The 71,493-nt window shown below is 42.4% G+C and overlaps 3 protein-coding genes, 1 long non-coding RNA gene and 1 pseudogene across 10 annotated transcripts; 3 read left to right on the plus strand and 2 right to left on the minus strand.

Moving 5' to 3' along the window:
- Positions 1 to 321: 321 nt before the first annotated feature.
- On the minus strand, positions 322 to 4,954 carry LOC149985612 (uncharacterized). Its single transcript, XR_016483078.1, has 3 exons — positions 4,814 to 4,954; positions 4,507 to 4,604; positions 322 to 1,121 (listed from the first exon to the last, which is right to left on the minus strand). It is a non-coding gene; the product is annotated as an uncharacterized LOC149985612 (long non-coding RNA).
- Positions 2,625 to 26,783, plus strand: LOC110526555 (DNA-binding protein Ikaros). Of its 6 annotated transcripts, none has more exons than XM_021607625.3 (8): positions 2,629 to 2,969; positions 7,920 to 7,973; positions 8,143 to 8,265; positions 14,261 to 14,545; positions 16,848 to 17,015; positions 17,530 to 17,655; positions 22,816 to 22,947; positions 23,745 to 26,783. In XM_021607625.3, the coding sequence occupies exons 1-8, from the start codon at positions 2,690 to 2,692 to the stop codon at positions 24,452 to 24,454; spliced, it is 1,878 nt and encodes a 625-aa protein (XP_021463300.3). In that variant the 5' UTR covers positions 2,629 to 2,689; the 3' UTR covers positions 24,455 to 26,783. The 6 variants fall into 6 exon arrangements, with proteins under 6 accessions (XP_021463336.2, XP_021463300.3, XP_021463292.3 ...); XM_021607617.3 differs by having other exon boundaries at positions 2,630 to 2,969; positions 22,813 to 22,947; XM_021607652.3 differs by lacking the exon at positions 14,261 to 14,545 and having other exon boundaries at positions 2,630 to 2,969.
- Positions 26,784 to 31,176: 4,393 nt separating this feature from the next.
- LOC110526585 (fidgetin-like protein 1) lies at positions 31,177 to 33,954 on the minus strand (annotated as a pseudogene). Its single transcript, XR_016483085.1, has 2 exons — positions 33,814 to 33,954; positions 31,177 to 33,166 (listed from the first exon to the last, which is right to left on the minus strand). The product of XR_016483085.1 is annotated as a fidgetin-like protein 1 (transcript).
- A 4,875-nt stretch (positions 33,955 to 38,829) lies between these two features.
- LOC110526580 (tubulin--tyrosine ligase) lies at positions 38,830 to 47,392 on the plus strand. The gene is made up of 7 exons (XM_036982281.2): positions 38,830 to 39,541; positions 40,161 to 40,239; positions 40,371 to 40,603; positions 40,838 to 40,973; positions 41,165 to 41,434; positions 41,634 to 41,777; positions 42,315 to 47,392. The coding sequence occupies exons 1-7, from the start codon at positions 39,373 to 39,375 to the stop codon at positions 42,520 to 42,522; spliced, it is 1,239 nt and encodes a 412-aa protein (XP_036838176.1). The 5' UTR covers positions 38,830 to 39,372; the 3' UTR covers positions 42,523 to 47,392.
- A 1,240-nt stretch (positions 47,393 to 48,632) lies between these two features.
- On the plus strand, positions 48,633 to 68,033 carry polr1b (RNA polymerase I subunit B). The gene is made up of 15 exons (XM_021607695.3): positions 48,633 to 48,876; positions 52,423 to 52,590; positions 52,729 to 52,875; positions 54,450 to 54,582; positions 54,759 to 54,895; positions 55,065 to 55,288; positions 56,081 to 56,252; positions 56,552 to 56,723; positions 56,899 to 57,180; positions 57,583 to 57,716; positions 57,869 to 58,039; positions 65,534 to 65,690; positions 65,888 to 66,084; positions 66,244 to 66,494; positions 66,624 to 68,033. The coding sequence occupies exons 1-15, from the start codon at positions 48,700 to 48,702 to the stop codon at positions 67,504 to 67,506; spliced, it is 3,405 nt and encodes a 1,134-aa protein (XP_021463370.2). The 5' UTR covers positions 48,633 to 48,699; the 3' UTR covers positions 67,507 to 68,033.
- The last annotated feature ends 3,460 nt before the right edge of the window (positions 68,034 to 71,493 follow it).

The raw sequence follows: 71,493 nt of genomic DNA on the forward strand, positions 1-71,493 counted from the left end.
TTGATTACCGGTCTTGAAAATCATTGACTTATTAAGGTGTTGAAACCAATTAAGGGCTACATGCTGTTCGTGCTTCCAGATTTTAAACTGTGAATACTGCTTAAAGATCCATGAAATAAGAAACAGGCTGAATATTTTGTTCATTAGTCTGTTGGCCACATAGAGATGCTGTTATTATGAGGCAATCCAGGTAATGATGTTTAATTACAGCAAAATGCTTTACAAAACGTTGAAGAACCTAAAGCAGTGTAGGATTGTGTTTGGTGTATGTCGTCTGGTCTATGATGATCATGTATGTGTGAAATAAAACATTGCTATGAATCAGGGTTTCCCATTTGGCAGCACATGGTCCAAATTTGGCCCTTGGGTGATTTTATTTGGCCCTCCAAGTTTTCTGAGCAAAAAAAAATACATCTTTGTTTTTACATCGTTGTACACCAACAAATCAGCTCCGAGTGATTTTCATGTGTAAATATTTTCCCATGGATACTAGTGAGATACTGTATATGTGATCGTATACAAATGTAAGCAAGGTTTGAAATGATTGTGTTTTAGTGAAATATTATAACTGTTTGGGCTTCTTGCGGTCAATTTACAGTCTAAACATTTTTTGTCATTATGTTCCAGGCCACTGACCATCAGCGCAATAAAAAAATCATATGGTGTAGAAAATGTTTAACTGACTGAAAAGGGCCTTTATCCAGTCAGGATCAAAACATTTTGTTTAAATACCCATGCTTATTCAAAGTCTTTACTAATGCATTATAACCCCATCATAACGCATTCTACCTGTTGGCTTTATTAATGTTACTGAAAGTTTCAAAAATAGTGGTGTTCAAAAACAAAACTGTACCACCTGCAAACATTGTGACACAACATAAGCACCGTTGGATTCAACCTCTCTTTAAACTAGACTGTGTCCTTGTGTCCTGGTGTAAGCCCCACCACACACGTTGAGTGAGAAGATCTACTGTGTCACTGGGATAGGGTGGTATCTCTACGGCTGGGAAGACCATGCTCCTCTGCTGGTTATGATTGGAGCGTGCGTTGTCATGGGTCACGCCTCTGATCCAGGATTCCCTCCGTCTGGCCTCAGGTCAGGAGTTGGGCTACGGGGGGGCCTTTAACGCCATGACACAACTATTAACATTGGCTTCTCACTCACAGTAAGTTCCTTACTTGACCTGTACTGTAGCTGAAGATACTTTTATAGAGGCTGGATCAAGATAACTCTTTTGGAGACTGTTGTAATCCATACTGACATGTGGAAACAGCAGACCAAAAAACACACACTCCTGTGAAAAGTTCCTCTTTTGCACCATGACCAGACCAACTGCCTGTGAATGTTATGCTGTTTTGTAGATAAGGGCTGCCTTCCATTGTAGGTGACTCAGCTATCCAGAACACGCTGCATCTCCACAGATAATACCACTCAGAAAGGTCAGAAAATAATGGGATAATGGGGAACAACTGTTGCTTTTCTCCTAGCATACTTGCAGCAAAGATTCCCTGTCCTCGAAACGTCATTTAAGGTATTATAATGACAAAACATGGCAGACAAAATGAGCCCACTTCTTTGAATAAAATAAGAGGTATATTACTCATTATTTATTGGCCATTTTTATAATTATTAATCCACAAAAGATTTGGCTTTGAATAATTTGAGGCAATATCCTATTTGTGCATTCAACACTGCAATAAACCAATGTTCTGAACATGTTAGTTTAAAAAATATATACATTTGACAAACTACTATGAATTCTGAGAAAAAGAAGAAAAGTTCATGGGCCCTAAACTATGTGTGCTGAAATGTTTCTACTATGTTGGCAGAATATGAATTCAATGCACTAGAAACAAAACAATGCAATTATAGAGCGAAGAGAAAGGCAGTACTTCAAGAATTCATTCACTGTTGTGCACAGTCTGCCTGTGCAGGGACATGCCAGGGTATCCCTCAACAAGGATGCAGCTGATTTACAGAGACACAGTATCATTGCGTCAATGGGATGCTTGTCTTTAAGAGTCTGTTTAAATTGTAATTAGGTGTTTTCGCACGTTACTTTTCTTCCCGTTATTCCAATGGCAGTGCTGCTTGGAAATAAATCATGTCAAATGACACTTCTAGAACAGATCATTGTCCTCAAACTCATCGCCTGATCTAGGCAGAGCTCCTTTTTCTCTATTTTCCCTATGTTACCTCAAAGGCATCTGTCCTACTGAAAGGATGTAAACAACGTGAAAACGTGGGTGATAGCCTTTTTAGGAATATAGGCCTATAGGCCTATTAGCTTACATTCCCGAAATGTCATTACATTATGCATTTTTTAAATAATGAAATAAGTGTTCAAATAGTTAGTATACAAGTATAGGTAAGTATATGAGACTATATTCATTTGTTGATACATAAGCAAAAGGAAGGATGCAACTTTCTACAATGATTCTCGGCTGTTGTCAATGTAAGCAGTCACAACAGTTGTTCGAATATAATCGGGAAACCAACACAGTTTGTTATTTTAATCGCACTGTGGCTATTATAGCATGCCAGAACAGGTGACTGAAGGGGCGCTGCCAATGCAAGTGAGGAGTCCCCATCCTTCTCTACGAAATAAATAAATAAACAATGAATCGTCCAGTCTCCTGTGCGCCCAGCCTGGTGCGCCTCATCCCATCTCATGCATGGCTGCCAGTAATGGTCTACTGGGTGTCAGCTTTTATTTGCAGGACACAAAGCAAGTGCCAAGGGCTGCTGCATCGACGCCCCGAGCAGACTCGGCCTCTGGATAAAAGCAAGCAAAATGCTTCAGTCGAGCACAGAAACATAGAAATGTTAGGCTGGAAAGAGGAAGTACAGTGGAGAGGGGAGGGACCGAGGGCAGAGTTCCATGGGGCTGCCGCGGCGCTTCGAACTTCTGCACATGGAGCGGGGGGGAGTTGGAAGAACTTCATATTGCAAACTCAAGGAATAGCAGGTAGAGTAACTTTCACGATGCTTGTTAAGTTCAATGTCATTTAAAGTGTTTATTCGTATTTCTAAATGGTAAGAAATGAAATATCGTTACTCTTTAAAAAATTAACAATGTTAAACAGATTGGAAAACATTGTCCTGACGTCTCGGGCAGGTGCGTGAGTGTGAGCGTCTGAAATCCTGTGACGCGAGTGGTGAATGTAACCGAGTTGACTAAATTAAGGAACGTTTTAATGTTACATGAATGTTATACGATTTTGATACGCATTACAATTAATATTGAATGTATTTTCTTTGGAAAATAATGGAATAATGGAATATTTTCCTCCTTTCCCAAACAAATTTTAGTAGATCACAGGAATTGCTCACAATTATCTTAACCATATCGAAGCAGTAGGCTATATGTCTTGCCATTGACAATTAAGCCTATTAGAATTAGGCTAAACATAAAAACAAAAAAAGACATTTCCTTGGTTTCAAAGTTTTCTATAGACTCGTTTCACTTTTCGTGCCAGATTGCCACCTGTTGCAACTGTGCGCATCCAGAATGAATATCTGAAGTCTACCAACCATTTTACATCATGGCATTCAAGCTGGAGTTCTTATTTCAGAAGTCCACTTTCCATTATTACAAATGAAACCAAGTCAATTTAAATAGCATGTATAAAATTGATCTGAACAGTCCTCAATGAAAGCGACAGGAAATAGGCTATAACTGCGTTGCCGAGAGTATGAAAAACGTAATCTGTTTCTATGCCCTTTTCAAAGTTACATGAAAAAGACACACACTTCAAAATTCCGTTTCAAGATACCCAAGACGGTCTGAATGTTGAATGTTGATAGTATTGGTGGGCAGGGCTCAAGTATAGCCTACTGTTAACATGTTGTGAAACTGACATTCAACAAGAACACCATAGAATATTAATTGTAAGAGAAATAATGGGGAAACAACTCCACAATACTTTCCTCGCACATTTGTGCGCTGGGACAACATTTTACAAGCTTCAACATGTATGATATGTTATTATTGTTATGTAGAACTATAACCATAAACAATGATTCATCCTACTTAGGTCGGCTAATTAATTTGGTTAATATGGAATAATAAGATATCATATTTTCATTACTGCATTGTCTAGTTTGTCCTCACAAAACTTCAAAAGCAATGTTGATCTTGTTTTAACTTGATTTTAATTTGTTGTTAGCAATAGTATTTCCATTTTGTTGACAGTCCAAACTGCCCTACAAAGGCCAAACGCAGTAACTACGTTTTTTATTTATTTTTTTACTGCAAATCTGATTTCAAAATCTTTTTATGTCTAGACAGACAGCAGTTTCTGATATTCCATGATATATTTTAATCAACTGGCTTGTTCTTGTGTCAGGAAACTATACACCACATGAATCAGAAAACACCCTTGGCCATTTCTGAACAACTCAACATTTATGACCAAATTCGTAGTTACTGCGTTTTGCCTTTATAGGGCAGCATAGCCTACCTCCTCATTCAGTATTGACATTGACAAGGTTAGGCTACTCACCTTTTTTTATATATAGGGCAGCCAAACACTTGCATTTCAATTTGATAGCAAGGTTTGCTCTTTTCAAGCAAACCACTGCCACCTCAAAGGTTTCTGTTCTACGGAAAAGATGAGAAAACAATGTGAAAACTTGGGCGATGGCCTTATTATGGTAGGAATTTGTTATTTTTTGAATGAAACGTTCATTTTAAAAACGAATCCAAAATTAAAAACACAGCAACCTGTACAAATGGACACACCCTCAAGAAAAAAAAACATGATATATTTAAATTACTATTAGTAAATTAAGCACTGAATTGCAACCCACCCCATAGCACAATGACATTTGATGTATCTGCTTCTTCCTATTGAGGAGGGTTGGAATGCTGCAAATACACGTTTGTGGACACATCAGCATCCTTGTTATTACCATACTGAGGAAGGAGACAGAGAAAGAAAGGCTGTTATTAAAATGATTCTCACTGAATACCGGTGTAATGATGTGTGTCAGATGCAAATGAGGACAATAAGGAAACTCCTTTCAATGCCCCTATACTGTAGCCCCTCTAACCCACAATAGGTGCCAAAACATCAGCTTAGTACGATTATCATCTTTCAATTTATGGCTTCACGTTTCATTAATTGCTAATGAGTATTCTCTCTATAATTTTCAGATAAAAAAAATGAAAACGATGACTGTTTTGAGTGTTATGTTACGTGGTATAATGTAGTAGGGCATGGTTCCCCAAATGGTGGTTTGGGACCCACAGGTGGGTCGTTGCTAAGGCATGAGTGAGTTGTGGCACAAATACTGTTTTGTTTCACACTGGAATGAATGAGGTGGGTCTCAATACACAAAAAATAATTCATATTCATTTTTACATCTCAGTATCAAAATATATTAACTGAATCAAGCTGATGACATTATTTTGGGGGGATAAATTAGCAACAACAGTCACTGTTCTTAATTTGTTGTCCAAATGAATGATTTTCTGGAGAAACAAATTATGATTTTCGAGTACCGTCTTTAATCACACTTCTCACAGAAGCAGCATATACTTATAATAGTTTGAGGGGGGGAAAAAACATTTCAATAATGATACCTGATATGATATAATTCTTGTTTGACTTTACTTTATTAGAAACATAGCCTAATGTTCTATATCACCCCTCGGATTGTATTGATTTTCATGACTATTTTATTCATTCATATAGACCCCATAATATTCACATATGTTTCATGTTGATATTCCTGACATTTAAGGAGAAATATGTGTTGCCAAATTATAGTTTACATTATAAAATTCCGTCAGTCGGTTTGTACTTCCTCCCAGTATCCAAAGTTTGCTGTTGTTGTGCACTTTGGCTGTTTAACGGTTTGACTGTTACAGTCTCCACCCTGCTCCCTGTCGTGTGTTCGCACCCTGCTCTGCACAGCCCCTCCAGCCCACCCGCCATCCATCCATCACACACACACACACACACACACACACACACACACACACACACACACACACACACACACACACACACACACACACACACACACACTCCCTTGAGTTAGGACTGGGGGTGTTGTGAACCCACAGCCCTCATCCTGCCTCTCCTCCCCTTACTGAGCGCACTCAGACCCACTGCCATGACTCTTCCTGCCCTTTGTGAGGCACTTTCAGAAAGCAGGTGTTGCCCTTAGTGCCTTGTTTTGTCATATTTGACTAAGGTGGTGTCATTCTGAAATAATGTCTGAATGAAACCATCCACAAAACACAAAATATATTGAGAATTGTCAACAAGAAATGAACTATAACATAACATGTCATTAAGATATCCAACTAATTGGGTTTTGTCACAAACACCTGTAGTTTATAATGAACCAGGAAACAAAACGATGATAAAACAAATAAAATAAAATAAATGTAATCTAGCATGACTAAAAGTAATAACAGTGTTACTTTGGGTGAATATACAGCTTCCTGAATGCCTTAACAACTGTGTTGTGGTTAAACATGGGAATGCATTTCTCACTTCTGTGAAAGTCCCCCACCAACACGATCAGTATTTCCCTTCGCACCATCCGCCTAGAAAAAAAGGCACATGAGAATACCACCCCCTCCCGACCTCCAAACTCCAGATGCTAAAGAATGATGGTGCCGGCAGGACCTCCTAGTCCTGTATCGACACACCAGCATGCAACACCCACTGTGCTCGCTGCGCCAGCATCTTCTGCACCAATGACCTCTGCCCTTCCTACCCCTTCCCCAACCCACCACCACCTCCCCCACTTGGGTCCTGGGTGTTCGTGGGTTGTCGAACCTCTGACTTGACTCGCCTGTCCGCTGAACATTGGGCGTTGCGACCGCAGCAGGGGCTGCTTGGTGGCTTCCCACTATTTGTTCCAAATGTGTGGAGCCATCTGTCAGTAAAACAGGAAGGCCTAGGTTCCCCTTCTCCCTCGGGCTCGCTTCGCTATTTTAGGGAGCTTCACTTCTCCCTGTGTGGCTGGCTGGGCCGGGAAAGCAGCTCCACCAAGGGCCTTCTTGAAGTGGCGGAGCCGAGGCTAAGGCTGTTGTGCCCATCTGCTGCAGGCTTGAGGCGGATGCATTATTAATGGGGCCACGCGCACTGGTGACTCCTCAGATATGCAGCAGGCCCCTGGCCAGGGGATGTGCTCTTATTCACTACATTCCCTCCTCTTGTGCGAAATAAACTTACTTTGGTGCCCCTTGGCCTTCTCCTTCCTCTATCTCTCTCTCTGTCCCCTGGTTCTCTCTGTTTACTTTCGCTCTCTGATACACTCCCTGTCTGTCTTGGTTCCCTCCCCTCGCTATCTCTGTATCCCCCCCTCTCTCCATCTCTGTCTCTATCTCTCTCGGGGTCCCTCTCTTTATTATCTTTCTCTCTCTCCTCTCTCTTTGTTTCTGATGGTTGCACCTCTCGCACACGTCTTTGCTCGGGTAGTGGCGCGCTCAGCGGTGCATGCTCAGTAAATTAGAGTGAACATGAGCGTCGATCAGCTGGGCACGACAAACAGCCATATCCTCAGTGACCTTGGGCCACTGAATTTTCTGCTTAATTTTGCGGCAGTCAGTATGCGTTTTTGGATGATTAGGTGGCAGGAAATTAACAATAAATAACAAATGTGGTCTGAAAGCTCCTCATCACCATAGCCTGTCATGCAGGGCCAAGCCACTCTCCCAGCCCATCCTCTCTGTCAGACATGTAATGAAAATGTCTGTAATTCGTTGTAATGTAATGGGACAGCGGTGTGTCTTTCGGTGTGACAAAAGGGATCTTGCCAGGGTGACAGAGTTGTAAAGAGAGAGGTCATAGCTTTCGTCAGTTGTGGCTTTTTATAATGTTGTCTTTTTCAGCCCTGCTGTGCCGTTGATACAATTTAAACACATCTACATCTCTGTCTCTCTCTATCCCATTAGAGTACCTGCACCGAATGGAGACGGAGGAGGCACAGGAGATGTCTCAGACGCCAGGTAAAAGCCACTGTTTTCAGACCTCAGAGTGAGTTGCACAGAGCCCAAGCCGAGTGGCACAATTCACAGCACATATAATGGATTATAGATGATTACGGTTCTACCATATGAGCAATAACGAACCATGTTCTGGTGACTAATGGGTGTTTTCTGGTGTTTACCCATGCAGGCAGGGACAGCCCCCCTCCCAATGATGTGTCTGAGGACCAAGACGAGGCCATGCCCGTCCCAGAGGACCTGTCGGCCAGCTCCAATTTGCAGCACAACAATAGGGGTGACAAAGGAGGCATGGGTGAGTGACAGTTCCTATAAATATGTTTAAATGTGCCACTCCCACATCAGTATGCCTATAACCAGTTATTACACCTAGACCAGTATAGCCATCAAACCTTCACCCATGTGCCCCAAAACCTAACAGTTTCCATAGGAACTTCAGAAATATGTATATCGTCACAAGGACAAAAGCAGTAGTATGGTCCATACAACTCATAATGAAAATAAAATGATTTAAAAAGAGCAATTATCATAATATGTTAATAAATGCCATATGATGAATACATACTACAATAATACATGCCTGTTACAGCTGCCTGCACTAGATATACAACAGCAAAAGTTCCACCCCCTTATTTTTTTTAACGGTAAAAGAAACCAAAACTACATTTCATAAAAACAAATGTGTCGGTAACTTAACTATTTTGTGTTAGTAAAATTAAAAAAATTGTAACGGTATCCCAACCAGTAGTTAGCACATGAACAACAAATCCCTTAGTTCCACTCATTAGTTGCAATCTAGCGCTTAATCGAGCTTAGTCCTTTTGAACATGTAGTCTTGATGCATTTAGGTCATTGGCAGGAACGGTTGGACATTTCTCTCATCCGTCACATGATGTGCAAAACCTTAAGGAATGGCTAATGTGGCCTTGATATGAGGATGTAACTAAATTAAGCCAGGGAATACCATTATCTGATCTACAAGTTAATTGAAACTCGGGACATGACTGGCATGTCAGGGGACACCAGGCAGCATTTACCAGATGAAGTTCTGGAATTCAAATTCTTTGCTTCATGAGAACATCTGTGAACCCCCCCCCCCCCCATATCATGTTGTATACGTAAAGTACAGCATCTCATACAACCAATATCTATGGTAGGTTTATGGGACGTGTTAGTGGTTGTGATAACTGGGATACACGATAAGTGTTACTATAATTTGTGGTGTAAAAATGGAACGTCCTTTCATTTTAGCTCCAGATAGCTGTGTGGTGTAGTTTACCCTTGTGCGTCGAGGCTGCATTTAGTCAGAAACAACATGTCGGAGCAGAGGAAACTGAAATAGGATGTGCAAGAGTTTCCTAAGAAGAACTTGCCATCAGGCAGTTTCAACACTCCAGGAGATAAAGACTTCAGGAGCAGAGCCAAGATCGGAGATCAGCATTGCACATCACCAGTGCATCTCGCCAGCGCACCTGCAAATACACTCACCACTTTCACTTCAACTGTCAAGCTTTTAACTCAGCAGCACACATAAGGAACTCCAACCCTCACCAGCATGCCATAGTTTACGACATGCGCCAGGAATCTATTGTAATTGCCCTACTATCCATGAAGTGCACATTTATCCTCATCAAAAGTCACTTAGTCAATGTGACAACGTCTGTCAGCATTGAGGTGAAATCATCGTAAAATATTTTGAGGCTTTCACCTCCTGCAGCTTTAGTTCCAAGGTTTATCCATGAGCCACCAATTGATTGACTTTCTGAAGCATTACATGGACTACACTTATTTTGTTTATCATAAATGCTCCTTTTTTAGGGCTTTGTGCAAGTTTGCAGTTGAGCTAGCGCTGGAAGAGGAGGCCATAGGTTCAGTCCAGTCAGGCTGTTCTTTCTCCATATGACTGTCTTTGTGGTTGAGCCTATGATTAGTCATTTCACTTGCCGGATTTGACATAACTAGGGAAAACTGCTCAAATGACTAAAATATTCACTGATGCACAATGGGGACCATGCCATAGGGATTTCAGTCAGACAGTCAACATTTTTTACATACATAAGAAAAATGACTGACAATTGTCAATCAATTTGGGAATGTGGTTACAGACATTATTCCATATTCCATCAGAAATAAAATGTTATAGTGTCTTCTTTGGCGAGTTAGTTTTTTAAGGATGTGTTGTATGATTCCTAACCTCTTTATCTGGTCTTATAGTATTTTGATACACAGGAAGAGGTCCTGAATCAGGAGAGAGTTCTGCAGAAACATAGACAACACTGTGTGTGTGTGTGTGTGTGTGTGTGTGTGTGTGTGTGTGTGTGTGTGTGTGTGTGTGTGTGTGTGTGTGTGTGTGCGTGTGCGTGTGCGTGTGCGTGTGTGTGTGTTTGTTTGTTTGTAAGTGTTTGTCTTTGAGTGTGGGTGAGTGTAAGTGTTTTTGAGTATGTGTTGCTCTGCACTCCCTAAAGATCTAATCACCACTGTGAGAGGAAGTGGCTGTTATGCTGTATCTATGCAATGCATCACTGGCTCTCTGATAAACCCCAAATGCATCAGGGAGTTATTATTATCTGTTAGGATCATGTGGTACAAATGCTATTGGCCTGAAGTGCAGGACGCAAGCAGGACTGTGTAACTGAGACAACGAGGCTGCAAGTATAACGGAAGCTCAAGACCTCAAAGCCAGGTTGTTTGTTGCAGTTTTCCATTCACTTTCCAATGCTAACATACTGTAGGTTTGTCCTACACAGCTTCTCTAGTTTCATCCTACACAGCCTTCATCATACGATTCAAAAAGCCCCAAAAGGATTTCCCTTGTGTGGGAAGGACAAGACACATTGTCACAAAAGGTTGCCTTACTGAATGAAATTGTCTGAAAATATTTTTTGTCAGTACAGTCACACAGACACCTAGTTTCCTGAATCGGGGTCGCAAATGACATGTCACAGTATGCCTGTCCGGTGACACAATTTCTCTTTCAGTAGGTATGAGTAATTAGGGCTATCCAGTCTTCACTACAATCCTGTCTATTTCAGACTGAAGTGGTAAGCTTTTGAGTTCTAGGTTAGAGTTTCAAAAGAGTGGGGAAAAGTACACTTTGTTTTTGGGGCTCCTTATCGAAACCGACACACCCAATGGAATTGTGTTCAGTATGGCGTCTACGTGGATTTACACACATGTGGATGGTCCCACAGCGGAGTTAGCACACACTGGGCTATTTTCATCAGGCACTGAGAAAAGCAGCTCCGTTGCAGGAACCTCCAACAGGCTCTTTTTAACTTCCACACTGCATAACTGAGCCATCATCAATGGCTTGTCATCAGTTACCTGTGTTTCCTTTTTTTGTTGTTGCTAGTTCTGTCAGAGTAGATTGTGCGTTTCAGTGGGTGGTCTCTTTTGTACCAGTGAATCCAATCAATGACACTGGAGCTGGCACTAAGTATATGGTAGCCTACAATGTTGAAAATGATGTCTTTAGTTAAAATTGTTTTTATTTTTTTAATTTTTTTTACTTCCAAGCAAAGTAAATAAGCCTAGGGTTTTGTCACAGAAGGTCTCTGGAAAGATACTTCAGTTTCAGTGGTCTACACCAACCCTCATGTTGTCATTCTGGCCCCTCTTTAACCCACCTCCTCATGGCTGAGCTAGACAGCATTGACATCGGCAAGGCCGAGGGAACGACTGCTGCTGTGCTGCAGCTTCTCAGGGATATATGGGGAAGTTGTGACTAAATTGGGGATGGGAAGAAGGGCTTGTACTTTATATCATGCTTGTCACACATCCTGATTTACTAGTTTTGGGAAGCAAGTGTCAAATCTCACAGGAAAGGACCAAACAAAGAGAAAGAGCAATAAACCAACAACAGTGAATCACTAGACCCGACTCTCGATTTCAACGCCAGACATTTAAGTCGAATGAACGATGCGTTTTTTACTATGAATAATATCAAACCAAAAGGCAACAGAAAGTCTCAGTGAGATTCTAAAGGGTAACACCACTGCAACAAGAGCACTTTCTGTGAGTGAAATCTTTTTTTCTCTCTCATTGCCGTAATCACATAGACGTTTAAAAAGAAAATGGTTGTGTTCATGTTGTAGCCAAACAACCCAGTAATCCCTCAGGTCTATGATTCTGGCTGACCAGTAGGTCTAACATGCTTGGGGAGATGCAGGCCTTAACTCAGCACCTGTGGTTAGTGATAATATGCTCTTTAAGGTTATCAGTGCCCGGGGTGTTCTCTCTATGTCAGTAGTAATCTGTGCCTTTTCTGCTTTCATCTAGCTAACTTCCTTTGTGCCGGGTGTGCGATTTCTATAAGCATATGGTTTGTGTTTCCTTCATCTCGCCTGCTCGACAGAAACACATGTCGTGGTCTATGTGTCCACTCGCAAAGAAAAGTCGCAACAGGCAAACAGACAAAATGTTGTGTGGTGAGGGAGGAGCAGTTTTTTTTCACAAGGCTGCCCTGGGCCTAGAGTATTTCAGCAGTTAGCATAACGTAACTAATTCTAACGTTATTTTGCTCTTTGGTCTGTCCACTATCACCAAGGTGGCGCTTAAGTGTATTATTTGAGTAGTTAGCATAGTACTGTATACCAAAGGCTGATTTTATCCAGTATCGCCAAGATGGTATTCAGTTAATACTGAAGTATTCATCTGAGAGCAACAAAAAAAAGTCCAAAAGAGTTCACCCAAGTTGCCTTTCCTATCTCACTGGATGAATCATGCATTACGGGAGCTTGTTCCCTAGGAGTGTCAGTGAAAACAAGAGTCCCCACAAAAGACGGTTTCGGTTACACTGTTTTACAATTCCTTGTCTGTGCTTCCCTTTCTGTCACTTCACCATAATGATTGGTATTTCAGTTAGGTAGGCCCTGTGTCTGAAGCTTCTCCTTTTTCCCTATAGATTCCTATATTTCATTATTTCCACTCCTTCCTCTTCGGGTGTACAAACAAGTTAGGCACATGAGGAAATCAACCAACATGACATGCAAATCACAGGCTAATAGTTGAGGGATTGTCGAGGCTTTAAGTGGTTAAAAAGTAAAGTCCAACAAATTGAGGAACCAGTCACTTGACCTGATATCCCTCCAATACTCAATCAGATGCCTGTCGTCACATTTCCTTGACATCCGCTGCTTTTTATAGTTGTGCTTTATTGAGATGATAGATGTTGATTAAATTATGGTTAAACAAAAATATTTGTGCAAATGGATTGTCATGCCATAGTCTGGTTACAAAGTTAGTGAAAAGAACAGTTCCCGCTGGACCCAAAAAAACGGGTTGAATCAATGTTGTTTCCACATCATTTCAACAAAAAAATTGAACGTGAGGATATTGAATCAATGTGGGAAACGAATTGAATTCGCAAGACGTTAGCAGCGTAAGGGGCATTTCATCTTTTTTTCACCCAACTTTGAACCTAAATCCAATGACATGGTGAATTTCTTTGTTGATTTCACGGTGAATTCATGTTAGTTGACAATTAAACCAAATGCAAATCAAAACTAGATGTTGAACTGACATCTGTGCCCAGTGGGTTATATCTATAAACCAAACATTGATTGTGTTACACTTAGAATGCAAGCGTTTTTGGATTATCACTGACATTTTTTACATTTATTATTTCTCCCTTACTTGTTTGGTGTGCGAGTGTTAGTGTGTGTGTGTTTGTTTACCGTAGTTTGTTGGACTAGTTTACACCGCTGCCGTCCCTCGTTTCACACAACTTCCTGTGTCTCTGTTTCCTGTTTATCTTGCTGTCATTTTCACAGTGTGTGATGAGAGATGCAGTATGAGTTTCCCTATTTCCTTTAGCAAAAAGTTTACAAATTAAAAATAAATAAATAAAAAAATATATATATTATCCATCTGTTATGTTTGATCTGGAGCACTGATCACAAGAACCCACTGCATGAGTTCACCAAATTTGTTTCAAGGTTTTGCCCTAGTGTGCTCAGCCAATCAAGTTGAATTGAGGATAGCTACACAGAAAGTGCTGATTTACATGCTCTCACTCTGCAATGAACTTTTGCTATCAGTAAGTTCATTGGAGGTGAGGCATACCATCAGAGATACATATTCATAGACTAAAACAACCATTCAAGTAGAGAGAGAAACAGACACATGCCCTTAAACTAATAGTCACATATTGACCCATAGACAGTCAAAGATATACATGTACTCCAATAGTAACATAGTAATGTACTCATATTTCTACACAGTAATGTAGGCTATAGTCCCCCAGAAACATGCTCCCATTCTAAACAGTGGCCCACTGCCCTCTTTTCCAGCCTGTAACATTAAAGTTGAGGCTCGCAGTGACGAGGAGAATGGGCTCGCCTTTGACATGATGATGAATGGCGAGGAGGAGGAGGAGGAGTGTGCGGAAGACTTGCGCGTGCTCGATGCCTCGGGGGCCAAAGTGAACGGCTCCCATGCAGGCGGCCCCGACAGCAAGGGCCCCTACTCCTCGGCCGGGGGTATTCGCCTGCCCAACGGGAAGCTCAAGTGTGATATCTGTGGGATAGTTTGCATTGGCCCCAATGTGCTGATGGTGCACAAGCGAAGCCACACTGGTAAGCCATCTGCGATACCCATCGCCCTTACTTTGCACCCACCCTCACTGGTAGGTAGCCTTACTGAGAGATCATGTGTATGTGGAGTGGAGAAGCTGAGATGGATTCTGTCGGTGTCTTTATCTTCACTTCAGACACTGAGAGCAGTAGACAGAGCACTGTTAGGGTAAATCTTTGCTCAAAAGTTTTAGTCCAAAGTTGTCCGCAAAGCATAGGCTACAACACAAGTCATTGGGTTTTCACACTGTTTTACAGAAATGAATTACATGCTTATCACCTAATAAGTATGTTTTTGTATATTGGAGAGCTAAGCACCACTAAGTAGGATACCATGCTACAGTGCTAGGTATCCACCAATTGTGTTGAATTCTGTAAGATAAGAACCAGGAGGTGCTAACTGTTACCATGTACTTTCTCGGTAAGTGAGGTGCAATGAAGCAGTTGAATACTCGTTTGGTAAAAGTTATTGCTTAACCAATAGGAGTTCATTGATGATGGAAGAGCTTAACATGAGGAGATCAATTCCATTTAGTTGATGTGGATAATATAGAGCTTTCATTGGTTTGTAGTGGTCAAATGGGTTTCAGAGGTGTATTTTCACATAGTTACTGTGCTATAGTCAATATATTGGTCTGTAATGTTGGCAACAGGAGTTTTAGAGTAAAATATGGAAGTATTAGTTAAGTACGTCATGTGTCCTGTGTAGTATCTAGATATTCTGTATGGGTGACTTTTGGATGACTCATTCTCTAAGTGTCCTTTTAAATTATTACAAGAGAGAAAATGCTTGTGGTCGGTCTATTTGTAAAAAAAAAAAAAATTACAAAAAAAAAAAAAGTAAGATATAGTACCTAAACATGCATGACCTTAAATCACAGTTGGAAAAACAGGATATCAGCAGCAATGAAAAGGAATCTTCACAAAATTGCAATTATCCAAGTATTACAACTTTTTCAAAATTCAAAATTGATATTCTATTGAAATGAACCCAAACCAGTGGGGGGGAACACTTTTTAAAAAGGCACTTAACTGCCAAGCTTTAGAAACTAATGAAACCCAAAATGGAAGAAAGGAACACTAGACTAAATGTAAATGCAAAAGAACGTATAATAAAATATATAATGAAGTGCCTCCTATTTAAATAGAAAATATTCTGTGGTGGGTCTGCTCCTGAAATGCATTTTTAATGAGTTTCCTTTTTTCTATATTTTTGCTGCTTCACTGGTGAGTCTTATTTTATGGGGGCCTTTTGAGAAAAAAGCCATATTAAAACCTTCTCACAGAATGCCACAACACACGGAGAGGATGGATATTGGTTTATTCCAGAACCACTGATCAGGAAGACTGGCTCTCAACACAAAGTGTTTCCTTCGCTTTATTCAAATTAGCTTGAATTTGCATTGTGATGGGCCGCTCTTATTTTAGAGCCAAAGAAGAGGGGGAAAAAATTAGATTTTCAGATCAAATTGACCCAGGCACTGGTGCATTACGAAACTGGCAGCCTTAGTCTGAAAGGCTCTTGTTCGATCAGAGTGGTACTCGGCTCTGAGGTGCAGGGCCAGGGAGAGCACGGAGAAATGGAGTGTCACTCCGCTTTCAAACCCTCCTAGGCTGGTTGATTGGGTTGTGCTCCGAGTTCCTCCATCATCCACTGTGTTCAAGTACTCGGGATTCTTTTAGTACAGTGACCCCGAATTCACATCCACAGTGGCGCTATTTGGGATGCTTTAGTTCCTGCATCCACGTAGCAAAATTCAGACAATGACTTTATACCTAGCTTATTATTGTCTGAGGAGTATCTGTTCGCGTTGAGCTGAGCTGACATTGGTGTATCTCAAAGCAAACTAGAAACTCCCAATGGTTGATAAACTGATACAAACTACAAATTGGTCCATCTCATGCTGTAGGATGACAAAAAAAAGAAAGCCCATTTGTACATTCACCTTACACTGTCAACACTCTGCATTAACCCTCTAAAACAAATAGAATTCCATTCATATAGGCCGAATCTTACAAATAAAATACTAATTTGCTATATTATTGTAATTTTGTGTCTGAGCTCACAACACAATATTTTGCTGAAAATGTTCCTATTTAATGTTAGCACCTACATAACTTACAGATGCCTATACTCCAGTTGTGTGTTTGTGAGATTACAAAAAGTGTGCTTGTTAGTGAAAAATATCCAAACACTCATTTGCAATCTGCCAATTACATTTAAAGTGTTGATACTGTAGATGAGTGGCAGCTGTACCTGTGTGAGGGCCCTCACAGCGTGCTGTGTGGTGTTTCTTGTCCTCAGGAGAACGTCCGTTCCAGTGTAGCCAGTGTGGCGCTTCTTTCACCCAGAAAGGAAACCTGCTGCGCCACATCAAGCTCCACTCAGGAGAGAAGCCCTTCAAGTGTCACCTGTGCAACTACGCCTGTCGCAGGAGAGATGCCCTCAGCGGTCACCTGCGCACCCACTCTGGTGAGTTAGGAGGGTAGGAGTAGTGGTCAGTGTGCTGTGGAAATGGGCTGTGTTCATTAGGGCATGCATTTTTAAAACCATTTTGCAACAGAAAATGAAAATGAATTTCTCTTACTGGACAAGTCAATGTAGTCCCTCCCTGTTTCAGTCAGTTTTCTTCCATTTAGGGCCAAATTAACATTAACATGGCCATGGTAATTACCAGGTGGAATTGTGAGAGAACACCTACAGTGTACTCTGTGAGATGGATATCTTGTCTTATTGTGGAGTGGGAGACATATCTGTCATCTGCAAAGAAATGATTGTAAAACCATTACATTTATCATGTGAGTGAAACATGTGCCTGGGTGTATTGGAGAATGAAAAACAACCCTGTCATAACTCAAAATACAACACACAGTACACCCCACTCCACAATATGGACAGTACTATGGAACCGCTCATATGCACTTGCACACCGCTCTCAATGCATTGCTGCCAGTGCTCACCGCTCTAGCAATGTCACATCTTACAGTTGGAAAGCCCCACAAGTGTGCCTACTGTGGGCGGAGCTACAAGCAGCGTAGCTCTCTGGAGGAACACAAGGAGCGGTGCCACAACTACCTCCAGTGTATGGGGCTGCAGAACAGCATCTATACAGGTTAGTGTCTGTCTCTCACCTCCGCCCACGCTGTTGACCTACTGTGCACTGTAGTTGACTCAGGACTCTCTCTGGTAGCAACGTTAATGAACCAACAATGTTGCAATTAGAACAATGCTCCTAGCAGGTCAGGACAACATTTTATGACATGTATCTGCACGATAAATGCTGTATCTCTATCAGTAAGGCTTCCATAATGCATTAGACAAGGGCTTTTGGCTGTTTCTGTTGACTCATAACCCAGTTATTCTAAAAGGGGGGGGAAAAAATGTAACAAATATTCAGTAAAGAATACATTTTCTTGGATGCCGGATAGGGTTTTACTACTTCATTCTGTGAATCAACGAACCATAAATAAGAGACTGACGTCTTTTCCCTTGTAAATCTTTTCGGTTCGTGTTTTGTAAAAATAAATACAAACGAATGGACAGTTCTGCTTAAATCTAATAATAATTTCCTGAATGTGGAACACGGCTTAAAGTTAAGTATAGTGAGAGAATGTGGCTTTTGCTCACGCTAAAATACCTCTTATACAAATGACCCATTGGAGGTGGATGTACATGTAACCTACTGATCTGACAACATTAGGAAGTGGGCCGAGAGAGCCGGGGTTTGTATTATTATAGAAGGAAATTATCAGACAGGTTGATCACTCTCCTTTGCTTAGTCAGTGTGTGCCTTCAGAAAGTATTCACACTCCTTCAATTTTTTCACATTTTTGTTGTTTTACAGCCTGAAATTTAAAATAGGATTAAATTGAGATTTTGTGTCTCAGGCCTACACACAATACCTCATAATGTCAAAGTGGACATTTTTAGAAATGTTTACAAATTAATAAAAAATGAAAAGCTGAAATGTCTTGAGTCAATCATTTGGAAGGTGTATCAATACACCCAGTCGCTACAAAAGTACAGGCATCCTTCCTAGCTCAGTTGCTGGGGAAAAAGGAGACCGCTCAGGGACAATAGTCACTTTGAAACAGTTGCAGAATTTAATGGCTTTGATATACTATTCTTCAGATATACAGTTCGACATATTATATACATATACTGTCCATATTATCTATACATCCCATCACACACATATACAATGCATTCGTAAAGTATTCAGACCCCTTGACTTTTTCCACATTTTTTTTACATTATAGCCTTATTCTAAAATTGATTAAATTAATGTTTTTCCTCATCAATCTACAAACAATACTCCATAAGGACAAAGTGAAAAAGTTTTTTAAAACATTTTTGTAAATGTATTAAAAATAAAAAACAGAAATACCTTATTTACATAAGTATTCAAACCCTTTGCTATGAAACGTCGAAATTGAGCTCAGGTGCATCCTGTTTCCATTGATCATCCTTGAGATGTTTCTACAACTTGATTGGAGTCCACCTGTGGTCAATTCAATTGATTGGACACGATTTGGAAAGGCACACACACCTGTCTATATAAGGTCCCACATTTGACAATGCATGTCAGAACAAAAACCAAGCCATGAGGTTCGAAGGAATTGTCTGTAGAGCTCTGAGACAGGATTGTGTCAAGGCACAGATCTAGGGAAGGGTACCAAAAAATGTTTGCAGTATTGAAGGTCCCAAGAACACAGTGGCCTCCATCATTCTTAAATGGAAGAAGTTTGGAACCACCAAACTCTTCCTAGAACTGAGCAATCGGGGGAGAAGGGCCTTGGTCAGGTAGTTGACCAAGAACCTGATGGTTACTCTGACAAAGTTCTTCTGTGGAGAAGGGAGAACCTTCCAGAAGGACAACCATCTCTGCAGCACTCCACCAATCAGGCCTTTATGGTAGATTGAATAGATGGAAGCCACTCCTCAGTAAAAGGCACATGACGGTCTGTTTGGAGTTTCCCAAAAAGCACCTAAAGGACTCCCATACCATGAGAAACAAGATGCTCTGGTCTGGTGAAACCACGATTGAACTCTTTGACCTGAATGCCAAGCATCATATCTGGAGTAAACTTGGCACCATCCCTACGGTGAAGCATGGTGGTGGCAGCATCATGGTAGGGACTGGGAGACTAGTCAGGATTGAGGGAAAGATGAACGGAGCAAAGTACAGTGAGATCCTTGACGAAAACCTGTTCCAGAGCGCTCAGGACCTCAGGCTGGAGAGAAGGTTCATCTTCCAACAGGACAACAATCCTAAGCACACAGCCAAGACAATGCAGGAGTTGCTTCAGGACAAGTCTCTGAATGTCCTTGAGGGGCCCAGCCAGAGCCCGGACTTGAACCCAATCGAACATCTCTGGAGAGACATGAAAATAGCTAGGCAGCAACCCTCCCTATCCAACCTGACAGAGCTTGAGAAGATCTGAAGAGAAGAATGGGTGAAACTCCCCAAATCAAATCAAATCAAATCCAATTGTATTAGTCACATGTGCCGAATACAACAGGTATTACAGTGAAATGCTTAATTACGAGCCCCTAACCGACAGTGCAGTTTTAAAAAATGCGGACAAGAATAAGAGATAAAAGTAACAAGTAATTGAAGAGAAAGCAGTAAAAAAGAACAATATATACAAGGGGGGTGCCAGTACAGAGACAAATACAGGAGTGCCAAGCTTGAAGCGTCATAACCAAGAAAACCCGAGGCTGTAATCGCTGCCAAAAGTGCTTCTACAAAGTACTGAGTAAAGGTTCTGAATACTTATGTAAATGTGATATTTCAGTTTTTTTATTATGGGGTATTTCCTTTGTCATTATGGGGTATTGTGTGTAGATTGATGAGGATTTTTTTTTTTTATCAATGAAAATAAACCAATAAGAGCTAAGCACAGGCACAATCCCAGAGGAAAATCTGGATTAGTCTGCTTTCCAACAGACACTGGGAGACAAATTCACCTTTCAGCAGGACAATGACCTAAAACGCAAGACCAAATATACACTGGAGTTGTTAACCAAGGTGACATTGAATGTTCCTGAGTGACCTAGTTGCAGTTTTGACTTAAATCGGCTTGAAAATCTACAGCAAGACTTGAAAATGTCTGTCTAGCAATGATCAACAACCAACTTGACAGAGCTTTAAGAATTTTTCTATGTTGTAAATATTGTAGGAACCAGGTGTGCAAAGCTCTTAGAGACTGACTCAGAAATACTAAAATCTGTAATTGCTGCCAAATGTGATTCTAACATGTGTTGACTCAAGGGTGTGAATACTTACAGTTGAAGTTTACATACACCTTAGCCAAATACATTTAAACTCAGTTTTTCACAATTCCTGACATTTAATCCTATTAAAAATGCCCTGTCTTAGGTCATTTAGGATCACAACTTTATTTTAAGAATGTGAAATGTCAGAATAATAGTAGAAAGAATGATTTATTTCAGGTTTTATGTCTTTCATCACATTCCCAGTGGGTCAGAAGTTTACATACACTCAGTGAGTATTTGGAAGCATTGCCTTTAAATTGTTTAACTTGGGTCAAACTTTTCGGGTAGCCTTCTACAAGCTTCCCACAATAAGTTGGGTGAATTTTGGCCCATTCCTCCCGACAGAGCTAGTGTAACTGAATCAGGTTTGTAGGCCTCCTTGCTCGTACACGCTTTTTCAGTTCTGCCCACAAATTTTCTATAGGATTGAGGTCAGGGCTTTGTGATGGCCACTCCAATACCTTGACTTTGTTGTCCTTAAGCTATTTAGCCACAACTTTGGAAGTATGCTTGGGGTCATTGTCCATTTGGAAGACCCATTTGCGACCAAGGTTTAACTTCCTGACTGATGTCTTGAGATGTTGCTTCAATACATCCACATCACTTTCTGTCCTCATGATGCCATCTATTTTGTGAAGTGCATCAGTCCCTCCTGCAGCAAAGCACCCCCACAACTGGATGCTGCCACCCCCGTGCTTCACGGTTGGGATGGTGTTCTTCGGCTTGCAAGCGTCCCCCAAACATAACAATGGTCATTATGGCCAAACAGTTCTATTTTTGTGTCATCAGACCAGAGGACATTTCTCCAAAAAGTAAGATCTTTGTCCCCATGTGCAGTTGCAAACTGTAGTCTGGTGTTTTTATGGCGGTTTTGGAGCAGTGGCTTCTTCCTTGCCGAAGCGGCCTTTAAGGTTATGTCGATATAGGACTCGTTTTACTGTGGATATAGATACTTTTGTACCTGTTTCCTCCAGCATCTTCACAGGGTCCTTTGCTGTTGTTCTGGGATTGATTTGCACTTTTCGCACCGAATTACGTTAATCTCTAGGAGACAAAACGCGTCTCCTTCCTGAGCGGTATGACGGCTGCGTGGTCCCATGGTGTTTTTCTTGTGGACTATTATTTGTACAGATGAACATGGTCCCTTCAGGCATTTGGAAATTGCTCACAAGGATGAACCAGACTTGTGGAGGTCTACAATTTTTTCTGAGGTTTTAGCTGATTTCTTTTGATTTTCCCATGATGTTAAGCAAAGAGGCACTGAGTTTGTCAGTAGGCCTTGAAATACATCCACAGGTAGACCTCCAATTGACTCAAATGATGTCAATTAGCCTATCAGAAGCTTCTAAAGCCATGACATCATTTTCTGGAATTCTCAAAGCTGTTTAAAGGCACAGTCAACTTAGTGTTTGTAAACTTCTGACCCACTGGAATTGTGATACAGTGAATTATAAGTGAAATAATCTGTCTGTAAAGAATTGTTGGAAAAATTACTTGTGTCATGCACAAAGTATATGTCCTAACCGACTTGCCCAAACTATAGTTTGTTAACAAGAAATTTGTGGAGTGGTTGAAAAACAAGTTGTACTTGCTGCAAACTAAGTGTATGTAAACTTCCGACTTCAACTGCATGTACATTTGATATCTCTGTATTTAATTTTCAATACATTCGCAAAAAAATCACTTTGTCATTATGGTTTACTCTGTGTAGATGGGTGAGATCAAAAAAATCGCTATAATCAATTTTGAATTCAGGCTGTAACACAATAAAACGTAGAATAAGTCAAAGGGGATAGATACTTTCTGAAGGCGCTGTACACCAACTGTCTCTCAATAAAAGCATCCTCATCATTGCGCCCTGTAAGAAATCAACTTTCAGGGATGCTTAAGCCAATATTAGCAAGATCCTGTTATGCAATAATCCTACTTTTGATCTGGTCAGATTTTACTACTTTGATTCTGAAACCTACTTTTCTGTCTTGCTTTCCAGTAGTAAAGGAAGAAAGCAACCAGAATGAGCAGAGGGAAGACTTAAGCCAGACGGGATCTGAGAGAGTCTTGGTGCTAGAAAGACTAGCTAATAATGTAGCCAAACGTAAGAGCACTATGCCACAGAGGTTTGTAGGTAAGGGATAAAGTCTGCTTCCTTTGTATACCAACAAACATTGCTTTAACTGCAAAGCACACGACTTTGGTTCCAAATGTGAGAATTGCGTATTTCAGTTTGATGCATTCTGATTTGCCACGATTGCACTGCAGAATATGCTATTTAATAAAACAACACATATTCAGCATGATCACCCTTGTGCCTGGAATCTGTTATCATTAGAACAATGTTTGAGCTTCATTTAAGTTGATCAAACATAATATTTCCATTGAATTCAACTTGATTCTAACGCTTTGTGTATTATACATTTATTTGAAGATGACTCTTACTTACATTAAATTAAGTAAATATATTAATAAAAATATGCTGACAAAACATGTAAAAAATGTCAACAAATAAAACAAAGTAATCAGCCATGAGACACTAAGGAGAACAATGTAAAGAATGGAAAACTCGAAATAAGGAGATTCACCAATCAATATCAGTAAAATTGTGACCAATCCATTTTGGGGCGGCAGGTAGCCTAGTGATTAGAGCATTGGACTAGTAACCAAAAGGTTGCAAGATCAAATCCCCGAGCTGACAAGGTAAAAATCTGTGGTTCTGTCCCTGAACAAGGCAGTTAACCCACTGTTCCTAGGCCATCATTGAAAATAAGAATTTGTTCTTAACTGACTTGCCTAGTTAGATAAAGCTAAAAAAACTTTGACCCCTAGAACTACAGAGAAACATTAGTGTTTGATATAAGGGATCTTGGGTTTTCTATTTGAATTGTAACATTGGTAATTCATCTGTTTTCCCTTTCTAATCCTCAGGTGGGAAGCGTCTCTCCGACCTCTCCTTCGAGGGCAACCCCGGGGCACTGATGCAGCCTCATGTCATCGACCAGGCCATCAACAGCGCCATCAGCTACCTGGGTGCCGAGTCCCTGCGACCTCTCATCCAGACCTCCCCAACCTCCTCTGACGTGGGGGTCATTGGCTCCATGTACCCCCTCCACAAGCTGCCTCCAGAGGGACAAGGGGCAGGGGGCCACGGCCTGTCAGCCAAGGACAGCGCAGCTGAGAATTTGCTGCTGCTCGCCAAGTCCAAATCAGCCTCCAGCGAGAGGGACGGCTCCCCCAACCACAGTGGCCAGGATTCCACTGACACGGAGAGCAACAATGAAGAGAGGGCAGGTGGCGGGGCATCGGGCCTCATCTACCTGAACAACCACATCACGCCTGTGGTGCGTAATGGCGTGCTGCCCCTGGTAAAGGAGGAACAGCAGCGGCAGTACGAGGCCATGCGGGCCAGTATCGAGATGGCCTCAGAGGGGTTCAAGGTGCTGAGTGGAGAGGGGGAGCAGTTGAGGGCATATTGCTGTGAACACTGCCGCATCCTCTTCCTAGACCACGTGATGTACACCATCCACATGGGCTGCCACGGCTTCCGAGACCCCTTTGAGTGTAACCTCTGTGGCCACCGCAGTCAGGACCGATATGAGTTTTCCTCACACATGACCCGAGGGGAGCATTGCTACTGAGTGGCCCACTGAACACACACTACCACACGAACACACACACGCTCACACAGACATACCCCCACACACACTTGCTATTTGAAAGTGGCGATTTTTATACATTGTCAAGAAATTGCATGTTTGAAAAACAAAGAACAAGACTAGTTTATGTTAACTTCACATGTTCAGGAGGAAAAGGGAAACGATTCCTCCATCTGCTTTTTAGAAAACAAAAGGTGGTAAAATAACAATGAACAAAACAAACAACTTAAAAAATGATTGTGCTTCAGCAGTAAGTATCATGTGTCACATACGGTATAGTTTTAAGTCTTTGATCTACCCTTTGATGTCTGTATACATTACATAAATGTCTCTGTTTTCTACCTGGAGAAATATCTGATAGCCTACCTGGAGAAATATCTGACAGCCTACCTGGAGAAATATCTGATAGCCTACCTGGAGAAATATCTGATAGCCTACCTGGAGAAATATCTGATAGCCTACCTGGAGAAATATCTGATAGCCTACCTGGAGAAATATCTGATAGCCTACCTGGAGAAATATCTGATAGCCTACCTGGAGAAATATCTGATAGCCTACCTGGAGGAATATCTGATAGCCTACCTGGATAAATATCTGATAGCCTACCTGGAGAAATATCTGATAGCCTACCTGGAGAAATATCTGATAGCCTACCTGGAGAAATATCTGTATATTTTATTCTAAAGAATACAATCATACAATAAAGTTGGTTTTTAAATGGCAAGGTATTGCTTGACATTTACGTAAGGGATAATCAACAAGAGGCTATGCGTTCTATGGAAAATAATGAAAGATGTGGAAGGTGTGTTCCACAACGCGGCGGAGGAGTGGAACTAAACCTTCCACTGAGTTGCATTATTATCAAGAGAACACATAGAGCACCAAGTTGAATATCTCTTTTATACCATGGCTGTAATTTAGCACATTTGACACAAGACGTGTTACTTTGCAGGTAGAAATGTGTTCGACATTCACTGTAGATTTTACTATAACTACAGTGGTTGCTGTGGTAACTAAACAAACAGACTTTGAAAATTTAACCAGGCAAGTCAGTTAAGAACCAATTCTTATTTACAATGACTGCCTACACCGACCAAACCCAGACGACGCTGGGCCAATCGTGCACCGCCCTATGGAACTCAAAATCATGGCCGGTTGTGATACAGCCTGGATTCGAACCAGGGTGTCTGTAATTAGACCCCTGCGCCACTCAGGAGCCCATGCCTGTTTAGCTAACCAAACCATCAGTCCTAGCTTGCTATTATGAAAATTGGGAATTCAACAATACCAACATTGTTTTCAATTTGACTTTTGCTTTCAAAATGAGCTCAAACAAAACATGCAAGAATGAACTATAGAATTAACTACATCCATAAGCAGTATATGTAATATACCGTGCATTATTTAACCAATAACAAAAAAAACACGCCCGAGGGGGTGTTATATATGGTCAATATACCACAACCCCCGAGGTGCCTTATTGCTATTACAAACTGGTTACCAACATAATTAGAACAGTAAAAATAAATATTTGGTCATACCCGTGGTCATACCCGTACCATGGCTTTTAGCCAATGAGCATTCAGGGCTCGAACCACCCAGTTTATAAAGGCTATTATAAACTGGGTGGTTCGAATGTTGATTGGCTGACAGCTGTGGTATATCAGTCTGTATACCACGGGTATAACAAAACATTTATATTTACTGCTCTCATTACGTTGGTAACCAGTTTATAATAGCAATAAAGCACCTCAGGGGTTTGTGGTATATGGCCAATATACTGTACCACGGCTAAGGGCTGTATCCAGGCACCCCGTGTTGCATCGTGTTTAAGAACAGCCCTTAGCCGTGGTATATTGGCCATATACTGTACCACACCCCCTCTGGCCTTATTGCTTAAATAATGCACGCTCTAGAATGCCCTCCAAGCCAATCAGAAATGACAATTCAACAATGCCATGGTATAACGTTTTTTATACATTATTTATGCTGTGTACACATGCATGTATTTCTTTTTGTAATTTATTAGTTGGTGTTAGGGTTTCCTATGTTTGATTTATTCCGTTCAAACGTTCCCTACCATTAATCAAATGTGATAGATGGATTTGAGTTGAATAAACGAATGACTGAACTCGAGTGTTATTTACTGAAATATATTTTTGTTTGATATAAAGTATGGATGGTATTCAGTTTTGTCCCAGCTTTTGAGAAAATGTTACTCTCAATTTGAACTGAACTTTTAAAGTAACTTTACTCACACTGTATATCATGCTTGCAAATATCAATAAAGGATATTTTACATACCCCAAAATAATACTGATATTTGGTATTTTTTCATAGTAAGATTCACCAGTGGCAGGTAAAATAGAGGATGCACTGTATTTTCCCGCTGGACTCATGTCCATAGCAAACGTTTCACACTATTCCATTTCTACACGTGGATATTTGAATGAAAATTAATTGTAGTTATTAAAAGCAATTCATAATCATCAGGGTGCAACATCTGGCACATTTATAAATTTAAAGCAAATAATATTGATCTGACAATATACCGTGGAATAGAGAGCTGTGTTTGCTCTGTACATTTCACTCATTGAGAATAGCCTATAGGCAAAACTAGACGTGCAGTACATGACCCGAAACACTTGAGTGAGCAAACCTCTCAATACTTTCATTACTGCCATGATAACCAAATGGATAAATACATTTATAGAAATATGAAATGTAATTGCACTTTCTCAAACGTTCCTAAATCGGTAAGTTCACAACGTGCCAGTCATTCAAAATGTAGCCGCTACTTGTCACGAAAAAAAAGACTGAATGATTGACATTCATATTCCCGGTGAAAATATATATATTTTTTCAACGCAAAAACATTGCAGCCAACTTGAATTAATGCTGAATAAATGAATGCTTATTGTATTTAAACTACACGTATGATACTTCATGACTTCTAACTCCAACATGGGCTTGCTAAAGGGTCCTGGCTATCAGGTTAAAATAGAAATAGATTAATGATATAATGAAACCACATGAACACCAAGCAGCGGTACACTAGGGCTTGAAGGACAGAGGATTTCATTAGGTAATTTACTGTAGTTCAAAAAGATCTAGCAATAGAGGAGTAAGGCTCAGAATTCAGGAAAATATCTACAAGGCAGGGCACTGAACACTGGACATGATCACCTGAGAGAAAAGAGTGCTTACACACAGAACCAGACAGAATGACTGCCGGGGTTGGGGGGAGGGGATGCTAACACACATAACCAGACAGAATGACTGCGGGGGGGGGGGGGGGGGGGTGCTAACACACAGAACCAGACAGAATGACTGCCGGGGTTGGGGGGAGGGGATGCTAACACACAGAACCAGACAGAATGACTGCCGGGGTTGGGGGGAGTGGATGCTAACACACAGAACTAGACAGAATGACTGCCGGGGGGGGGGGGGATGCTAACACACAGAACCAGACAGAATGACTGCCGGGGTTGGGGGGGAGGGGATGCTAACACACAGAACCAGACAGAATGACTGCCGGGGTTGGGGGGAGGGGATGCTAACACACAGAACCAGACAGAATGACTGCTGGGGGGGGGGGGGGGGATGCTAACACCCAGAACCAGACAAAATGACTGCCGGGGTTGGGGGGTGAGGATGCTAACACCCAGAACCAGACAGAATGACTGCCGGGGTTGGGGGGGGGGGTGCTAACACACAGAGGACAAGAGAAAGGAATGCCAGGCCAGAGAGAAGATGTGGGTGAATGCTACATATAGCACAGAGATAACCTAGAAGAGTGAAATACATGACCAGGGGGGGACACAGAACAAGAGAGTGGACAACTAGCTAGCTAGCACACTGAGGATGAGGCAGTGGAGCATGAGGCTAGGGCCAGGGCTCAGAGGACCAGGCCTAGCTTCCTGGAGAGAGAGGCGAGGCCCAGCAGAGGAGCTCATCAGGGCTGTGCAGCGACAACGGTGTCCTTCCAGATGGCTACTATGTGATTCTGCAGAAATGGGAAGCAGCTGTGGGCAGCGCCGAGGCTCCCTCCACGCTTCACTGGGACCTAGCAGGGGAGGGAGGACATTTGCATAAAAGGGATAATCTGGCCAACACACTCCCTCCCTGCCAGAATCCCAAATGTCACTTCCCCTTTCGGACAGTTTACTGAAATAGGCCTACTCTACCATTTAAGAATCAGTGAACTATTCCATTAGGGAAGATCCTATTTGACCATGCCAGATTATGTCCAGAGTAAAAGATCATGGAAAAAGCATCACAATTTAATATGCCCACAAGTCATATCTGTTAATCTTAGGAATTGTTGGAAAAGCGTTTATCCATGGACTGCAAATGTCATACTGGTCCTCACGGGTTTAGATTACATGCGCAGACCGTGATCATAGCTCAAACTGGGACAAATAAAAGGGCATAATACTGTGAAACATGGATGTATGGGCCTATTTGGCAGTCAGCAACTAAAATAATACATAAGACATGTTTATCTCCAGTGTATCATTTATATCATCTGTATCATCCTATATCCTCTTGACAGGGATCTTCAATTCAAAGCCAAAACTCAACCCAACATTCCTAGACATATAACATAAGGTGTTAAAGATACATGACGGTAGAAGATGACATTATTCTTGGTGTCAAGTGGCTGGATCTGCCAGCGCCTGAGGAATTCTGTGCATCTGGCCCGGTCCAGCTGCGGGGAGCCCCGCTGTTCTGACAAGCTTCCACCAGCCCTCTGGGATATGCTCAGTACTTGCATTGCTGGCTAATTTTACAAAGTTTCAACACTGAAGCCAGCCCCAGAACTCTGAAATATTAATCAGCAACTTGACAAAAAGATGAAAAATACATGAAATACTTTTTTCATGGTCTTCCAGTTTTTCAAAGATTGTTTCATGAAAATTACATTACAATTTCATTTCATGTGTGCACAATCTATAATCGTCTACTCCTCGACCAGTGGCAGTCTATGTCCAGAAAGGCGTTCAACTGAAAAGGAGATCAACTACATTCAAAATCTCTGTTGACTCCTTGTGCATCTGGAGGACCAAGAATTGGCAGAGAAGGAAAAAAGTTGTGGCTTTCAGGAGAGGACAGTCTTGCATTTGGTGAAACCTGACTAAATAGCTTTGTGAGGTCAGCAGGATACCAAAAGTACTTGTTTTGGGATAATTCAAATATGGATTCTTACACAAACATTAAATGAGTTTTCCTGTTTTGTCAAGTACCAGTTTAATAGCACATAGTCACTGTGGCAGGAAGAGAGGCAATACAAGGCAGATCTGTGGGCAAGTCTTAACATGAGACCAGGATACTCTCAGCGTTAACCAACTTCCCCAGCCATGGTTGGCACATGCATTAGTTAAAGGCCCCTTACGGTTATCTTTTTTTACAATGAAAATTGTCAAAAAAGGAGAAAAAATGCTTCTTAGGAAAGACCAATTTCTTAAGCAAGAATTTAGCTAGGTCTGTCTGGGAGTTGTCTGAGTGAGAAGCCTAGTTGCATGAGCCTAATGGGAGGGATCAGCAACCTGAAAACTAGCTGTTATTGGTAGAGAGGTTTGAAACACTCTGTTACTCATCGATTAAAACTTTTTGGGCGACCGACCAGACTCACATAGAAAGATGCGTTATAGATTTGTCATTCTAATTGAAAGTCTAAGTAGCGGTAGATCTGTTCTGTGCTACATTTCTATGCCTATCATTCTTAAGTTTCATTTCTTCGTCTTTTACTTTCAGTTTTATACACCAGCTTTAAACAGCTGAAAATAAATATTTTTTCCAAAACCAAAAGTATTGTCACAGCGGTTTAGATGGCACAACAATTCTCTACACTATACTTGTTTTGTCACAAACTGAAATTAGGCAAAGTATTAGAATTTTTACAACCAGCAAATGGCGAGGCGATTTCTGCATAGTGTACCTTTATCTTATACCGCCTGGTGATCTCGCCAGGCAGGCCAAAACTCCACCAAACCAGGCTCAAATTTCATGCGGTCTTCTCAAACAGCCTTTACACTAAAAGGGCATTATCATCATCTTCACAGTATTACTCCAACCCCTTAGTGTGGAAACATATATAAAACGCAGTAAATAGACCAATAAGAGTTTCAAACCTCTGTCAATAACAGCTCGTTTTCCCCTCCCCACTCAGACCACTCCCTGACAGTCCTAGCTAAATTATTACTTTAGAAATTGCTATTTGATAAGCTATTTTTATTTCATTTTTTTACCATTTTAATTGAAAACAAATCACAGTAAGGTACTTCATTTTTACCCAGAAATTACTTGATAGAGATAAAAACAGCTGCATTGGACCTTACACAAACCCGAGTTGATGAGAAACTGATAGCTGATGTAGGCCTATATTCATCTACTTCGGATAAACAGGTAGCAAATGGAGTGAAAAGGGAACATATGGCCACATGGCCCCATAACCCACCCTCAGAAAAACGCTTTGCCACATTTCCTCTCTGTGTACAAAAGGAAAAGCTGTTAGCAATGCATTACCATAGAAGAAATTCAGCAACTTCATTAAGAACGTATTACTTACACCAAAATCTTATTTCGTGAATCCAAGTGTAAAAAAACTAATAACATATATTTGTGAATATATATACTGTGCCATGGATCAGTAAGTGAAAAATCCAGTTAACACTCAGAAGGAATATTTTAAAAAAGCCTCATCTTATGGTAGTCTGTTGCAGGAAAACTAACATTTAAATGAAAGGTCATTTACTGAACAAAACAAACTAAATATATCCCCAACAGCAGTAAATGTTAAATATAGGCTGATATTTGTAATGGGAGTCTATACTGCTGCCCAGATCAACGACCACAGCCAAAAGTCTTGTTCCACTCCTCATAGAGCTCCAGGTCTTTGGCTGAGACGCTGGGCCTTACTGTCCTCAGGGCCTCCTGGAAGTCACAGTGGAGGATGGGCCGCACCTGGTCTGGGGTGATGGTGGCAATGTCACGGAGCTGGATGCTCCGGATGGGGCCAAGCGCTGCCTCCCGAAACAGCCCCAGAAAAGCCCTCTGTCCCTGTGACCACTGTCTCCAGCTCGTCCTCTCCCAGCTGGCTTTTCTCGCAGGCCATGAGGTGAGAGACTATCTGCTGTCGGGCAGCTGCCTCGGGAGGGGGATGTAGAGACGCTTGGCAAGGCGGCGCCGGGCCGCTTCGTCTATCTCCTGAGGGCGGTTGGTGGCCCCCACCACCAGGACGCGGTCGTCGGCTGAGGTGGCTGCCCCATGCAGCTGAACCAGGAACTCTGTCTTTATCCGTCGGGATGAGTTGTGCTCCCCGTCCGTACGCTGGGACAGAAGAGTCGATCTCGTCAATGAAGATAACAGCTGTCTGATGGCAGCGGACGATGGCAAAGAGTGCTCTAACCATCTTCTCTCCCTCCCCCACCCACTTCGAGGTGAGAGACGAGGCACTGATGCTGAAGAAGGTGGACCACGGAGGCCAGTGAAGATGTCAGGCCGGAGCATAGGCCACACCACAATCTCCTTGATCGTGGCCTTTGCAAACTCCAGGCCAGCGATGTCGTCCCAGGCTACGGGCGGTCCATCGTCCATAATTTCACTGATGATAAGCTTGATGATATTGGGCTCAAAGTTTTTCAGATGCTCGTCTACTGGCTGAGTCTCCTGAGCATTGGTGCTACCGACAACACTCTCTTTGTCCTCTGGCCTCGACATGGGGGACACAAATTTGGAAAAAGTCCCCCGTGGTCTGTGTGCCCCCAGTGACTTCTTCGTGGCACCCCCGATGGCAGCTGCCATCGCAGGGGGCTGCTGGGCTCTCTGGGACTGGTGGGGGTGTTTTTTCTGCTGATTAACAATAACAATCTAACTGATTGCCGTTTTGAAGTTTGTGCCACCACAGCATGGGTCTTGCCTTGCCTGTCCTCCAGATGCCCCCCCTCTGCCATTCTCTCCACCAGAGTTGTAAAACGTCTTCCTCTTGGAGGTGTTAGAGTTTAAGACAGACTGGTGACCTGCAGGGGCTGGATTTGGTTGTGGTGGAGCTGAGGAGTGCTGGCAAAACAGAGACTGAGCCCATGCTGAGGGGCCAGCAGAGGAATGGGGGTAGCTGGGGACTCCCTGAGCACCTCTTGGTCTTTCTGCTGTAGCACTATGTAAAATGCTGAAAGTGCCGTTGCCCTCAGGCTTGGGCCATGATGGGGGTCCCAATGCTTTGAATGGAGTCTCTGCAGCTTCGAGTCCAGTGGAAGGGCACTGCCTCTGTTCTCTTGTCCAACGAAGATGTTAACATCTGCAGGTGCCACAAGGGACTTTCCACCCCGTCCCAGCCCGAAGCATTTTCCGCACGCACGGCAGCTCCAGCACACCCGCAGTTGTCAGGGACGATTCCCATTTGTCGCTGTGGTTCCTCTGACTGCAGGCCAGGTTCAGTACACTCTCTGCATAGTTGTTAAGCCCCGTGCGAGGTTCTTCCGAGTCCAGCACTGCGCTCCGAGTAGGTCCTGAGCAGGCTGCCCGTGCCGGCCTGAGAGAGCTGGGCGCTCGACCATGCATATTGTATGGCAAGGATGTGCACCCGATAGGCGTCTGCCGTCTGTTCAGGTGTGCAGGTGCCAGATGAAATGTCAAAGGATCTCCTCTGCCACTCGCCCAGGTGTGCACCACTCATGCCTGGCGTGCTCCCGCCTGTTTGAGGAATGGGGGACAGGAGTCATTAAAAATGCATGACACAAGAAGCAGCCAAGCAAACAACAACACACACACATTTTATAAATTCCATGAGTCTTAAAAAAAAAAAAGACATCACCACATTATAACACTTATTCAATATAAGTTGTCTAGACTTACAAGTAGCTAAACTTACATAGCCAGCTATGACATATTGTGATGATGAATATACCGATAAGTGAAAGATAACGTAGTGTCAAATATGTACCCCTTAGCATTGGCTCCAGCCTGTGGCAGAAGCCAGCTAGCTGTTTCCCCTAAATTACTGTTGTCATTTCTCACTCACGCTGCGAATATTCTCCTAACAAAGCCTTGATAAATGCTGCGCGACTGAAACAAAACGACTTGGAACACAATTAACATTTAGGATGCTCATTTTCTCAGGAAAGAGGGATGCGCTAGCCCGGGTTTCCCCCGAACCAAAGCCAAATTCGAGCTATTCCATGGAAACTTTGTTGCTTTGATTGTTGGCTAACGTTAGCTCACTGTTCCTAGACTGTTTAGCTAACTACTGTAGTACCGGCTAAGATAGCAAGATCCAAGTCAGCCAGTTGACTTAGCTACTAACCTACTGTAACTGTCGTGTTAGACATATCTCGACTTACCACAGATAAGTAACAAACAGCTGTAGCTTGGAAAATAGAGAGCATAACCTTTTGCACCATGGAAAAGTTGTTATATCAATATCACATTCGCAGCTGGAAGTACAAAAAAATATTCCCGCGCCAACTCTGAAATCACCCCTGTTATTTTTGGGTACGTCAGGTGACCTTTCTTCTTCTTCTTCTTCTTCTTCATTTTAAATTATTTTCATGTCTTCTTCTTCAATGATATCATGGCGGACCGCAAACTAACTTTAAAGTGCATGCTGCCATCTATTGTGCTGGAATGTATTCTGCCCAATTCTATACTATTTTTTAAAATATATATTTTTATTTAACCTTTATTTAACTAGGGAAGTCAGCTTAATTTTTAAAATTTACAATGACGGCCAAACCCAGACAATGCTGGGCCAATTGTGCGCCGCCCAATCGGACTCCCAATCATGGCCGGATGTGATACAGTCTTGATTCAAACCAGGGACTGTAGTGACACCTCTTGCACTGAGATGCAGTGCCTTAGACCGCTGCACCACACATACTGCCATGAAAATACATTTCTAAACCAAATAAATCCCTACCAACTCCCCAACCCCCTAACCCCATTAAACTTGATCTAAATCATGCTGAAAAACTCCACCCTTGTTCAGCATGTCAACAGCCATATCAACAGTAACATCTGTTACCCCCAATATCACTTTTGCCGTCTCCACAATAACCTTCAACCTGGCATTTCTGCTTTCCACAACCCAAATCTTATTGATAACCTTACCAATAAAAGCTATGAAGTCAACATTGCACGTTCATGAACGCAAGATTTCGGAACCATGCCAGGACCATCAGAAGCACCAGCCCCAACAGTAGGTCCACTTACTACAGGAACATCCTTATAAGCTCCATCAGTCCGCGCTGTGGTTCTACCAATCTGTCTTACAGCCTCTGCATATAATACATCATGACTGATCCTATATCTCTGAGCCTCTCTAGCGTCTCTCTGCACCTGTTATCCACCAAATGCTACACTGAGTTCTCCCCCACAATTACAGCACTTAACCTTCACATTGCTTCAACATTCACTGTAATCATGGCACATATTTTCTTTCCTTTACAATGAGCAGCTACATGTCCCATTCTTTGGCATCTAAAACATTGCAGTGCATATGGGACAAATTCTCTAACATTGAAACTAAGGAATCCTATATGTACTTTTCCAGGAAAACTGGAACTGCTGCCAAACATACCCTCGTAAAACTGACTGTCCTACCGATCCTCAACTTCGGCGATGTAATTTACAAAATAGCCTCCAACACTCTACTAAACAAATTGGATGCAGTCTATCACAGTGCCATCCATTTTGTCACCAAAGCCCCATATACTACCCACCACTGCGACCTGTATGCTCTCGTTGGCTGGCCCTCGCTTCATACTCGTCGCCAAACCCACTGGCTCCAGGTCATTTTCAAGTCTTTGCTAGGTAAAGCCCGGCCTTATCTCAGTTCACTGGTCACCATAGCAGCACCCACCCGCAGCACGCGCTCCAGCAGGTATATTTCACTGGTCAACCCCAATGCCAATTCCTACTTTGGCCGCCTCTCCTTCCAGTTCTCTGCTACCAATGACTGAAACAAACTGCAGAAATCACTGAAGCTGGAGAGTCTTATCTCCCTCTCTAACTTCAAATACCAGCTGTTAGAGCAGCTCACAGATCATTGCACCTGTACATAGCCCACCTGTAAATAGCTCATCCAACTACCTCATCCCCATACTGTTATTTATTTATTTTGCTCCTTTGCACCCCAGTACTTGCACATTCATCTTCTGCACATCTATCACTCCAGTGATTAATTGCTATATCGTAATTACCTCGCTACTATGGTCTATTTATTGCCTTACCTCCCTTATCTTACCTCATTTGCACACACTGTATATATACATACTTTTTCCCCTACTGTATTACTGACTGTATGTTTGTTTATTCCATGTGTAACTCTGTGTTGTTGTATGTGTCAAACTGCTTTGCTTTATATTGGCCAGGTCGAAGTTGTAAAGGAGAACTTGTTCTCAACTAGCCTACCTAGTTAAATAAAGGTGAAATAAATCAAATAGAAAAGACAGTATTGTCTGCAATGTTTCAGCTGTGAAATCTTGGAGATCAAAGAACCTTTTAGACACTTTCACAATGATTTCCAGTTTCTTTGATTTTTTTGTTCAATTGTCCTGTACAAATAATCACTAGAGCAATAAACGCAACAAAATCAACCTTTTTCACAATTTAATACTTCAGTATCATCAACTGACTGACATCCACAGACTGTTGGGCATCGTCCACTGCCATAGCAGTGTGTTTCCAGCTACTCTTCTGGACTGTGAGTTCATTACGCTTCGTAAAGATATTGCCCTACCAACTAACCCTACACCCATTAAAAAACCTCTCCACTATTCAACTACTTGGCCCGAACTGATCCTACACCAGGCCGGCAGCCTGGGAGGACAGGACACTATCACTCAACACAGCTTGTAACTGTTCTTCAGTAAAATCTTGTACACCAAAGTACATCTCTGCAGCTGCCACCAACACAGCTGCTATCTGTGATTTGTTCCTGCTGGGGCAGGTAGCCTAGCGGTTAAGAGTATTGGGCCAGTAACTTAAAGGTCACTGGTTCGAATTGCTGCAACACAACCATAAGCTTGGCATACGTCAGGTGATGTCACTCCTACGCAACACTCGTTTCTCAATCATGCAGGGATTTGTAGATCTATGTAGCTATACGTAGGGCTAGATGGGACTTATGTTTACACCTCCTGTGAACACTTGTGTAAGGGAGGTAAGGCACTATAGTCTAGGGTACAATTCTAACTGGGCCTAACCCTGAGCCCTCCCCTCTCAAATCAAGTGCATGACGCCATCTGGTGGTGAATATATAGCTAATACCAGAAAACTGCTACTGTACTTTGGAAATTAAAATATGTTCAGTTTAATTAGGGATAGTCTTGGCAAGTCCAGAAAATCCAGTCCAATAAGTTCAGTTCAAGTCCAGTCAGTCCAGGCCAATTAGTCCAGTCAAGTATACTCCAGTCCAGTCTAGTCAGTCAAGTCTATATACGGTACCAGTCAAAAGTTTGGACACACCTACTCATTCAAGGGTTTTTCTTTATTTTTACTATTTTATACATTGTAGAATAATAGTGAAGACATCAAAACTATGAAATAATACAAGTGGAATCATGTAGTAAGCAAAAAAGTGTTAAACAAATCAAAATATATGTTATATTTGAGGTTCTTCAGGGTAGTCACCCTATGCCTTGATGACAACTATGCAAACTCTTGGGATTCTCTCAACCAGCTTCATGAGGTAGACACCTATAATGCATTTCAATTAACAGGTGTGCCTTGTTAAAAGTTAATTTGTGGAATTTATTTTCTTCTTAATGCGTTTGAGCCAATCAGTTGTGAGGTGACAAGGTAGGGGTGGTATACAGAAGACAGCCCTATTTGGTAAAAGACTAAGTCCATATTATGGAAAGAACAGCTCAAATAAGCAAAGAGAAATGACAGTCCATCATTAGTTTAAGAAATTAAGGTCAGTCAAGGTGTAACATTTCAAGAACTTTGAAAGTTTCTTCAAGTGCAATCGCAAAAACCATCAAGCACTATGATGAAACTGGCTCTCATGAGGACCGCCATAAGAAAGAGGGTAACCCAGAGTTACCTCTGCTGCAGAGGATTAGTTCATTAGAGTTACCAGTTTCAGAAATTGCAGCCTTCATGGTCGAATTGCTGCAAAGAAACCACTACTAAAAGACACCGATAAAAGGAAGAGACTTGCTTGGGCCAAGAAACACGAGCATTGGACATTAGACCGGTGGAAATCTGTCCTTTGATCTGATGAGTCAAATTAGAAATGTTTGGTTCCGCTGTGTCTTTGAGAGACGCATACAGTAGTAGGTGTGGTTCCCACTGTGAAGCATGGAGGATATGAAAGTGTGGGGGTGCTTTGCTGGTGACACTGTCAATGATTTATTTAGAATTCAAGGCACACTTAACCATGGCTACCACAACATTCTGTAGCGATATACTATCCCATCTGGTTTGCGCTTGGTAGGACTACATTTGTTTTTCAACAGGACAATGACCCACAACACACCTCCAGGCCGTGTAAGGGCTATTTGACCTAGAAGGAGAGTGATGTTGCCGCATCAGATGACCTGGCCTCCACAATCACCTGACCTCAATCCAATTGAGATGGTTTGGGATGAGTTGGACTGCAGAGTGAAGTAAAAGCAGCCAACAAGTGCTCAGCATATGTGGGAATTCCTTCAAGACTGTTGGAAAAGCATTCCTGAAGCTGGTTGAGAGAATGCCAAGAGTGTGCAAAGCTGTCATCAAGGCAAATGGTGGCTATATTTTGATTTGTTTAACACTTTCTTGGCTACTACATGATTCCATGTGTTATTTCATAGTTTTGATGTCTTCACTATTATTATACAATGTAGAAAATAGTCAAAATAAAGAAAAACACTAGGCTTGTCCAAACTTTTGACTGGTACTGTATGTCCAAACAGTGTTGGACCCCGGACATTGCTCTGCATTGCATTTAACTTTATAATGTTATGTCTCATTATTTAATTAATATAATCTGCTGGGTATTGAATAGGAGGCAAGTTCAACTGACCATTATGAGGCCCATGCTTTCAAGTGAACGAGATACATTCAATCTGGACATTTGTTCAGGGGTTACATCTATATCAATTTCAAACAATCAAAATAGAGGTTTCTCTTTGACCAAAAATAAATGTTTCTCTACCAAAACCTCTGGCCCTTAAATCTCTTACCCTCTTACCCTTACCCTTTAAAATATATAATATGCTTTCTGAGATATACAGTTACATCATTATTTCCGTTATACACAAATTGAAATAGAAATCAAAAGTTACCTTATTGCTTTTTGCTCTACAGAAGGTATTTAATCTGATAACCTCAAGTGAGGTACCGGAATAGAAAGACTACATCAACCACAATCCATTGCAGGTCATGTATATCCACGTTTCATGTGACGATAGATGATGGATGACAGCTGTGGGCCAAGAATAAAAGGACCGTTGATCTGCAACAGAACATTATGGATATCTTCTGTTTGGTCGTTTTGTCCTCAAATTGAACAGCTGAAATCTTAGCAAAGTAGCAGTTTACATAGTTAACCAGTCAAAAAAAAATTCTGAAGAAAAATATCCAGCTACCAGAGTAATCGACAGCAATATACTGCTTTGACAGCTAAGCTAGCTAGTTAGCACACCAGATAGGTTCTCGACCAGACGTGTGACCAAGTAGTCACACCCTAATCTGGGGCAACATGAGTGAAATGTAGACCAGAATAATGCAACATGTAGTAGGACTTTTGTCATCGTGAAAGAAATTCATTTTTTTCAGAATCTGGACATGGCTGCCTCATCATGCTACAGCCGCCCGCGAGATAGCGCTTGCCAGCCAGTCTGCTAAATCAACTAGCTACATCGGAGCTTGAAAACAATTCGTTTTTTTTGTTGCACATATAATATTGTGGTATTATGAATTCACCCATGTATACATTTGTCGCCCGAGACGACAACAGTACTATTTATGCTGAAGTTTCCAAAATTCTCGTCGCTACTGGACAATGGAAGAGACTGAAAAAGGATAATCCCCGATTCAACTTGATGTTGGGCGAACGGAACAGACTGCCATTTGGACGGCTTGGTAAGAGTTAACACTTTTGGCATACGCAGTAAATGGTCTTACATTGCATTGAATGCATTTTGTTGCAGTGTCAGTATTCTTGTTCTCGCCCTCGAGCTAAACCCATGAATTGTGTCGCATGAAACCGCTGATGTAGACCTCTGATGGAGGCCCATAAGCTGATACACATCACAAGTGCTAATCTGGCACTCACTGCAATGCGCCCAGTCTCCTTGGGAGTCAAACCAAGACCTCCACATTATGCAAAAGTAAAAAGAAAGTTACTCCCTTAAACCACTGATAATTTTCCAGAATTATTCGTTTGTGGCCCACCCCTGTCTCAGTTTATGATCAAGAGTTTGGCCTTGACTATCCTGGAGCTTATTGTCTATTGCTACTTTGTTACAAAATTATAACCATATTTTGGTGATATCACTGTATCCACATGCATCCTTGGTCACTGAATCGTATCCTCTGTGGATAAGTCAGAAGATGCCACAAGTAGGCTATATTGGACACTGAAATGCCGTGTTTGACCTCTGAGAGGGAGAAGGACCTAAATGAATTCTTGTTTACACCGCCCTATTATAATCACTTTCATCCCTTTTTTTTCCTGCATGCGTTTGTTTCTCCTCCACAGGTCATGAGCCTGGACTGATGCAACTGGTGAATTATTACAGAGGAGCAGACAAGTTGTGCCGCAAAGCATCTTTAGTCAAGTAGGCATTTTCAAACCTTGACAAGTTGAAAAGGTTCCAGTGTAATAATTTTCATTTTGATGCTGTAATTTTCACAAAATCCTGCTGATACTGTAAATATCATCAATATCCGCTTACTTTGCATTGTGCAGGTTAATCAAGACTAGCCCGGAGCTTCCAGATCCTGGCAACTGGTTGCCTGAATCGTATATCATCTATCCTACTAACCTCAACACTCCCATTGCGCCTGCAAAGAATGGCATAAGCCACCTGAAAAGTAACCCCAAGACGGATGAAAGAGAAGTTTTCCTGGCCTCTTATCACTCAAGGAAGGAAAGCGGAGAGGGAACAGTGTGGATCGCCAAGTCATCTGCTGGAGCAAAAGGTACCAAACAGTCATCATGTCTAGAGGCTCATATTTCTACTAACAGCTAGTACTGCTAGATTCTGTAGTCATTTGGTATTATGGGGGTGGAGCTCTCTTTTTAAGCTAATGCATGCCTCATATTTTTGGAAGTTTCCTTTGACTACCCAGGGAGTTACAAACACTTTGTTGGCAAAATATCTATTCCAAGGATTGTATACAAAGATGAGGCTTGGGTTGGTTTTCTTGTTCCAGGTGCTGGGATTTTGATATCCCACGATGCAAATCAATTGCTGGAGTTCATTGATAATCAAGGGCAGGTTCATGTCATTCAGAAGTACCTAGAAAGACCACTACTGTTGCAACCTGGCAACCGTAAATTTGACATCAGGTAAGCGGCTGATACTAATACCTTTGAGTGATAGCACATCTAGTGTGTTTATTACACATTTATTACCAACAAAGACCATATTGGCTTCTAATACACAATTCAAGCTGTCTGAGGAACAGCAAAATAAGAAATGTTCTCGCTGGTGTTTTTCCCAGTAATCTGACTCTGCGGGTTTGCTGTTGTGTTCTTAGGAGCTGGGTGCTCGTGGACCATCAGTACAACATCTACCTTTACCGGGAGGGTGTGCTGCGGACGGCCTCGGAGCCCTACGACAGCTCCAACTTCCAGGACGTGACCAGCCACCTGACCAACCACTGCATCCAGAAAGAGCACTCTCAGAACTATGGCCGCTACGAGGAGGGCAACGAGATGTTCTTCGACGAGTTCCGGCAGTACCTGCTGAGCACCCACAACATAGTGCTGGAGACCAACATTTTACCTCAGATAAAGCAGATTATAAGGTAGCTACTTCTCCTCCGGTGCTGTTTTTTTACTTTGTTGAAGGAGATGGAAAAATACAGTTTTGTTCAATGACCTTAAACGTGGCCTTTCCCTTAACATTGCGAAGTTCTACAAATAGTTATTTATAGGTATTTGCTTCACAACTAGGCTATACTCTACTTAGACTCCTGACAATGGTTGTTCTGTCTGGTCTCCTAGGAGCTGTCTGACATGCATTGAACCTGCCATCAGCACTAAGCACTTGTCCTATCAGAGCTTCCAGCTCTTCGGCTTTGACTTCATGGTGGATGAGAGCTTCAAGGTGTGGCTGATAGAGATTAATGGAGCTCCGGCCTGCGCACAGTCAGTCCTATTTTATATTCTTCTCCCAGTGGTCATAAAAACGTAGGCTATAAAACTGTGTCTCTTATATTGTCCTGTTAATCCTCTTCCTCTTGCCTGCACTCGGTTGGGTCATCCTCTCTACATCCGTTATACTGTTATTCATTACATTTTATTCATAGAATCTTTGTTGATTTAAATGATTTGAGACCTGTGCATGGTGTGTGCTCTACTCAGACTGACCGGCAGTTGTTTGTTCATTCACGCCAAGAGGTTTGGGCTGAAATATTAATTCCTTTGAAAATGTTTGTTCCATTGTTCAAGGCTTAGAGGGCTTTACTAACTTTTCATGTTAGGATTTAATGGATGTTTTATTTTAAGATCTCTGACTTCCCGGTGAATCTGAATGTGCTTGAGTGTAAAATTGTCCTTTGAATTGATTTTCCATGCTAGATAAATTTTCTGGACTCTTGATCATTAATTCCTCCCTATATAATCTGTCTGATTTTAACTGGCATGGCATCTTATTAATTGCGCTGCTAACTCTCCCTCCTCTAGGAAACTCTACCCGGAGCTATGCCAAGGTATCGTGGACGTGGCCATCTCCACTGTCTTCACACTGAACAACGATTCCGAACCACGATCATCTTCCTCCTCCCCTGCTCCCTACTCCTCCTCCCCTTCATTTTCTGCTCTCACCTCATCCTCTTGTTCCTCTCCGAAACTGAGAGGACCTCTCCACGTGGGCCCATTCACCCGATTGTAAGTCCCCCCCCCCCCCCCCCCCCGCTTCAGAAGTTCCACCCTCCGCTCCTCACTTCTAGGCTTTTCTGAGAGGTCCTACAGGTCTGGAAGCTTGCCACCTCATTGGTTCTTGTTTGGCAAGTCTCAAAGTGGTTTACCCTTGTGATTGACTGAAGATTGAATGTGGGACCTTCTCGTATGTGCTACCAGATTTTCCTCTCTCATACACCACAATGGAAGGGCATTTCAGAGGAAAGCCTGGGCAGACATGCAGAATATGAATGTGGAGACTTGGTGAATGTTTGGGTGATGATGATGAATGGGCGACAGACTGATGACCGGTTTGGGGGTCCCAGAGCAATGAGAGAAGCCCTTGTGTTTCAGTGCTGCCACTGAGGCTCCCCTAGACTGTGTATGGATGACCTCTGAAGATGGAGGGGATGCTTTACTTATTATACAGACTAGTGCCTTACATCTCCACCCATACCCACTTAAAGATGCAACCTGACGAATTAGCATAGCATTTCTGCTACTGTGTGTTACGTGAGCCAGTGTATTGTCGGTCAGGCAAGTGTGTGTGTATGTGCGATGTAGACTCTTTTTTTTTTTATTATTATTTTTTTCTTCTTCTCTCTCTGGGTTTGTAGATCTTTGGGTTTATCCACAAAAGTTAGCATTCCTACATCTTTGTTTCATATCATGGTTATTCACAAAGCCCCGGAGAGTTTTGTGTACTGCAGTTTTTAAAAGTATTAAAGCAAAAAAATAGGAGGCATCCAGTTTCTATTTTATTGCTATGTAAATTGTATTATAGCTATTTGATAGCTATTATTCTGCGCATGCCGTGTAGTTTTTTTAGGTCTTCGATTTGAGACCTTTTTTCCCCAAGTTAATTTAGTCAGTGTTGTTAATTCCCCCCTTGTATAAGAGAAGATTCATAGACAGATTACTTATTTCTGTCAACAGAGTATTTGTTGAATGACTAGAGAAACCTTCCCTGTCCAACTGAGACTAGATTTGCAACTTTCTAACATTTCAAACTATTTTGAACCTTCTATGGTTCTGCCAGTAAAACTGTTAGAATTAGAATCGGTCACTTTTATTCTCCCAAGTACATTTACATATAGGCCTACTTGGAATTTGATTCGGTGAAATGGTGCTGCCACAGTACACAGAATCAACAAACAGAATATACAGTGCCTTGCGAAAGTATTCGGCCCCCTTGAACTTTGCGACCTTTTGCCACATTTCAGGCTTCAAACATAAAGATATAAAACTGTATTTTTTTTTGAAGAATCAACAACAAGTGGGACACAATCATGAAGTGGAACGACATTTATTGGATATTTCAAACTTTTTTAACAAATCAAAAACTGAAAAATTGGGCGTGCAAAATTATTCAGCCCCTTTACTTTCAGTGCAGCAAACTCTCTCCAGAAGTTCAGTGAGGATCTCTGAATGATCCAATGTTGACCTAAATGACTAATGATGATAAATACAATCCACCTGTGTGTAATCAAGTCTCCGTATAAATGCACCTGCACTGTGATAGTCTCAGAGGTCCGTTAAAAGCGCAGAGAGCATCATGAAGAACAAGGAACACACCAGGCAGGTCCGAGATACTGTTGTGAAGAAGTTTAAAGCCGGATTTGGATACAAAAATATTTCCCAAGCTTTAAACATCCCAAGGAGCACTGTGCAAGCGATAATATTGAAATGGAAGGAGTATCAGACCACTGCAAATCTCCCAAGACCTGGCCGTCCCTCTAAACTTTCAGCTCATACAAGGAGAACACTGATCAGAGATGCAGCCAAGAGGCCCATTATCACTCTGGATGAACTGCAGAGATCTACAGCTGAGGTGGGAGACTCTGTCCATAGGACAACAATCAGTCGTATATTGCACAAATCTGGCCTTTATGGAAGAGTGGCAAGAAGAAAGCCATTTCTTAAAGATATCCATAAAAAGTGTCGTTTAAAGTTTGCCACAAGCCACCTGGGAGACACACCAAACATGTGGAAGAAGGTGCTCTGGTCAGATGAAACCAAAATTGAACTTTTTGGCAACAATGCAAAACGTTATGTTTGGCGTAAAAGCAACACAGCTGAACACACCATCCCCACTGTCAAACATGGTGGTGGCAGCATCATGGTTTGGGCCTGCTTTTCTTCAGCAGGGACAGGGAAGATGGTTAAAATTGATGGGAAGATGGATGGAGCCAAATACAGGACCATTCTGGAAGAAAACCTGATGGAGTCTGCAAAAGACCTGAGACTGGGACGGAGATTTGTCTTCCAACAAGACAATGATCCAAAACATAAAGCAAAATCTACAATGGAATGGTTCAAAAATAAATATATCCAGGTGTTAAAATGGCCAAGTCAAAGTCCAGACCTGAATCCAATCGAGAATCTGTGGAAAGAACTGAAAACTGCTGTTCACAAATGCTCTCCATCCAACCTCACTGAGCTCGAGCTGTTTTGCAAGGAGGAATGGGAAAAAATGTCAGTCTCTCGATGTGCAAAACTGATAGAGACATACCCCAAGCGACTTACATCTGTAATCGCAGCAAAAGGTGGCGCTACAAAGTATTAACTTAAGGGGGCTGAATAATTTTGCACGCCCAATTTTTCAGTTTTTGATTTATTAAAAAAGTTTGAAATATCCAATAAATGTCGTTCCACTTCATGATTGTGTCCCACTTGTTGTTGATTCTTTACAAAAAAATACAGTTTTATATCTTTATGTTTGAAGCCTGAAATGTGGCAAAAGGTCGCAAAGTTCAAGGGGGCCGAATACTTTCGCAAGGCACTGTAGATGATAAACATATACAGATGGAATATATTGACAAGGAATTTACGAATCCACATACACTGTACACAGTTACGCACAGGGGACCTCCGCTACAGCTGTAAATCAGTTTTTGTCATCTTAAGAGGGACTGCATGTTGGTGTGGATGCATGTCAGTGTCTTATCTCCTAATGCAAGTAGGCCTATTCTCCCATTTTGCCTCTAATACTGAGAGTTCTTAGCCAAGCACTTCCTTTAAAATGGTCTCTTTATACTTTTTACCTTCCCAATAGGTCCATGAGACGCACCTGTTTGTCAAGAACTGCATTGCATTTTGACACCAGATGTTTTGAAATAGATTTGCGTAGTTCTGCACCAATTGCTTTTGCAGAAATGTTTGTTTAGTGTGTGTGTTGGTGATGCTTGCTCAAAGAAAATGTGTTTCTTGTTAGTTTTTGCTTGTTTATTTAAAACATGTAGTGAACTTGAATTAAACGTAGTAGCTTCAACCCCTGAATTGACTTAATGTCAATGCAAGTTTTTTTAATTTTTTTTTAAGCGGCAATCCATAGCAGTGAAACGGCCACGTCCATTTGCGATCTTACAACAACAGACCAACACTGTCCCCCCCCCCCCTCGGACATCATTGCATGCGCGATAGAACAGCAGTACTGAGTTTTTTTTTCTTCTTTTTACCACGATGCTGGATGCTCCTTTCTTCAAAACGATAACAAATGCGCCTGGGGCGGATCTCAGATTTAAGTGTATTTATTTTTTAAGTAGTTTAAGACTATAAACACAGTCAGTTAGGTTTTTAACACCGCTTCCATGATGTTAAGTGAACTTGTGAAACCTGCCTGCTAGAAAGTTGTTTTCCCTGCCCTTGTCTCTTTCTGTGTTTACACTGTGATATTCAATGTAGAACACCTGACCACATTCAGTTTACAGATGCTTTGTAGCATTATCACCAACAGTTATCCCATAGATTAAGTTACCTTGTCCTATGTTAAACTTTGTTTTAAGTATGAGTTAGTCCCTTAGCCACCAACTTCTTTCTTCAATATCACACATTTTCAAATATTTTTAGTTGAGGAAATGCTTCAACGTGTTTTGAGTGAAACACTACTTAAGGGACAACATTGAGACATTTAATCACTGTCTTTTTTTTATGTTTAAAGATTGCTATGAAGTATGGTATGAATGACTGCTTGAATAGTATCTGTTTGATATGCACATGGTCAAAGCATACAATGTTTATGAATTATAATCTATTTGTGGTTAAATGTTCGGTTAGTTTGTATATCAGAGGGGCACAAAAAAAAGGTGTTGTTTTCTAGATTGTTTTGCAAAATAAAAAAGACCAACTGTATTATTCAACACATTGCTTGGGAAAACAACCAAAGGAAATGATCAGTATTATTATACAAATTGGGGAAATGTCTTTCCATCAAAGGGAAGGGGTGCCTTAGTGGGAATTGCCTCTTGATGTTGGGAAGAAGCAATAGACCTCCTGCATATAAATGCACCTTTCATTTGTTTGATTGTAAAGATGTGAATTTGCCTATTGCTATTTGGCATATGTGTCTGTGTGACTGTTTTAATTGTTCAATCTTTTGTAATGTCTGGTTGTACTCATGCAGAGTTTCTTTGCACTGAACGTTTCCCATTTTTAATTACCTGCTTGGTAGGTTATGAATTCTTATTTCTTATCAATGAGAACTTGTTTGTATGTCTAAAATCAATCCACCCCTCAGTATTACTTCCCCAGCTATGAAATCTGTGGGTTTGATGTATTTCAAGTCCTTTTAAAGTGCATTCTGTATCTTCCTTTGAGTGTATCATGGCCATGGGAGACAAAGAAGTTAGATTGCAACTTTAAATCAATCATTATCAAACATTTTCACTAAACCAAGGCAGCCAAGAATAAATAAATCGGTTGACACAAAAGCAACATTGGCACATTGAAATGTTAACCTCTCCCCCAGTCAAAATGATTTAACTGTATTTAGTCAGATGAATGCCTGTTTCTTTTAGCTAATGTTTATCAAACTTTTGCATGAAAACTGTCACATTATCATGGAGAATAAAATGTATCGTTGATCTGAGTCTCCTGACTTCTCTTGTGGCGCATAAGACCCAGGGATTTACACTAGATATGACATGAAAGAAAATCATAGATGTTGTAAATGATTGCCAGCATTGACTTTATCCAACTGAATGGCAGTCATGATGACTGCAATCGACCAACACAAAGGGCGAGTTCGACATTGCAGCCGACTTTAAAGGCGAGTCGAGATTGACAGATCTCCAAATGTCCTTGCATCGTAAATAACTACTCTGTTGGTGCGTTCCTTTGCCAAATCTTACAATGCCTGGATAGGTGTTTTAAGTATCGGCTAACCACAAATGTTAGCAATCTGTCAGTTAATGACAGACGTTGGTCAAGTTCCCCTGATCAGATGTTGGATGCATCAACCAATGGTTGTGTGCCACGTCAGACTGACAGATTTCTATAACATGATGTGGTTGGCTTATGTAAAATACCTATCCAGGCATTGTAAGATCTGGCAGGCGACGGCTGGGAAGAGAAACACGCCCGTTGTCAGTCAGTCACAATTTACCCATTTATCACGGTTTTGATGCTCTCGAACACGGCCACAATCAAATCAAATTTTATTTGTCACATACACATGGTTAGCAGATGTTAATGCGAGTGTAGCGAAATGCTTGTGCTTCCTAGTTCCGACAATGCAGTAATAACCAACAAGTAATCTAGCTAACAATTCCAAAACGACTACCTTATAGACATGGGGATAAAGAATATGTACATAAAGATATATGAATGAGTGATGGTACAGAGCGGCATAGGCAAGATACAGTAGATGGTATTGAGTGCAGTATATACATATGAGATGAGTATGTAAACAAAGTGGCATAGTTAAAGTGGCTAGTGATACATGTATTACATAAAGATGCAGTAGATGATATAGAGTACAGTATATACGTATACATATGAGATTAATAATGTAGGGTATGTAAACATATTAGGTAGCATTGTTTAAAGTGGCTAGTGATATATTTTACATCATTACATCAATACATAGAGCAACTGAGATCGGATATCTATAGACTTCTAGCTGTTTGGTTACAGTGGACATTATCTTTGATGCTGAAACTGATTTAGACATAGCATTACACTTTAGATGCTGTTTGGTAATTCATTTTTCTCACTTCTATGAATAGTCAACCAAACTAATACAATTACATTCAACAAGACGGTTTGATTTAGTTTGATAGCTCTGAAAATTGGATGCTGTCCCTTTAAAGGAATTGACCTTTCACTCACTTCCTATTACAACGATTGTACTTCCTGTGTAACTATGCGCATGTGGTAAACAAGAATAAGCATGGATTTTGCGAGTAAGTGGAGTAGTTTACTGACAAGTCCAAGCCTTAAACATTTAACAGAAGCAGGCTACGGCATACCGAAGGAAAAACAACATGCCGCTGTTCAGGACCTAACGAAGGCTCATATTGAGTCGTTTGACCAAGCAGTTTCAGAAGGACTGTGTCGTGCTGTACAGGTAGGCGAACTTTCACGTGGGACAGTCAGTGCTGTGTCAGCCGTGCCTCCCCAAGCCACAATGTTGGCCAAACGTATATTTTTAATATGTCTTGTGTCCACTTGCAAGTGGTGCGTTTAGGATTTTGAAAATGCTCCATTATTGAAAGAAATCAACATTTTGCTCCATGAAGTAATCAAATCAAAGTTTATTTGTCACGTGAGCCGAATACAACAATGCTTACAGGCTTTAACCAATAGTGCAAAAAAAGGTGTTAGGTTAATAAGAAAATAAATAAAACAGTAAAAAGACAGGCTATATACAGGCAGCGGTTAGTCGGGCTGATTGAGGTAGTATGTACATGTAGATATGGTTAAAGTGACTATGCATATATGATGAACAGAGAGTAACAGTAGCGTTAAAGAGGGGTTGGCGGGTGGTGGGATACAATGCAGATAGCCCGGGTAGCCACTGTGCGGGAGCACTGGTTGGTAGTCCCAGTTGAGCTAGACTTGGCACTCCGGTACCGCTTGCCATGCGGTAGTAGAGAGAACAGTCTGTGGCTGGGGTCTTTGACACATTTTTGGACCTTCCTCTGACACCGCCTAGAGGTCCTGGATGGCAGGCAGCTTAGCCCCAGTGATATACTTGTCTGTATGCACTACCCTCTGTAGTGCCTTGCGGCCAGAGGCCGAGCAATGGCCGTACCAGGCAGTGATGCAACCACGCTCTTGGCATTGCAGCTGTAGAACCTTTTGAGGATCTCAGGACCCATGCCAATTTTTTTTTGTTTTCTGAGGGGGAATAGGCTTTGTCGTGCCCTCTTCACGACTGTCTTGGTGTGTTTGGACCATTCTAGTTTGTTGATGTGGACACAGGAACTTGAAGCTCTCAACCTGCCCCACTACAGCCCCGTCGATGAGAATGGGGGGTGTGCTCGGTCCTCCTTTTCCTGTAGTCCCTAGTCTTGGTTATGTTGAGGGATAGGTTGTTATTCTGGAACCACACGGCCAGGTCTCTGACCTCCTCCTTATATGCTGTCTCGTCATTGTCTGTGATCAGGCCTACCACTGTTGTCGTCTGCAAACTTAATGATGGTGTTGGAGTCGTGCTTGGCCATGCAGTCGTGGGTGAACAGGGAGTTCAGGAGGGGACTGAGCACGGACACCTGTGGAGCTCCAGTGTTCAGTATCAGCGTTGCAGATGTGTTGCTACCTACCCTCACTACCTGGGGGTGGCCCATCAGGAAGTCCAGAATCCAGTTGCAGAGGGAGGTGTATAGTCCCCAGATCCTTAGCTTAGTGATGAGCTTTGAGGGTACTATGGTGTTGAACGCTGAGTCAATGAATAGCATTCTCACATAATTGTTCCTTTTGTCCAGGTGGGAAAGGGCAGTGTGGAGTGCAATAGAGATTGCATTATCTGTGGATCTGTTTGGGCGGTATGTAAATTGGAGTGGGTCTAGGGTTTCTGGGATAATGGTGTTGATGTGAGCCATTACCAACCTTTCAAAGCACTTCATGGCTTTGGACGTGAGTGCTACGGGTCTGTAGTCATTTAGGCTGGTTGCCTTTGTGTTCCTGGGCACAGGGACTGTGGTGGTCTGCTTGAAACATGTTGGTATTACAGACTCAATCAGGGACATGCTGAAAATGTCAGTGAAGACACCTGACAGTTGGTCAGCACATGCCCGGAGAACACGTCCTGGTAATCTGTCTGGCCCCGCAGCCTTGTGTATGTTGACCTGTTTAAAGATATTACCGGCGTCGGCTACGGAGAACGTGATCACACAGTCGTCCGGAACAGCTAAATGCTCTCATGCATGCCTCAGTCTTGCTTGCCTAGAAGTCAGCAAAGAAGTGATTTTGCTCATCTGGTAGGCTCGTGTCACTGGGCAGCTCGCAGCTGTGCTTCCCTTTGTAGTCTGTAATAGTTTGCAAGCCCTGCCACATCTGACGAGCGTCGGTGCCGGTGTAGTACGATTCAATCTTAGCCCTGTATTGACGCTTTGCCTGTTTGATGGTTCGTCGCAGGGCATAGCTGGATTTCTTGTAAGCTTCCGGGTTAGAGTCCCGCACCTTGAAAGCGGCAGCTCTACCCTTTAGCTCAGTGCGGATGTTGCCTGTAATCCATGGCTTCTGGTTGGGATATTTACGTACAGTCACTTTGGGGACGACGTCCTCGATGCACTTATTGAATAAGCCAGTGACTGATGTGGTGTACTCCTCAATGCCATCGGAGGAATCCCGGAACATGTTCCAGTCTGTGATAGCAAAACAGTCCTGTAGCTTAGCATCTGCTTCATCTGACCACTTTTTTTTTTTTTAAAGACCGAGTCACTGGTGCTTCCTGCTTTAATTTTCACTTGTAAGCAGGAATCGGGAGGATAGAGTTGTGGTCGGATTTACCAAATGGAGGGCGAGGGAGTGCTTTGTACGCGTCTCTGTGTGTGGAGTACAGGTGATCTAGAATTTTTTTTCCCCTCTGGTTGCACATTTAACATGTTGGTAGAACTTATTTAAGTTTCCCTGTATTAAAGTCTCTGGCCACTAGGAGCGCCGCCTCTGGGTGAGTGGTTTGCTTATTTCCATATAGAGCTCACTGAGTGCTGTCTTAGTGCCAGCATCTGTCTGTGGTGGTAAATAAACAGCCATGAAAAGTATAGCTGAAAACTCTCTAGGCACCCCTCATCTTACCTGAGTTTGCTGTTCTATCTTGCCAGTGCAGAGTATATCCCGCTAGCTGAATATCCATGTCGTCATCCAGCCACGATTCCGTGAAACATAGGATATTACAGTTTTTTATGTCCCGTTGGTAGGATATTTGTGATCGTACCTCGTCTAATTTATTGTCCAATGATTGCACGTTGGCGAGTAGTATTGATGGTAACGGCAGCTTTCCCAGTCGACTTCTCCGGGTCCTGACCAGGCATCCGGCTCTTTGTCCTCTGTACCTGCGTCGCTTCCTCTTGCAAATAACAGGGTTGTCGGTCCTTTGGGGTGTTTGGAGAATGTCTTGTGCGTCGTCTTTGTTGTAGAAAAAATCTTTGTCTAATCCTAGGTGAGTGATTGCTGTCCTGATATCCAGAAGCAATTTTTTGCCGTAAGATACGGTTGCAGAAACATTACGTACAAAATAAGTTGCAAATAACGCGAAAAACCCCCACATAATAGCACAATTGGTTAGGAGACCGTAAAACTGCCCTTTCTTCTGCCGCCATTTTGTTAATCCAACAACCTGTACACCACCATCTTGTCTATTTCAAATCTTGTCATTAATTAAGATAGGGGTGTCATGACATGCTGCACTTTGGGGAAGACCCACCTGTTTCAATCAATGAGAGATTTGAAATTGACACGGTCAAGGTTGGTTGAAAATGATGTGCTACACAACCGTACCTAACCTGTAATTCACAGTAATGGATACCAACATTTTTTGGTTGTTACACCAGATAATGTGAGTTAATCTGTAACTATGCAGCAACCTGGTTGTAGTTGATATCTGTCATGCAAAACCATGGGTTTGGAGAGTTCATGTATAAATATTTGTTCCATTTCTCATTTTCAGGCCATCCGTCCCTTGGAGTTTATGTTTAAAAATGACCGGATCAGCCTGGCATTTGTGGAGGCCACCATCTTTAAACCAGTGGTGGGCAAAGGAAGCATCTGCCGGGACCTGAGGGTGTTCCCAGCAGAGTGCAGAGGGAGACGCTGCTCCTACCGGGGGAAGCTTGTGGTAAGCTTGCCTGCAAACCCAACACCTGTACCATATGGATTGTACTGTATATGACGGTCAAGACGAGGTCTTTCTACAATCTATCACAAGACTTGCCCATTGTGATGAATTTAAGTTTTGTGCTGTGATTCTTCACAGGCAGATGTCAGCTGGTCCGTGAATGGGGTTCCCAAAGGCATCATCAAGCAGTCTCTGGGCCAGTTGCCCATCATGGTGAAGTCTAGGCTGTGTAACCTACATGGGCTCCCTCCCAAAGAGCTCATTGAGCACCATGAGGAGGCTGAGGTAGGAGAATGGCACGCTTCCTACCCGTGCTGTGGCAGGGTTTCCTTTAGCCGGTAATAGCTGGCTTTTGGGCGTAAAAAAAAATAAAGCAGTTAAATAAAATTGCCATCGGCCAATTGTCTGGGAGAAGAAAGAAAAAATCCCATTGCAAAATAAGGCTTTTTAGCCTATTCATTGATAGAAATACCAGTTTATGTAAATACATTTGACCGGTCATGCTTGTCGGTCTATGAGTTAATTTGCATAAATCCGTGGAATTAAATTGCCATGTGTGCATATTTGTTATCTTATCACATGGGCACGGCATACAGATACAGAGCCTTTGAACGGAAAATCTGTCAGGCAGCACTTTTACACGGCCAGTCATTGTGCAACGATTCTAAATGCACTCGTGTGTTAAAAATAGCTAATATTTTTATTTCTCAACTGGTAATTGAAGCGGCCTCTCCATTCGCCATTCAAATGCATAGTCAACAGAAGGCAGGCTTCATCAGTGTGTCACATACCAACAACCTACAGCTACTTAATTGTTTGAAACCTTGCTTTAAAGTAGCCTAGGAAAAATCTGACCAAATACGTGAAGGCAGTTATTTCATAGACTTCCATATGCCATTGAAACCAGTAGCCTAATTCTAATTTTCTATTGGTTTTCAACTATCTTTCATTGTCCAGTAGCCAAATGCATTACTGCGCTGCTAATGTTAAGAAGTAATAGTTTATCAACATTTTTCAACTAAACGTTCTGATCTGATGCATCAGATGTATTGCTTTTTACTTACTGGTTGTGTGAATTTGATATGTATCGTCCCTGAGTCTGTTTGGGCTATTTCTTTCTAGGCAAGCTGACCATTAGAATATGTAAACTTTTCTTCTATGGGGATAGTAGACTAACATAGGCTCCTAGGTTGCACATTCTAAAGGCTAGGTGAAGCATTCCCTAAGTAAATTGACAAAATGATATAGCCTTATTAGCCTACTAAATACAATCATTCAAAATGGGTTACTAAAGCATGATTTGGCCACAGAGGATCATTAGCTTCCCCTAGCTTTAAAAAAAAAAAAACGAGCCAGTGGAAGCTGTAAAGATATTTTTTTTTAGTTATCAAAATTCAGCCATGTCCTTGGTGAGTGCTCACTGCACTGAGCATATTCACTCATTAACATTGTTGGGTCAGTGCCACTGTTTTTTTCCATCCAAAGGATGCTGAGTTATTATTAGCCTAAATTATGACTATTCCGTCTACTTATCACATTATGAATAGTAGGCCTGCAAATGCGATGATCCATGGAATGCTTTATTAAAAGGTGCATTTTTATGGTGAAATTCATTCCCCAGTTATGTACCCAATGCATACATGTCCGGTAAATTAAAATGCTGCCGGTCAAATGTCCTGCGCTACATTTTCATAACGGAAAATCCTGATCTGTGGGAACCAGTCAATCTGATAATTTATGCTTCGACGCAAAAATCAAGGCACATTTTTCTGCTTTTACACGTACATTTTACAGTTTGCAATGCGTCTTTACATTTCTTTAGATTCAATCTCTCTTTCTCTCCATCCTCATTGAAACAGGAAATGGGTGGTTATTTTATTGTGAATGGGAACGAGAAGGTTATTCGCATGCTGATCATGCCAAGGAGGAACTACCCTATCGCTATGTCAAGGCCGAAGTGGAAGAACAGAGGCCAGGGATACACTCAGTATGGTACGCAAGGCAGTTAATGTACACAATGTGGAGGGTGTTAATGTACAAGCCGAACATTGCATTGTTGGAGCAGTTGAGTCCCATGGCCTACTATAAGTAGCCTGACATTTGATTATCGCAGTCCGATCGCCTTGATGCAGACATAAGCTAAAGCTATTCTTTGTCTGTCTCCCCAGGTGTCTCAATGCACTGTGTGAAGGAGGAGCACACCGCTATCAATATGAACCTGCATTACCTGGACAATGGGACTGTGATGCTCAACTTCATATACCAGAAAGAGCTATTCTTCCTCCCCCTGGGCTTTGCACTAAAGGTGAGATGGAGCAGTGATATTTGGAATAGGAACTTGCATGTGACATTAAAGTCTGTCCACTAGGTTTTTATGCATGCGACACATGAGAATTGGGCCAAATGGCCTATACTGTACGAAATTACAATATATATTTAACATTTTAACCACATTGCCTTTCTGTTTTGGCCAGGCTCTAGTGGACTTCACAGACTTCCAGATTTACCAGGAGCTGATCAAAGGTCGTGAGGCGAACTCCTTCTACAAGAGCTGTGTGTCTGAGATGCTGCGACTCGTCATGGAGGAGGGCTGCATCACCCGCGGCAAGGTGCTCAACTACCTGGGCGAGCGCTTCCGGGTCAAGATGAACCTGCCAGAGTGGTACACCCATGAACAGTGTGCCAACTACCTGCTAGAGTAAGTGTTTGTGTGTGTTATTAATAACTTCACCATGCTCAAAGTGATATTCAATGTCTGCTTCTTTTTTTTTTTACCCATCTACCAATAGGCGCCCTTCTTTGCGAGGCATTGGAAAACCTCCCTGGTCTTTACAGTTGACTCTGTGTTTGAAATTCACGGCTCGACTGAGGGACCTTACAATTATCTGTATGTGTGGGGTACAGAGATGAGGTAGTCATTCAAAAAGTAATGCAGTCCATGCAACTTATGTGACTTGTTAAGCAAATCTTTACTCTTGAACTTATTTAGGCTTGCCATAACAAAGGGGTTGAATTCTTATTGACTCAAGACATTTCAGCTTTTCATTTTTAATTGCATTCTAAAGACATTGACCGGGTCAGCTCTAGCAGGGCAGAAATTTGGTGAACTGAATTGTTGGAAAGGTGCCATCCTGTGACGGTGCCAAGTTGAAAGTCACTGAGCTCTTCAGTACGTGCCATTCTACCTCCAATGTTGGTCTATGGCGATTGCATGGCGGTGTGCTCGATTTTTATACACCTGTCCGCCACTAGTGTAACTGAAATAGCCGAATACACTAATTTGAAGGGGTGCCCACATACTTTTGGCCATGTAGTGAATGCCTATAGCAGACACTTATTATGATGACTTAGTCATGAGTGGGTCTATTTTTTATTTTTTTTTGGTGTATGGAATCTAACCAACTATCCTGACGTTGCAAGCACCATGCTCTACCAACACACACACACACACACACACTCTTTATGGAATGTGTCGTGTCTCTCTGTTCAGCCAGTGCATCTGTATCCACCTGAGGTCGGACGTGGAGAAGTTCTACCTGCTGTGTCTGATGACGCGGAAGCTATTCACGTTTGCCAAGCAGGAGTGCATGGAGGAGAACCCGGACAGTCTGATGTGTCAGGAGGTGCTCACGCCAGGACGGCTCTACCTAATGTTTCTCAAGGTCAGTTCAGACATCAGGACAGCCCTGCACTGGACTACTGACAAATGATGAACAGTTCTGGATCTGACGTATTGGTGAATCAAAAACAATTTCTTGTCAAGCTGCTACAACATTGTGGGGAACAGAAGTTGTCATGTTTGGCATGGGTAATGTAAAAACACCACAACAATGTCAGGCCAGAATGCTAGTGGTGAAACCTTGACTGTAAGGCCTTGGTATTAAAATCACACTCTAGTTGTCCTCCAGGTCATATAATTCCTCTGTCGGATGTGTTTTAACCATTTGCAATGTGATGATAGGAGAAGATGGCTGCCTGGATGGTGTCTGTGAAACTGTCTATGGACAAGAGGGCCCATAGGCTGACTGGTGGGATGAGCTCTGATAATCTGGTGAAGATGTTCAACATGGGCTCTGATGTTACTCATCCCTTTGAGTATCTGCTAGCCACTGGGAATCTCACTTCAAAGACGGGTATGCTGTGATACAAAACATTCTACTTATTTGTCATTACAACGTATCCACTGTTCTATTTTTCTCAATTTTTCTCTATTTTACTTGGAGTTATGCAGATATACATGACGTGTATAAGTTACCTAGAAACGCATGCTGGTCCTGAGATTCTGTTCCTCTTCCCTCCTGCCGTCAGGTCTGGGCATGCTCCAGAACACGGGACTGTGTGTGGTGGCCGACAAGCTCAATTTCATCCGCTACCTGTCCCACTTCCGCTGTGTGCACAGAGGTGCAGCCTTTGCCAAGATGAGGACCACCTCCGTACGTCGTCTGCTGCCCGAGTCCTGGGGCTTCCTGTGCCCTGTGCACACCCCCGACGGAGAGCCCTGCGGCCTCATGAACCACATGACGGCCCACTGTGAAATCATAGCCCCGGCCCTGCCCACCACCACCCTCCCTGCCCTGCTCTGCTCCCTCGGTGAGTACAGACAAACCTGGGAATTGTGAATATATATATATATATATATATATATATATATATATATATATATATATATATATATATATATATATATATATATATAGCTAGCTGCCTCACTATGGCGTCCTCCATGTCGTAGCAAGTGTTGGAGATCAGAGACGATGCTGTTGGTTCCAATGGGGTAGTTGTACATGACAAACACTGAACATGTGTCCAAAGTGAAACACAAAGGCCTGGGATTCAACGTGATAGGATATCCAAGGTTACGTCACTCACTGCGATTAGCATGCAGCTGGAACCTATTGGGTCCTAAGGTTTATTCGTACATACTGTGTGTCGACATGTGAAAATGCTCAGTCATTTATATGCGGTTGTGTTTGTCCCATCGTTCTCCTCCAGGTGTGACTCCTGTGGATGGTTCTCCTGGCAGGGCCTACACTGACTGCTATCCTGTGCTCCTGGATGGTGCCATGGTGGGTTGGGTAGAGACTGATCTGGCCCCCTTCCTCGCAGACTCCCTCCGCAGGTTCAAGGTAAGGCAGGGCATCTCCCAACCATCTGCAGTTATAACATGGGTTTGATCGTCACTCACTTATTTAATAGATAATTCATCACACATGAATAGTGGCAGCTAGTTAGGTTTTTCTGCCTCTTACTCATTCTAGTTCATGCCATTCTCTTGCAGGTGTTGAAGGAGAAGAAGATCCCTCCCTGGACTGAGATAGTTCTGGTTCCCCAGACCAGCAAGGCCAGCATGTACCCAGGCCTGTACCTCTTCACCACCCCCTGCCGCATGGTGCGGCCTGTTCACAACCTGGCCCTGGGCCAGCAGGAACTGATCGGCACCTTTGAACAGGTACTACAGTCGCAGGCTGCTTAAAATGTCTCAATTCCTGGGCATCCTTAGTAAACCCCCTAGTTACTAATCATAGCCTCTGGGACAAGGAGGGATGCTAGATCAAACTCGTTTTCAAGCTGAGGGTCTTGTCAGTGATTCTTTGTTTTGTCAACTCTAGGACAGTCATTACAGTAATTGTTGGAAGTTGATTCTTGAGTTTGGTTGGTAGTGTCATGTCAGTACCTAGTTACTTGTAGATGGTTAGTCTGACCGTGGCTTCAGAAAGTATTCATACCACTTGACTTATTACACATTTTGTTGTAATAAAAATTTAAAAAATCACCCATCTACACACAATACCCCACAATGACAAAGTGAAAATATGTTATCAATGTATAAAATGAAATACAGAAATCACATTTACATAAGTATTCACACCCCCGAGTCAATACATGTTAGAATCACCTAACATGTATTGAATAAGCTTTCTGGGTAAGTCTGTCTTAGAGCTTTGCACACCTGGATTGTACAATATTTGCACATTTGTTCTTTTTTAAGTTCTTCAATCTCTATGAAGTTGGTGGTTGATCATTTTTAGACAGACATTTTCAAATCTTGCCATAGATTTTCAAACAGATTTAAGGCAAAACTGTAACTAGTTCACTCAGGAACATTAATGTTGTCTTGGTAAGCAAGTCCAGTGTATATTTGGCCTTGTGTTTTAGGTTATTGTCCTGCTGAAAGGTGAATTTGTCTCCCAGTGTTTGGGTGTTGTTGAGCAGCTAATAAGTAGAATCAGATGTGTTAAATTAGGGTTGGACTGAAATGCCACAGGACGGTAGATCTCCAGGAAGAGGTTTGGGCAGCCCTGCTCTATCAGGTTGAATGGGGAGCATTGCTGCACAGCTATGTTCAGGTCTCTCCAGAGATGTTGGATTGGGTTAAAGTCCAGGCTCTGGCTGGCCCACTCAAGGACATTGAGACTTGTCCCGAAGCCACTCCTGCATTGTCTTGGCTGTGTGCTTAGGGTTGTTGTCCTGTTGGAAGGTGAGCCGTCACCACAGTCTGTGGTCCTGAGAGCTCTGGAGCAGGTTTTCATCAAGGATCTCTGTACTTTACTCCGTTCATCTTTCCTTCGACCACATGGTGTGATTTTTGCTCTGATAGATACTGTCAACTGTGGGACCTTTTATATAGACAGGTGTGTGCCTTTTCAAATCATGTCCAGTTAATTGAATTTACAACAGGTGGCCTCCAATGAAGTTGTAGAAAGGATGATGAATGGAAACAGGAAGCACCTGAGCTCAATTTCGATTCTCATAGCAAAGGGTCTGAATACTTACAGTACCTGTCAAGTTTGTACACACCTACTCATTCAAGGGTTTTTCTTTATTTTTACTATTTTTTACATTGTAGAATAATAGTGAAGAAATCATAACTATGAAATAACTCATATAGCATTATGTACACTGCTCAAAAAAATAAAGGGAACACATTAACAACACAATGTAACTCCAAGTCAATCACACTTCTGTGAAATCAAACTGTCCACTTAGGAAGCAACACTGACTGACAATATATTTCACATGCTGTTGTGCAAATGGATTGACAACAGGTGGAAATTATAGGCATTTAGCAAGACACCCCCAATAACGGAGTGGTTCTGCAGGTGGGGACCACAGACCACTTCTCAGTTCCTATGCTTCCTGGCTGATGTTTTTGGTCACTTTTGAATGCTGGCGGTGCTTTCACTCTAGTGGTAGCATGAGACGGAGTCTACAACCCACACAACTGGCTCAGGTAGTGCAGCTCATCCAGGATGGCACATCAATGCGAGATGTGACAAGAAGGTTTGCTGTGTCTGTCAGCGTAGTGTCCAGAGCATGGAGGCGCTACCAGAAGACAGGCCAGTACATCAGGAGACGTGGAGGAGGCCGTAGGAGGGCAACAACCCAGCAGCAGGACCACTACCTCCGCCTTTGTGCAAGGAGGAGCAGGAGGAGCATTGCCAGAGCCCTGCAAAATGACCTCCAGCAGGCCACAAATGTGCATGTGTCTGCTCAAACGGTCAGAAATAGACTCCATGAGGGTGGTATGAGGGCCCGACGTCCACAGGTGGGGGTTGTGCTTACAGCCCAACACCATGCAGGACGTTTGGCATTTGCCAAGATTGGCAAATTCGCCACTGGGGCTCTGTGTTCTTCACAGATGAAAGCAGGTTCACACTGAGCACATGTGACAGTCTGGAGACGCCGTGGAGAACGTTCTGCTGCCTGCAACATCCTCCAGCATGACAGGTTTGGCAGTGGGTCAGTCATGGTGTGGGGTGGCATTTCTTTGGGGGGCCGCACAGCCCTCCATGTGCTCGCCAGAGGTAGCTTGACTGCCATTAGGTACCGATATGAGATCCTCAGACCCCTTGTGAGACCATATGCTGGTGCGGTTGGCCCTGGGTTCGTCCTAATGCAAGATAATGCTACCTCGTGTAGTTGGAGTGTGTCGGCAGTTCCTGCAAGAGGAAGGCATTGATGCTATGGACTGGCCCGCCCGTTCCCCAGACTTGAATCCAATTGGGCACATCTGGGACATCATGTCTCGCTCCATCCACCAACGCCACGTTGCACCACAGACTGTCCAGGAGTTGGCGGATGCTTTAGTCCAGGTCTGGGAGGAGATCCCTCAGGAGACCATCCGCCACCTCATCAGGAGCATTCCCAGGCGTTGTAGGGAGGTCATACAGGCACGTGGAGGCCACACACACTACTGAGCCTCATTTTGACATGTTTTAAAGACATTACATCAAAGTTGGATCAGCCTGTAGTCTGGTTTTCCACTTTGATTTTGAGTGTGACTCCAAATCCAGACCTCCATGGGTTGATACATTTGATTTCCATTGATAATTTTTGTGATTTTGTTGTCAGCACATTCAACTATGTAAAGAAAAAAGTATTTAATAAGAATATTTCATTCATTCAGATCTAGGATGTGTTATTTTAGTGTTCCCTTTATTTTTTTGAGCAGTGTAGTAACCAAAAAAGTGTTCAAATATATTTTGAGTTTCTTCAAAGTAGCCACACTTTGCCTTGATGGCAGCTTTGCACACTCTTGGCATTCTCTCAACCTGCTTCATGAGGTAGTCACTTGGAATTTATTTCAATTAACAGGTGTGCCTTGTTAAAAGGTAATTTGTGGAATTTCTTTCCTTAATGCGTTTTGAGCCAGTCAATTGTGTTGTGACAAGGTAGGGATGGTATACAGACTTGGGCTTTTATCAAATAGGGCTAAGTCTGTATTATGGCAAGAACCGCACAAATAAGCAAAGGGAAATGACAGTCCATTACTTTAAGACATGAAGGTCAGTCAATCCTCAAAAATGTGAAGACCTTTGAAGGTTTCTATAAGTGCAGTCACAAAAACCATCAGGCGCTATGATGAAATTGGATTAAATTGGCTCTCATGAGGACCACTACAGGAAAGGAAGACCGAGTTACCTCTGCTGCAGAGGATAAGTTCATTGGAGTTAACTGCACCACAGATTGCAACTCCAAAAAATGCTTCACAGAATTCAAGTAACGGACACATCTCAAATTCAACTGTTTAGAGAAGACTGTGTGAATCAGGTCTTCATGGTCGAATTGCTGCAGAGAAACCACTACTAAAGGACACCAATATGAAGAGATTTGCTTGGGCTAAGAAACACGTGCAATGGACATTAGACCAGTGGAAATCTGTCCTTTGGTCTGATTAGTACAAATTTGAGATTTTTGGTTCCAACCGCAATGTCTTTTGAGAAACGCAGAGTAGGTGAACGGATGATCTCCGCTTGTGTGGTTCCCACCGTAAAGCATGGAGGAGGTTTGGGGGTGTTTTGCTGGTCACACTGTCTTATTTTATTTAGAATTCAAGGACCATTTCATAAGCATGGCTACCACAGCATTCTGCCGCGACATGCTATCCCATCTGAGTTGCACTTAGTCCCACTTTCATTAGTTTTTTTTAAAGGACAATGACCCAAACCCCACCTCCATGCTGTGTAATGGCTATTTGACCGAGGAGAGTGATGAAGTGCTGCATTTAAAAAAAAAAATTATTCACCTTTATTTAACCAGGTAGGCTAGTTGTGAACAAGTTCTCATTTGCAACTGCGGCCTGGCCAAGATAAAGCATAGCAGTTCGACACATACAACAACACATAGTTGTGAACACATGGAATGAACAAAACATAGTCAATAATACAGTAGAAAAAAAGAAAAACAGTCTATATACAGTGAGTGCAAATTTGGTCAAATAAGGGAGTTAAGGCAATTAAACATTGGAATGGTAGATGTGCGAAAGATGGATGTGCAAATAGAGATACTGTGGAGCAAAATAAATGAATACAATATGGGAATGAGGTAGATGGGCTGTATACAGATGGGCTATGAACAGGTGCAGTGATCTGTGAGCTGCTCTGACAGCTGGTTCTTAAAGCTAGTGAGGGAGATGGGAATCTCCAGCTGCATCAGATGACCTGGCCTCCACAATCACCCAACCTCAACCAAATTGAGATGGTTTGGGATGAGTTGGACCGCAGAGTGAAGTAAAAGCAGCCAACAAGTGCTCCGCATATGTGAGAACTCCTTCAAGACTGTTGGAAAAGCATTCCTCATGCAGCTGGTTGAGAGAATGCCAAGATTGTGCAAAGGGTGGCTATTTTGAAGAATCTAAAATGTATTTTTTGGTTACTACATGATTTCATGTTATTTCATAGTTTTGATATTTTTCACCTGTATTCTACAATTTAGAAAAGAGTAAAAAATAAAAACCCTTGAATAAGTAGGTGTCAACCTTTTGACTGGTACAGTATGTAAAAATGGTATTTCTGTTTTCTATGTTTAATAAATTTGGTAAAATGTCTAAACCTGTTTTCGCTTTGTCATTATGGTGTGTAGATTGCTGAGGATAATATACAGTGCCTTGCGAAAGTATTCGGCCCCCTTGAACTTTGCGACCTTTTGCCACATTTCAGGCTTCAAACATAAAGATATAAAACTGTATTTTTTTTGTGAAGAATCAACAACAAGTGGGACACAATCATGAAGTGGAACGACATTTATTGGATATTTCAAACTTTTTTAACAAATCAAAAACTGAAATTGTGCGTGCAAAATTATTCAGCCCCCTTAAGTTAATACTTTGTAGCGCCACCTTTTGCTGCGATTACAGCTGTAAGTCGCTTGGGGTATGTCTATCAGTTTTGCACATCGAGAGACTGAATTTTTCCCCCATTCCTCCTTGCAAAACAGCTCGAGCTCAGTGAGGTTGGATGGAGAGCATTTGAACAGCAGTTTTCAGTTCTTTCCACAGATTCTCGATTGGATTCAGGACTTTGACTTGGTCATTCTAACACCTGAATATGTTTATTTTTGAACCATTCCATTGTAGTTTTTGCTTTATGTTTTAGATCATTGTCTTGTTGGAAGACAAATCTCCGTCCCAGTCTCAGGTCTTTTGCAGACTCCATCAGGTTTTCTTCCAGAATGGTCCTGTATTTGGCTCCATCCATCTTCCCATCAATTTTAACCATCTTCCCTGTCCCTGCTGAAGAAAAGCAGGCCCAAACCATGATGCTGCCACCACCATGTTTGACAGTGGGGATGGTGTGTTCAGCTGTGTTGCTTTTACGCCAAACATAACGTTTTGCATTGTTGCCAAAAAGTTCAATTTTGGTTTCATCTGACCAGATCACCTTCTTCCACATGTTTGGTGTGTCTCCCAGGTGGCTTGTGGCAAACTTTAAACAACACTTTTTATGGATATCTTTAAGAAATGGCTTTCTTCTTGCCACTCTTCCATAAAGGCCAGATTTGTGCAATATACGACTGATTGTTGTCCTATGGACAGAGTCTCCCACCTCAGCTGTAGATCTCTGCAGGTCATCCAGAGTGATCATGGGCCTCTTGGCTGCTCTGATCAGTCTTCTCCTTGTATGAGCTGAAAGTTTAGAGGGACGGCCAGGTCTTGGTAGATTTGCAGTGGTCTGATACTCCTTCCATTTCAATATTATCGCTTGCACAGTGCTCCTTGGGATGTTTAAAGCTTGGGAAATCTTTTTGTATCCAAATCCGGCTTTAAACTTCTTCACAACAGTATCTCGGACCTGCCTGGTGTGTTCCTTGTTCTTCATGATGCTCTCTGCGCTTTTAACGGACCTCTGAGACTATCACAGTGCAGGTGCATTTATACGGAGACTTGATTACACACAGGTGGATTGTATTTATCATCATTAGTCATTTAGGTCAACATTGGATCATTCAGAGATCCTCACTGAACTTCTGGAGAGAGTTTGCTGCACTGAAAGTAAAGGGGCTGAATAATTTTGCACGCCCAATTTTTCAGTTTGATTTGTTAAAAAAGTTTGAAATATCCAATAAATGTCGTTCCACTTCATGATTGTGTCCCACTTGTTGTTGATTCTTCACAAAAAAATACAGTTTTATATCTTTATGTTTGAAGCCTGAAATGTGGCAAAAGGTCGCAAAGTTCAAGGGGGCCGAATACTTTCGCAAGGCACTGTATATTTTTTTTAATCCATTTTTAAAATCAGGCTAACTTACCATTTTGAAAAAGTAAATGGGTCTGTACTTTTCAGAAGGAACTGTATATATCTACCAATAGGAGCCCTTTGCGAGGCATTGCAAAACTTTCCTGGTCTTTGTTGTTGAATGTTTGAAATTCACTGCTCGACTGAGGGTCCTTACAATTATTTTTTATGTGTGGGGTACAGCGATGAGGTAGTCATTCAAACAGCCATGCAGTCCATGCAACTTATTATGTGATTTGTTACGCAGATTTTTACTCCTGAACTTATTTAGGCTTGTCAACAAAGGGGTTGAATACTTATTGACTCAAGACAGTTCAGCTATTTCATTTTTAATTAATTTGTAAACATTTCTGTAGGCTAGTGACACCTAAATGTACTCAATTTTTAAATTCAGGTTGCAACACAACAAAATGTGCTAAAAGTAAAGGGTTGTGAATACTTTCTGAAGGACTGTATATGTTTTAGTCCTAATTCCTTAGAGGCTTGTGGTATGGTGTGGCCGCTCCTTCCGACTTAACTTAATTATTTTAAGCAATAAGGCCCAAGGTGGTGTGGTATGGCCAATATACCACAGCTAAGGGCTGTCCTTATGCAGGACGCAACGTGGAGAGCCTGGATACAGCCCTTAAACCATGGGATATTGGCAATATACCACAAACCTTGAGTTGCCTTATTGCTATTATAAGCTGGTTACAAATGTAATTAGAGCATTTAAGAAACGTTTTGGCACACCTGTGGTATACGGTCTGATGCATTCAGCCAATCAGCATCCAGGGCTGGAACTACCCAGTTTATAATCTCATTTATACACCCAAATCTACAGAATGCTGTGATGTTTGCTTCTTGTGTGGACAGTTCGAGACAGTACCTTATTCTGTTCGAGTACACGGAAACATTTGTGAATTAAGCTTCTCTCTCCTGTTTGACAGCTCTACATCAACGTGGGCATCAGTGAGGATGAGATTGAGCCGGGTGTGACCACCCACCAGGAGCTCTTCCTCCACAGCATGCTGAGCGTGGTGGCTAACTTTATCCCTTACTCGGACCACAACCAGAGTCCCAGGAACATGTACCAGTGCCAGATGGGTAAGGGTGCACCACGTTTTCAGAAGCAGGCATCTCTGGTGTTTTCTGAGTTCAGATACCCTTAGATACCTTTTTTTTCAGCTAATTCCTATACAGAGAACACTACATGTGAAAAAATGTGCTTTATTCTTCTAGAATGCCTGACTTTTTAAAAATGATCCCGTAGATGTTGGTGTAACTCATCTTCTCCTCCACAGGTAAACAGACCATGGGCTTCCCCCTCCACTCGTTCCAGGACCGCTCGGACAACAAGCTGTACCGCCTTCAGACCCCTCAGAGCCCTCTGGTCAGGCCTGTCATGTACGACCACTACAACATGGACAACTACCCCATCGGCACCAACGCCATTGTCGCTGTGATCTCCTACACTGGCTACGATATGGAGGACGCCATGGTGAGACAGCTAGCTCTACATAAATTCACTTTTTATTTACCCATTGGCTGATTTCACTGTACCAGGTGTGTGTGTGTGTAGAATACATGTATACTGTGTGTGTGTGTGTGTGTGTGTGTATATTCGTACGTGTTCTATTTTAATTCCGTTTGCGCCTAGATCCTGAACAAGTCCTCGTGGGAGAGGGGCTTTGCTCATGGCTGTGTTTACAAGACTGAGCTGGTGGACCTGGCAGAGAAGATGAAGGGCGAGGACAACCTGGTGTTTGGGGTCAAACCCGGTGACCCCAAGGTAATGGACAAACTGGACGCTGATGGGCTGCCCTCCATCGGCACAGTGCTACAACATGGAGACCCCTTCTACAGCTACATCAACCTCAACACCGGACAGACCTTTGTCAACTTTTACAAGTGAGTTATCCAGTTTGGCCTAATGTTCTTTCCATTGTCATACCATAGTGTTGACTATTTCTCTACTCTATGATGATGAGTTGGCCAGATGCAGCGGCTAATGCAATTTTATAACCTGCTGTCTTGTAGGAGTCAAGAAAGCTGTGTAGTAGACAACATCAAGGTGTGCAGCAATGACGTGGGCTCGGGCCGCTTCAAGCGCGTCTGCATCACCGTGCGAGTGCCCCGTAACCCCACCATCGGGGACAAGTTCGCCAGCCGCCACGGGCAGAAGGGTATCCTGAGCCGCCTGTGGCCTGCCGAGGACATGCCCTTCACAGAGAGCGGCATGACCCCCGACATTCTGTTCAACCCTCACGGCTTCCCCTCCCGCATGACCATCGGCATGCTCATCGAGAGCATGGCCGGCAAGTCGGGCGCCCTCCACGGCCTGTGCCACGACGCCACTCCCTTCACTTTCTCCGAGGAGAACTCGGCACTGGAGCATTTTGGGGATATGTTGCGCGCTGCTGGCTACAACCACTATGGCACCGAGCGCCTCTACAGCGGCCTCAGCGGCCTGGAGCTAGAGGCGGACATCTTCATCGGCGTGGTCTACTACCAGAGGCTGCGTCACATGGTCTCCGACAAGTTCCAGGTGAGGACCACTGGCGCGCGGGACAAGGTGACCAACCAGCCGGTGGGCGGAAGGAACATCCAGGGGGGCATCCGCTTCGGGGAGATGGAGCGCGACGCCCTGCTGGCCCACGGGACATCCTTCCTGCTCCACGACCGCCTCTTCAACTGCTCTGATCGCTCTGTGGCACAGGTGTGTGTGGACTGTGGTAGCCTACTGTCCCCTCTACTGGAGAAACCACCACCCCACTGGTCGGCCACACGCCACCGCAAGACTGTCTGCCTCCTCTGCGGCAAGAGTGACTCCATCGATACGGTGTCTGTGCCATACGTCTTCCGCTACTTTGTTGCCGAGCTGGCGGCGATGAACATCAAAATCAAATTGGACGTGAAGTAAATTCAGTGTGAAGTTTGTTCAGTCTACCTACCAGCCACAGACAGTGCTATATTGTGCACAGGAAGTTTGTCTTCTCCCGTGTGTGACTGGCAGTGTTCAGATATTAGGCCTTATGTTTTGTATTAAATGCTTTATCTCCAAATATTATCTGTCACATGTAAAAGTAAAAAATATGATTGCAAAGAACTTACTGGAGTTTACACAATTACCTGAACTACAAAGCCATACTGCTCACCAGAATGGCCAAGTGCTTGAGGTTTACCCTCTTGTTGTCCAGAATGGTCTCTACCTATCATAAGTTATGGCTAAATTGAGACTTTGGTCAAGGATGGATAGAACTTTCCAAAAATGTTCAGAAGTTACAAAGATATTGTACAGTAACTGTCTAACATACACAATATTGTTTTGTAAGTCAGTATATTTAGAGTGAAATACTCTAAGAAAATACATTGTGATGGTGTACATTGCGCATGACACAGTCGATTGTGACTACTAGGTAATAAAAGGTTTGTCAATGACTAACTACACTTTACTCTTCAGACTGACAATCGATACACGTTCAAGTTGTTCCTGTCATAACCAGCACTTTGAAGGAGACAATGTTGTTCACAGGGCTTTAGATTCTTGTGTCCTGTTTCTTATACCTACCAGAAGATGCTGGTGGGAGGAGCTGTAGGAGGACAGGCTCATTATAATGGCTGGAATGGAATCAATGGAACGGAGCGTTGTTTCCATTGGTTTGATTCCGTTCCAGCCATTTACAATGAGCCGCTCCTCCCACCAGCCCACCAGCCCACTGCTACCTACTTCCCCCAACAGATAAAGTAGTCAAATGTATAATATTTTTTATTTTAAGAGTAGACAATGACCAAATGACGTGGCCTATTGCATTGTTATGTAAACACAATTATTACACCCTTTCACCCACATTGAAGATGAAAGAAAAGCAGCTGATTTTGATTTTCACAATTCCCTTTTTACAAGAAACCCATGTCATTAATGCAGGCCTTTGGAAACAATCTTCATTTACGGTACATTTGGAAAGTATTCAGACCCCTTGACTATTTCCACATTTTGTTTGTAAGCCGTATTCTAACATTGCCCCCTCAATCTACACACAATACCCCATAATAACAAAGCAAAAACAGTTTTATTTTTAAATTTGCAAATGTATTAAAAATAAAAATGTAATCACATAAGTATTCAAACTATGCACTCAGTACTTTGTTGAAGCACCTTTGGCAGAGATTACAGCCTTGAGTCTTGGGTATAACGGTACAAGCTTGGCACCTGTATTTGGGGAGTTTCTCCCATTCTTTTCTGCCAATCCTCGCAAGCTCTGTCAGGTTGGATGGGGAGCGTCGCTGCACCTGGAGCAGGTTTTCAAGAATCTGTACTTTGCTCCGTTCATCATTCCCTCGATCCTGACAAGTCTCCCAGACCCTGAAAAACATCCCCACAGCAGGATGCTACCACCACCATGCTTCACCGTAGGGATGGTGTTGGCCAGATGATGAGCGATGCCTAATTTCCTCTAGACGTGACGCTTGGCATTCAGGCCAAAGAGTTCAAACTTGGTTTCATCAGACTTGGGCTGTGGCGGTCACAAAATTGTCAGCCCGTGACTGTTAACATACACATTTAGCATCTCCTGGCTTCCACACAGCCTACAAGCCACTGAAGCAGACCTTTGGAACATCTACAGTATAATAATAAATCCATGTAATATAGCCTACATCTTTACAATAAATCCATGATTTATTTTGGACAGGTCTAAAGAAGCATGATATGAAGAAAATGTAGTCTGTTTCAGAAGAACAGAGTAGTGTACTCGAGTTGTCCTAATGTGGCTATGCCAAACGGCTGTGGGCTACGCTAGTTCATTCAGAATTCCATGGCATTATTTATATTACTTTATAGTATGAAGAATACAATTGAACAAAGCTGAACAAAATAAATTCTACAAACTATTTGGGGGCTATTCTGTGTTGAGCAGTTAAAGAAATAGGTCATCCTATATCTAGATGATTAATTTAGTTACTAATGTAACTTTAGTTCTACAAACATTGGGCTATGTTTTTTTTATATACATTTTAAGGATGCAAAAAGTCACTTGCAAGGCTCTGCTTTGTTTTTTATACCCCTTTTTTCTCCCCAATTTCATGGTATCCAATTGGTAGTAGTTACAGTCTTGTCTCATCGCTGCAACTCCCGTACGGACTCTGGAGAAGCGAAGGTTGAGAGACATGAGTCCTCCGAAACACAACCCAATCTAGCCACACTGCACATCCAACCCGGAAGCCAGCCGCACCAATGTGTCGGAGGAAACACCGTACACCTGGCAACCTGGTCAGCATGCGCTGCACCCGGCCCGCCACAGGAGTCGCTAGTGTGCGATGAGACAAGGATATCCCTGCCGGCCAAGCCCTCCCTAACCCGGACGACGCTGGGCCAATCGTGCGTCGCCCCATGGACCTCCCGGTCGCGGCCGGCTGCCACAGAGCCTGGGCTCAAACCTAGAATCTCTGGTGGCACAGCTAGCACTGCAATGCAGTGCTTTAGACCACTGCGCCAATCGGGAGGCCCCCTGCTTTGTTTTTTGTGCAGGCTGAGCACACGTCATTAGTCTCGCATTCACAATTTGACAAGCACTTGATAATGCCTCGAATTTCACGATGGCATCCCCTTTGAGGTTGTAATGCACCCTTAAAAAAAAATCCATGCTTTTGTTGTGCCCTTCTCCCTGAGTGCTGCATGCTCTCCATCATGATTGGGTCTTTCTCACAGGTTACAAGTGAAGACAGACATATCGGGACACAACTGCGCATGTCCTTATTAGAGGTCGACCGATTAATTAGAATGGCTGATTAATTAGGGCCGATTTCAAGTTTTCATAACAATCGGAAATTGGTCGATTTTGCAGATTTTATTTTTTACACCTTTATTTGATCTTTATTTAAGAACACATTCTTATTTTCAATGACGGCCTAGGAATGGTGGGTTAACTGCCTTTTTCAGTGGCAGAACGACAGATTTTTACCTTGTCAGCTCAGGGATTCAATCTTGCAACCTTACGGTTAACTAGTCCAACGCTCAAACCACCTGCCTCACGAGGAGCCCGCCTGTTACGTGAATGCAGTAAGAAGCCAAGGTGAGTTGCAAGCTAGCCTTAAACTTAATCAATCATGATCACTAGTTATAACTACAAATGGTTGATGATATTACTAGTTTATCTAGCGTGTCCTGCGTTGCATATTATCGATGCAGTGCGCATTCGCGAAAAAGGACTGTAGTTGCTCCAACGTGTACCTAACCATAAACATCAATGCCTTTCTTAAAATCAATATACATAAGTATAGATTTTTAAACCTGCATATTTAGCTAAAAGAAATAGAGGTTAGCCGGCAACATTAACTAGGTGAAATTGTGTCACTTCTCTTGCGTTCATTGCACGCAGAGTCAGGGTATATGCAACAGTTTGGGCCACCTGGCTCATTGCGAACTAATTTGCCAGAATTTTACGTAATTATGACATAGCATTGAAGGTTGTGCAATGTAACAAGAATATTTAGACTTATGGATGCCACCTGTTAGATAAAATACGGAACGGTTCCGTATTTCACTGAAAGAATAAATGTTTTGTTTTCGAGATGATAGTTTCCGGATTCGACCATATTAATGACCTAAGGCTTGTATTTCTGTGTGTTATAATTAAGTCTATGATTTGATAGAGCAGTCTGACTGAGCGATGGTGGGCACCAGCAGGCTCATAAGCATTCATTCAAACAGCACTTTTGTGCGTTTTGCCAGCAGCTCTGCTGTTTATGAATTCAAGCCTATCAACTCCCAAGATTAGGCTGGTGTAACGATGTGAAATGGCTAGCTAGTTAGCGGGGTGCGCGCTAATAGTGTTTCAAACGTCACTCGCTCTGAGACTTGGAGTAGTTGTTCCCCATGGGTAACGCTGCTTCAAGGGTGGCTGTTGTG

The sequence above is a fragment of the Oncorhynchus mykiss genome, chromosome 1 (genome assembly GCF_057628025.1).
Source record: "Oncorhynchus mykiss isolate SJ-2025 chromosome 1, ASM5762802v1, whole genome shotgun sequence".
NCBI lineage: Eukaryota > Metazoa > Chordata > Actinopteri > Salmoniformes > Salmonidae > Oncorhynchus > Oncorhynchus mykiss.

Excerpts from the sequence above, each read along its gene's own strand:
- LOC110526555 (XM_021607617.3), top strand. The coding sequence starts at position 2,690 with ATGGTCTACTGGGTGTCAGCTTTTATTTGCAGGACACAAAGCAAGTGC. Across the intron at positions 7,974-8,142 it reads GGAGATGTCTCAGACGCCAG|GCAGGGACAGCCCCCCTCCC; the intron begins GTAAAAGCCACT and ends TTACCCATGCAG. Across the intron at positions 8,266-14,260 it reads GGGTGACAAAGGAGGCATGG|CCTGTAACATTAAAGTTGAG; the intron begins GTGAGTGACAGT and ends CCTCTTTTCCAG.
- LOC110526580 (XM_036982281.2), top strand. The coding sequence starts at position 39,373 with ATGAATTCACCCATGTATACATTTGTCGCCCGAGACGACAACAGTACT. Across the intron at positions 40,974-41,164 it reads AACCGTAAATTTGACATCAG|GAGCTGGGTGCTCGTGGACC; the intron begins GTAAGCGGCTGA and ends TTGTGTTCTTAG. Across the intron at positions 41,435-41,633 it reads CAGATAAAGCAGATTATAAG|GAGCTGTCTGACATGCATTG; the intron begins GTAGCTACTTCT and ends CTGGTCTCCTAG.
- polr1b (XM_021607695.3), top strand. The coding sequence starts at position 48,700 with ATGGATTTTGCGAGTAAGTGGAGTAGTTTACTGACAAGTCCAAGCCTT. Across the intron at positions 57,181-57,582 it reads TGCCCTGCTCTGCTCCCTCG|GTGTGACTCCTGTGGATGGT; the intron begins GTGAGTACAGAC and ends GTTCTCCTCCAG. Across the intron at positions 57,717-57,868 it reads ACTCCCTCCGCAGGTTCAAG|GTGTTGAAGGAGAAGAAGAT; the intron begins GTAAGGCAGGGC and ends ATTCTCTTGCAG.